This window comes from Dryas octopetala, chromosome 5 (assembly GCF_963921425.1).
Source record: "Dryas octopetala chromosome 5, drDryOcto1.1, whole genome shotgun sequence".
Classification (NCBI taxonomy): Eukaryota; Viridiplantae; Streptophyta; class Magnoliopsida; order Rosales; family Rosaceae; genus Dryas; species Dryas octopetala.
Window position 1 is genome coordinate 9,674,385 of NC_141370.1, and position 70,939 is coordinate 9,745,323.

At 34.8% G+C, this 70,939-nt stretch overlaps 8 protein-coding genes across 10 annotated transcripts in view; 4 read left to right on the top strand and 4 right to left on the bottom strand.

Moving 5' to 3' along the window:
• Window positions 1-4,803: 4,803 nt before the first annotated feature.
• On the top strand, window positions 4,804-9,637 carry LOC147284105 (bifunctional riboflavin biosynthesis protein RIBA 1, chloroplastic-like). Its single transcript, XM_086243878.1, is given in 8 exon segments — window positions 4,804-5,023; window positions 5,690-6,071; window positions 6,203-6,424; window positions 6,859-7,181; window positions 7,662-7,791; window positions 8,221-8,517; window positions 9,130-9,276; window positions 9,278-9,637. Coding segments are annotated over 8 exon segments (1,677 nt in total). The 5' UTR covers window positions 4,804-4,973; the 3' UTR covers window positions 9,404-9,637.
• Window positions 9,638-19,260: 9,623 nt separating this feature from the next.
• On the top strand, window positions 19,261-26,136 carry LOC147284106 (ATP-dependent RNA helicase DEAH11, chloroplastic-like). Its single transcript, XM_086244356.1, has 3 exons — window positions 19,261-20,360; window positions 20,871-23,988; window positions 24,615-26,136. The coding sequence occupies exons 1-3, from the start codon at window positions 19,509-19,511 to the stop codon at window positions 25,826-25,828; spliced, it is 5,184 nt and encodes a 1,727-aa protein (XP_086100482.1). The 5' UTR covers window positions 19,261-19,508; the 3' UTR covers window positions 25,829-26,136.
• Window positions 26,137-26,442: 306 nt separating this feature from the next.
• Window positions 26,443-28,274, bottom strand: LOC147284107 (uncharacterized). Its single transcript, XM_086243766.1, has one exon. It carries the CDS (start codon window positions 27,181-27,183, stop codon window positions 26,554-26,556), a length of 630 nt encoding a protein of 209 aa, XP_086099892.1. The 5' UTR covers window positions 27,184-28,274; the 3' UTR covers window positions 26,443-26,553.
• Window positions 28,275-28,412: 138 nt separating this feature from the next.
• On the bottom strand, window positions 28,413-29,906 carry LOC147284108 (uncharacterized). The gene is made up of 5 exons (XM_086243767.1): window positions 29,550-29,906; window positions 29,361-29,426; window positions 29,125-29,207; window positions 28,705-28,907; window positions 28,413-28,594 (listed from the first exon to the last, which is right to left on the bottom strand). Exons 1-5 carry the CDS (start codon window positions 29,729-29,731, stop codon window positions 28,505-28,507), a joined length of 624 nt encoding a protein of 207 aa, XP_086099893.1. The 5' UTR covers window positions 29,732-29,906; the 3' UTR covers window positions 28,413-28,504.
• Window positions 29,907-31,421: 1,515 nt separating this feature from the next.
• On the bottom strand, window positions 31,422-32,848 carry LOC147284109 (uncharacterized). The gene is made up of 4 exons (XM_086243765.1): window positions 32,469-32,848; window positions 32,288-32,370; window positions 31,992-32,194; window positions 31,422-31,711 (listed from the first exon to the last, which is right to left on the bottom strand). The coding sequence occupies exons 1-4, from the start codon at window positions 32,714-32,716 to the stop codon at window positions 31,589-31,591; spliced, it is 657 nt and encodes a 218-aa protein (XP_086099891.1). The 5' UTR covers window positions 32,717-32,848; the 3' UTR covers window positions 31,422-31,588.
• Window positions 32,849-40,097: 7,249 nt separating this feature from the next.
• On the top strand, window positions 40,098-41,952 carry LOC147284110 (RING-H2 finger protein ATL54-like). The gene has a single exon (XM_086243823.1). It carries the CDS (start codon window positions 40,289-40,291, stop codon window positions 41,606-41,608), a length of 1,320 nt encoding a protein of 439 aa, XP_086099949.1. The 5' UTR covers window positions 40,098-40,288; the 3' UTR covers window positions 41,609-41,952.
• Window positions 41,953-45,346: 3,394 nt separating this feature from the next.
• Window positions 45,347-46,846, bottom strand: LOC147284111 (transcription factor bHLH94-like). 2 transcript variants are annotated; one of them, XM_086244791.1, is made up of 3 exons: window positions 46,388-46,846; window positions 45,772-46,194; window positions 45,347-45,544 (listed from the first exon to the last, which is right to left on the bottom strand). In XM_086244791.1, the coding sequence occupies exons 1-3, from the start codon at window positions 46,844-46,846 to the stop codon at window positions 45,443-45,445; spliced, it is 984 nt and encodes a 327-aa protein (XP_086100917.1). In that variant the 3' UTR covers window positions 45,347-45,442. The 2 variants fall into 2 exon arrangements, with proteins under 2 accessions (XP_086100917.1, XP_086100916.1); XM_086244790.1 differs by having other exon boundaries at window positions 45,347-45,574.
• Window positions 46,847-66,833: 19,987 nt separating this feature from the next.
• The window catches only part of LOC147284112 (putative glucan 1,3-beta-glucosidase A), a 4,776-nt gene continuing 670 nt past the window's right edge, over window positions 66,834-70,939 (top strand). Inside the window, exons 1-9 of one of the 2 annotated variants that reach the window (XM_086244271.1) lie at window positions 66,834-66,892; window positions 67,222-67,305; window positions 67,440-67,555; window positions 67,662-67,781; window positions 68,489-68,674; window positions 69,358-69,516; window positions 70,047-70,216; window positions 70,310-70,462; window positions 70,626-70,939. The exon at window positions 70,626-70,939 is cut by the window's right edge and continues 39 nt beyond it. In XM_086244271.1, coding sequence (XP_086100397.1) covers window positions 67,230-67,305; window positions 67,440-67,555; window positions 67,662-67,781; window positions 68,489-68,674; window positions 69,358-69,516; window positions 70,047-70,216; window positions 70,310-70,462; window positions 70,626-70,939 — 1,294 coding nt within the window. In that variant the 5' untranslated portion in view covers window positions 66,834-66,892; window positions 67,222-67,229. Of the gene's footprint in view, window positions 66,893-67,064; window positions 67,306-67,439; window positions 67,556-67,661; window positions 67,782-68,488; window positions 68,675-69,357; window positions 69,517-70,046; window positions 70,217-70,309; window positions 70,463-70,625 lie in introns of those variants that run through there. The other variant, XM_086244270.1, reaches the window with a different exon arrangement.

The following is a 70,939-nucleotide window of genomic DNA, read 5'->3' on the forward strand; positions in this document are numbered from 1 at the left end:
ATTTTCTTCCATAGTTATTTTAATGGTGTTGCATTTTGTGCTTTACCATCAAATCTCTCTCTCTCTCTCTCTCTCTCTCTCTCTCTCTCTCTCTCTCTCTAATGTTACAGTGCTTGCAAAATCTCTTTCAATCACATTCATATATACTTATCTAGAGTCCCCAATATTTTCAAAGTGCAGCAACTGACATTCTTCCGTAGTTTTTTCATGTCAAATCATCTTTTGAAATGTACAAAAAATCTGAACTATTATTGGGTAAATTATTTACCCAAATCCAAACAACTCCTTGACAAACACAAGCTTAATTAAGCTTCTGCTTCTGCCATACGTGCTTGGTACATTTCTTGGAGTCATCATTTTTGTATGAATAGATAATGAAGACAACTTCAAGAGCACTTTAGCTGCTTGATTTGGGCAAAGGCATAAATAACTTAGGTGGCTCTGTTTATAATCTACCAGTTCTGTTTTCATACTCTACCATCCACTTTGGCACATAACTTGCAACTAATTCATCTCTTCTTAACTGTAACCTTCTTTCTCTTGGGCAGACAATAGCTACCAAACAATTCCTTCACCTCTGAATGTAAAATGCCAAGTCCACAACACACCAATCAAAAATTTCAGTTTTTGATGCCTAACTAGATATATGCATACTGCATCACCATATACTATGTGGTTACTCATGCTACATTGAGACAAACAGTCAGTTACCTTATATATATATGTGTGTGTGTGTGTGCATATATAGAGTTGTGACAAGTTGCTAGAGCTAGACTACATTTCTGACATAAAATTTTATGAGCCATGGGGCCAATTAAGGCCAGGAAAAACAAACAATCAGCATATAAGATTTGTTGAGTCTTCAAAGCTATTTGAACACTTTTTTCAAATGTTGGAACGCTCAAACAAAATTTTGTGTTTCTGCATTGCGCCTATGGAAGGAATAAAATTTCGAGTTTCGAGGAAATTTCGAAGATTTTTAAATTTCGACAGAAATTAGACGGAAATTGCTATCAAAATACGGAAATTTTGAATGAAACTTTACCATATGTTTATTTAACATATTATCTACTACATTGATAAAAAAACATTGAAGAAACCAAATTATATAGTAGGTTTCATGTTATATAAGATGAATATAATGCGCGCTGTAGGCAAATACTGTTAAAAAAATAGTTCACTAATTAATAATTACATAAATTTGATTGAACAAACACCTCAGAGCTTGTGTAATTTATTTTTCAGTTTTTCATAAATGAAAAGAACTTTTCAGAGCTTTGAATTGTTGTTGTTTGTGCTTGTTTGAAGTTGTTCCATTATTACTTTCATTGGAAATTTCAAGGACGAAATTCTTTGAAGGGGGATAGATTGTAAGACCCTTTGAAGGAGGGTAGATTGTGAGACCCCGTATTTTTTCAAGTTTTATTTTGAAATATTTTAAAAATTTATTTGAGAAATAAAATATTTTAGATTAATTTTATAATTTTGTTTTAAATTAGTTTGACTCGTTTTTTGACTTTTTGAACTATTGGTCTTTTGACTTCGATTTGTGGCTTGTTGGAAAGGTTTCGAACACACAAACATGTGAACGCAAACTGTGCATCAATCGAATCTACGGTTTGAGAGATATAAGTATTTGAAATGATGAACATTTTTATAAATTTATAAACATAAATTTTAAAAACCCAAAATCAAATTTTTTATGTTAATTTCTCTCTCCACATTATTATTCACGCAACCCACTACCCACCTGATCTCATTCTCTCTTCTCTCTCCTCCCTTTTTTTTTTCCTTCTCCTTTTTCTTTCTTTGTTTTTTCTTCTTCCTTTCTCTCATTTCCTCCTTCAATAACTCCATCCCCCTCTGTGCCGACCACCAGCCCACCAGTCCAGCCTCTCTCTCTCTCTCTCTTTCTATCTCTCTCTCAGTATCGCCATCCCCTTACCTGCGCTGACCAACATCCCACCCTCATCTCTTTCTCCCTGCTCTCACCCCCTGCCGCTGAAACCCACCAAAACCCAGCCTCTTCTCTCTTCCTCCACATCTTCAGCTCCCCCCAAATCACAGCCTCCCCAAAACCCAGCCTCCTCAAAACCTAGAAATCCCACCCAACCGAAAACTTCGTCGAAATTATCGAAATTTCGGCGAAATTCAGACGAAATTTTGTTGGTTTAGTGTTAAAATTTTCATACTTCAAAAAATCGAAAATTTCGTCGAAATTTTCAAAATTTAAATCCTTGCACCTATGTAATCCTAAGTAAAACTATACATTGTATATCAAAATCTCATAAATCTCTTAAAACATACTCACACACTTTTTATTTATTTATTTATTAGATTTGGGGGATGACGATTGGAACTAATGACCTCTCCAATATTGTAGAGAGAAATAACACTAAACCATGAATCCTCTAAAACGTACTCTTTCTCTCTCACACACAAACACTCAAATAACTTCTAATAAAAAAAATCATTGTAACTGCACAATTTAATGTCGCTATTTTAAGGGGATTTTATCTTTAAATTTTTTTGAAAAATACATAGAAGATTTTTGAACGTATGAAAAGGTTGAACGATTTTTATCATAAAATTATAGTGCAAATTAGAAGAAAATAAATTAGAAAGTAGGCAGTATTTTAATGTAGGTTTATAGAGAAGAACTTACCTACAACTGAGGTATTGAAGTGGTATCCCTAACATGAGAGAAAGAAGGGTTGAAACATTGAGTTGTGGTATCTTTGTTTCTCTCATGTTGAGATGCCATGTCACTATTTCTGTTGTAGATAAGTTATTCTCAGGTTTATATAAAGAGTTATTTACACTTATACCATTTGAGGTTTATCGTCTTTTCACATACACCCCTTAGAATTTTAAAAATTACACATACACACCCTGAGGTTTTAAAATTGTTGCACATAACCCCTTATAGAGAGACGAAAAATGATGAGAAAGTATGTAAAAATGCATACTATCATCGAATTGCCTAATAAGATTACTTAAAGTGTAATGTTCAATCTCAATACAAATATTTTCTTATTTATTTATTTATTATTTTTTCTTGCACAAAATTATATGCAACAGTTTGAAAATTTTAATGAATATATGTGTAATTTTTAAAACGAGAAAAATTTTCAAACAGGACACCTACTTTGGGGTCAATCTTAATTTAATATACCACTTTGGGTTTGTCTTAGTGTAGGACACATATTTACAATTTGTATTTTTGTGGGACAAACCGTCACCTCCGTCAAGAATTCCGTTAAAAATAGACATGTGCCACACACATGACCTATTTTCAAGGGACAAAATGGACAATTCACCATAATATATTAAAATAATTAAAAATAAACAAGATTAAAACTAAAAATATATTAAAAAAGTTTAAAACTATAAACACAAAAAACACAGAAAAAAAAAAAAAGGATTGAAGAGGGAGATGCAGATCTCACCCCCCCCCCCCCCCCCCGTTTTCACTCAGCCCCAACCACCTCCAGCGGTGGCTTTACTGCCGGCGACGACCCACCCTCTCTTCTCTCTCTCTCTCTCTCTCTCTCTCTCTCTCTCTCTCCCCATCTCTCCCTCTATTTCTCTCTTCCTCTCTCTTTAATTCTCTCTCTTTATCCCTCTGTCTCTCTCTCTCTATCCCTCTGCTACTCGATGCGCAACTGCGCATCCTTCACACCTTCACCCTTACTGCAAGTCTAAAGAAAGAAAAGAGCAAAGTCCACTTGCTATTCTCTTTATCTAATCCTCTCTCTATCATTCCTATCCATGTTTGCTCAAAGATGTAGACTCAAAGTCTCAAAATTTTTTTTTAATTTGTGAATATTTTTTACTTACCTAGAGAGCGTCAAATGTCAATGCCTGAAGACTTCAATGTTTTTCTTTTGGCTAGAATATGGCATTTCCGTATCAGACAAGGGGTGCTGAGTATGATTAAGAGGAATCAATCTTGATAGTTTCTGTAGATTTCAAAGAGATAAAGATTGCTCCATTTGGGATGCGTGGAAAGCAAATTGAGGTTCAGATCTAATTATAATTCTTGGAAATTTCATAAATAAATTTATATACATTGAAATTTCATCAATCTCTTAGAAAACCTTGAGAGAGACAGAGAAATAGAGAGAGAAAAAGAGACAGAGAGAGGAAGAGAGGAAGAGAGAAATACAGGGAGAGATGAAGAGAGAAAGAGAGAGAGGGGGGAGGGTGGGTCGTCGCCGGTGGGTAAGGCCACCGCTAGAGGTGGTTGGGGCGATGTGCAGAGAAATAGAGAGAGAAAAAGGAGGGTGCGATCTGCAGAGAAAAAGAGACAAAGAGAGGAATAGAGAAATGGAGGGAGAGAGAGAGAGTGAGATAGAGAGGGGGGATGGTGGGGTCACTGCCGGCAAGTATGGCCACCGGAGGTGAGTTGGGGCTGGGTGGAGAAGGGGTGCGCTGCCATCTTGTTCTTCTTTCTTTTTTGTTTTAGTTTTATTTTTAATTATTTTAATATATTATGGTGAATTGTCCATTTTGTCCCTTGAAAATAGGTCATGTACGTGGCACATGTCTATTTTTAACGGAATTCTTGACGGAGGTGACGGTTTGTCCCACAAAAATATAAATTGTAAATATGTGTCCTACACTAAGACAAATCCAAAGTGGTGTCCTAAACTAAGATTGACCCCAAAGTAGGTGTCCTGTTTGAAAATTTTTCCCTTTTAAAACTCAAAAATGTAAGTGAAAAGACAACGTGGGGATGAAATTATAAATGATAAAGTACGGTGACCTGGAATCATAATACGAAGCGTTAAATGATTGGTTCTCCGCCATATGGTTGGCGGTGGATTTAGTGTTGTCTTCTGTCCCCTCCTCCTGTTTTTTTCTTTCGCGGGCTTTCTCCGTTCCGTTTGGTGAAAGAAGCACACGCGCGCACTCGCGCACAGACAAACACAGCTGAGCTCAAAAGCAGCTTCACCTCCAGGCTTTGAGGAATGGCTTCGACCAATCTCTGTTGCTCTCCAATGGCTCTCTCCTATTCTCAGTAATTCTCCTTTATCACTCTCACCTCTCTCTCTCTCTCTCTGTGTCTCTTTCGTGACCTTTCTTTTCGCGTTTTAGAATTCTCAGTCGTAATTTGATTTCATTGTTCTTTACTCGCTCTTCTCTGTTTGGTTGCCGAGAAAACGTAGGAAAATAAGGATCACATTAGAAATTCAAGTCCTAAAATTTATAAAGACTGTTGAGGTTTTTCTTTTTTGATCTTTCTGAGACACTATAAATGTGGCAATGTGGTGGCATTATATATAAATTTGCGCGTTCGGTGTTCAAGAAGGGAGAGAGATAAATTGAGCATCACAGTGATACAGATAGTTAATGGATATGTGTAAATTTATAGTGTAGTCAAGAAATGGTTTGAAACCTAGGGTTTTGTAACTCTAAAGTTTTGGGGTAAACAATTTTGGATTAACAACTATGGGTCTATGGCCTAATTATTGAAGTTATATTTGTTTTTTAAGATTAACAGCTAAATGCGGTTTAAGGTTTCACCACAGGGTAGTGGTATTTCCACAATTTCAAAATCTCTTCTGATTATAAATGAGAAAATAAAAAATAAGAAACCCTCCTCCAGTTGATATGCTCCTTCCCACAATTGTAGTCCTTTCACGTAGTGCACACGGCTAAAGGTTAATTTAATTCTAATCTTCAGAGGGCACAATGGTCTATATCGCGGGACTTCGTTTGCAGCAAATGGGTGCATATCTGATTTTGTCACACCAAGTTTGACTTGGAAATCGTGCTTTAGTATCAAGGGTGATATTCGGGTAAGAGCTATGTTGATATCTGGAGAAGATGATCTCCTGTCTTACCCTAATGGAAATAAAGCTGCAGAAGAGGCCATTTTTGTCAACAAACAGGCTGGGAAACCAACTGGGATTGAAATACAACCTGAAGCATTTGGTTTTGGAACACTTGCATCTGAAATTATGACCAGTGGTTTCTCTTCTGAGAATAATGAATGTGATCTTGATTGTCCTGTAGAAGGATTTTCTTCCATTCCAGAGGCCATTGAAGATATTTGTCAAGGCAAGGTTGGTCATTTTCTCAGATAATCATTTTAGGTTTTAATGGAACTATTTTCTCTTTCTTCTTGTGTGTGTGTGTGATTTTTTTTTTGGAGGGAGATAAGATAACAGATGATTGATTCAAGAAAATTTTGCAGATGGTAATTGTTGTAGATGATGAAGATAGAGAAAATGAGGGAGATCTTATAATGGCAGCATCCTTGGCAACACCAGTAGCTATGGCCTTTATTGTCAAGCATGGAACTGGGATTGTTTGTGTGAGCATGAAAGGAGAAGACTTAGAGAGGTTGCAACTTCCACTAATGGTGACACAGAAGGAGAATGAAGAAAAACTCCGCACAGCATTCACTGTCTCAGTGGTATGTAGTTAAACTTTCTCAAATAAAATGAAGGCATGTGTGCACATTGAGATGTGCTACTAGGTGGGGAGACCTGATCATGATCACAGGCCTTCTTGGTCAATGTCATTTACATTTTTGGTTGAGTCATGCTTTGTGACTATGTCCAAGTTGCTTGGATCTCTCTAAAGGCTAGGGGAAGTGTGAAGAGGATATTGTAGATGTAAGGCCATATTTGATGCAAGTTTTTTGATTCGATATATTTGAGGGAAAGTGGAGCTGAACAGAGTTGCTATTTGCCAGCCTTATCTTTTGTCTTGGGGATTGATAGCGAAGATAAACATTTGAATGTAATTTGTTCTAGAAAGTTTAATCTATTACTTTATAGAACTGACCTGCTTTATGACTTATAATAACTCTTACATGGGTGACCTCAATTGAATTGAACTCCATAGGATGCAAAACATGGTACAAAAACTGGTGTTTCAGCTCGCGATAGAGCTGTGACAGTCTTGGCTCTTGCATCAAGGGATTCAAAACCTGAAGATTTCAACCGCCCAGGTCATATATTTCCCTTAAAGTACAGGGAGGGAGGTGTTCTAAAAAGAGCTGGGCACACGGAAGCTTCAGTTGATCTTGCCATGCTGGCTGGGCTAGATCCGGTAGCAGTTTTATGTGAAATTGTGGATGATGACGGTTCTATGGCTAGATTACCGAAGCTTCGTCAATTTGCACAGGCAGAAAACTTGAAAATTATTTCCATTGCTGATTTGATAAGGTACTGTGCTGATTGTGTCTTTTCATTAAGAGTCTAACCTGTGCTAGCTATAGTTACCAAATAAATCCTTACTTCTTGGAAAGCTTGAAGATATCTACACAAAACTGTTTCATTAGATGACAAATATCATTGCATATTTCTGAAACACTAATTGTTTATCTGCAATCTCCTCGTTAGCATGTGCCAGTGAGTGCGAAATATTTATCTGACTTCTGAAAATATACTTTAAAATAATTATAACTTCTATTGCTTTAACTCAGTTAAGGATGTTCCACAGCTGTCAAGGAAACCTGCCACATTTTAAAAAAAAAAAAAAATTAAAGTGAATAACCTAACTTATGAAGTACTGATAATCGTTATGGTAGATTGTTTGCATATTTTTCTTGGACAAGTAATTATCAACTGTTCCATTTTTGCCCTTTCTTCTGGTAAAGGGAAGAAATTCTAATTCTGATATTATTCATCGATTATAATCTTTAGATATAGGAGGAAAAGGGATAAGTTGGTGGAGCGGTCTGCAGCTGCACGGATACCCACAATGTGGGGGCCATTTGAAGCCTACTGTTATAGGTCATTCCTTGATGGGATTGAGCATATTGCTATGGTCAAAGTAAGCAAACCTCCGAAGTAGAGTATCCTCTTAAAACTGTCTGACATTTATTTTATTAGGACACTTAAGGTACTTCATTATTATAAGGACTACATTTATTAAAAGGCCTTATTGTAATAGGGTTTTAGACTTGGTATATTGCATTGATAATCAAGAACTAGGTTACCCCCTACTTACCTCTCTTTCTCCTTTTCTCCTTTTCTCCTTCTCTTCAGCCTCTATTCTATCTTTTTCTCTCTCCTTCCTACTATATCAATTTCTCTCCCTGTTCTTCATAAAATGATATCACAACAATCTTTGTCCTACATCAATCTTTCCATAGTTAGATCAATGAAGAATGAGGGTTGGCTTACAAATACATACAAAATTTTGTGTTTGATCAACGCTTATTCCTGCACGTAACTATTTGCATGGTTTTAATATGAACAGGGTGAAATTGCAGATGGGCAAGACATACTTGTGAGGGTACATTCTGAGTGTCTCACTGGTGACATATTTGGCTCAGCCAGATGTGACTGTGGAAACCAGCTGGCACTTGCAATGAAGCAAATTGAAGCAGCTGGTAGGGGTGTTTTGGTGTATCTTCGTGGACATGAAGGCAAAGGAATTGGTTTGGGCCACAAGCTCCAAGCTTATAACCTGCAGGCTGATGTGTGTGATGCTGTTGAAGCCAATGAGGAGCTGGGATTACCTGTTGATTCTCGCGAGTATGGCATCGGTGCCCAGGTACTGCTTTCTTAACTTTTAATCATATCTCATTCATGTTGTCAATTTTCTCATGCAACTATCTGTTTTTGATCTTGTATTGTCATACAGCTAATAGTGTTGTACCCATGAGCCTCTCTATCATTAGAAAATTGTCCCTTTCCTGGCTGACCAGATTGGAGAATTAGCACGATTTAGTCTATTATATTCCATCAGATGTTAAACTACAAAATGATAAGGATTGATTTATAGAGAATGGATTTAAGGTCTGTCATAGTATTGAGTTAAGAAACTTAACTCTATAATTAGTTCATTACTTATAAATCACATTTGAGTTCCTTTGGCTCACTGATGTTTGAAAATTTGGGGGTTGTGCATCAATTTATAAGTTAAATTAATTTCTTTTCTAATTATATTTGATATTTCTTTCAGTCTTGTTTTTTTATGTTTGTAAGAGAACTTGCACTAATGCTGTAAGGCACACTACATCTTCATTTTCTTTGACTTGTTCCTTGAAACAATCACGCCTGCCACCGGTCCCCTATTTACCGAAGCACCTCCTCCTTGGTCCTGCCTTTTCACAACAGGAGGTGGATTGTCTTGATACCTGAATACATGATTAAATTTTTGCAGATACTACGAGATCTAGGTGTTCGTACAATGAGGCTGATGACAAACAATCCGGCGAAGTATGTTGGGCTCAAAGGTTATGGCTTGGCCATTGCTGGCAGGGTCCCATTATTGACACCAATAACTAGGGAGAATCAGAGATATTTGGAGACTAAAGACTAAAGGTACAAAAATGGGGCATATCTATGGTTCCAATTTTAATGGTCATGTAAAAGACATCGTTGGTGAAAGTAGTTCAAACCTTGGCAACCCATCTGATGGTGTATCCGAGACATGAAGTGATTCAGGTTTTGTTCAAATATATGACATGGCTTGAATATTTATGACACTTCAAATGTAGTTGGCGCTCTGTAAATTTATAGTCATTACAGGAAGAGATGTCGTCTGTTTGCCGTGCCGGATGATAAAAGGCAGGATTGGATTAAATTATCATTGGATGAGGATAGGGAAATCCTATTGGAATTTTATATCCACCATATGAAATATTAGATCGATCAGAGAGATTATTATATCCATGGCTATCACAATTGAGTTACATTATTTCCCAAAATTTATATCCAACCAAGATAAAGTTAATATCTAAAATCTCATTCGATATACGGCTTTCCATTTAATGCGTATGTGTTTTAAAAAAAAGGGCTTAATAGCCATTTTGTCCCATCAACTATGATCCATGTGTTAAATTGCTCCTCCCCCTCTAAATACAAAATCTAGCCAATTTACCCATCAATTTTTTTAAAATAGGCCAATGTACCAATTTCATAGGATCATCCAAATTTCGTCTAAGAAATTTTGAGTGCCTTTGGAGTGAGGGCAAAATGGGCAATTTGCAACCAAAGCCTAATATAGGTCTTGTTGGTCTATCCCAATTCACTCTAATTCCACCAAATTTTGTTCTTTTTCATGCTCTAGATTTTAAGAAATTGGACAAGTTTTGATAATGTCAAACCACGTTAGTCCCATGTAAAGCTTTGGGCATGAATTGTTCATTTTGCCCTCACGCAGTCTAAAAGACGGAAATTTGGATGAAATCTTAAGAAATTAGATTACATTGGCTTATTTAAAAAAGTTTGATAGGTAAATTGGATACATTTTTTTAGGCTTTTTTACTCAAATACCACCTGAAGTATAAAGGGTGTGCTCAAATACCACCCAAACTTTTTTTCTTGCCAATTTACCACCTGAACTTTCACATATTGGCCAATTTACCACCTACCGTCATTTTAGTTAAATTTTCTGTTTATTTCAAGGGTATTTTCGTCATTTATATAAAAAAAGCATTTTAAATATTAAAAAAAAAATCTGATTAAACCCCTTAAAAAAAAAAGGGTATTTCCATTTTCTATTTTTTTAGTTTTTAATTTTTTTTCTAATTATATTTTAAAAAAAGTTTTAAAAATAATAATATTTTTTTATTGTATTCAAGGGCAAAATGGGAAGTTTGGGAAATTTTTTGATGATTTAACAGAAAAATGGATGTTAGGTGGCAAATTAGCACATATTAATAATTTCAGGTGGTAAATTGACAAGAAAAAAAGTTTGGGTGGTATTTGAGCACACCCCCTGTAGTTCAGGTGCTATTTGGGTAAAAAAGCCCATTTTTTTATTGGGGGAGCAATTTGATACACGGGTCAATGAGTCATAGTTGATGGGGGAAGGTGACTATTAAGCTTAAAAAGATGTGTAGAGTAAGACCCATATGGAGATCGAGAGAGGATGCAAACGGAGAGAACATAAAGTTGGTATCACATTTTTATTTCATAGGACACTTATTACTTATACAAGTGAATCTTAATAGAGATGTGGTACTAATGAGTTGTTACAACTATGAACTATAGAATGATGCCAAAGTATGGAAAATTATGCCAATTCTGATGCTGGTACGGCCGGAGAATTAATGTTTTAATGTGTCATTTAAGAGACTCACAGGGGTTTGAAAAAGGATAAAGGATATAGGCCCCGTTTGGGATTGCGGTGGAGGACCCAAAAAGCTGATGTGAATGACAATTCTCAATCACCTACAGCAGTTTTGGTGTTTGGTAAAAAAATAAAAAATTGTTTTTCCCCACAATTCTCAACTCCCCACAACAAAAACAGAAAGCAGGTTTCTAGGTTCTTTTGAAAGCTGCAGTGACTCACAGCAACAATGAATATTTTATTTTACCCATAATACCTTCATTGATTTCTATAATTTTTATTTGTTTATTTTAAATTAAAAAATATGTTCATTGTTAGTTATATTTTATATCGTGATAATTAATTATGATATTTTATTTATACGATTAAAATTATAATATACCTAAAAAAATAATAGGCATACTTATTTAATAATGTTGTTCTTAGAAAATTAATGCTAATAAAAATTTGTAGTCAAAAATTTCAAAAACAAGTAAAAAAACATTTTATTTTTACCAAACAAATAAGTGAAATGCACTTTCAGCATCATGTCCATTTTAGTAATTATACACAGTCACAACATTTTTATATTAACATTTACCAAACACTTTGATACTGTTTTTTGCATTCACAGCACTTTTGAAAACATAGTTTACCAAACATTCAATTGTTTTACTTTACAGCTGACTTTATTTGACATTTGCTTTACTTCACAACTGTTTTTTTCTCACAGTAATACCAAACTGGCCCATAGTCCCCAACTTTATGTGGAATTTTATGTTTCTGGCGCAAAACAGAGTTAGACCTCCATCGGTCCATCTTTTTCTTTTGGGGACCAAAGACTTCCTAAAACTGTTAACAAAATAAGGGGCGGGATAATAAGAAAATTAAGATTAAATACTTAATTCTAATAATCTTTTAGAAAAGCAGTAAGACCCAATAGTTTTTTAGATGAGTTACTAACTTTCATAAAACCTTTTAGATTAGGTACCAAAACTACTTTTCAACATGACATGTTTCTTTTGGGCTTCTTTTGTTTTCCTTTTTTGTCCTTGGCCCATATATGGCTTCATTTCAGCTACTAATCATATTTGAGCGTGTAAATTAACAAACGAATCCCTAAACCCAAATGACGCAAACAAAACAATCCTCTTGACGATTTGCTTCAATTTCTTGGCAATCTGCATCAATTTCGTCTAGTTTCTCAACAATTCTTTCAATTTTTGGTAATATGCTTATGTTTCTTTGAATTTCTTAGCCAATTATGATTTTTTTTTTTTCCCAATTCCTACAAATTTTCTCGTTATCCCAACAACACTCCAAGACAAATCTGTATTAATCCTCTCTCTCTCTCTCTCTCTCTCTCTCTCTCTCTCTCTCACTCCAAGGTTTTGGTGTTGGTGTGGAGGAGATCGTCAGATTGGGGAATTGGTGTTGGCTTGGTAATCTTGATCTTGAGTTTGATCTAAATTTTTTGTTCATATACTGCGATTTGAATTTGTTTTGATTTATGTTACTTATGAATTTCTTTTATTAATTTTCTTAGGGTTTGATCTTTGGATTTTTGTTCTCTTTGAGTAATTTGTGTGTTTCTATTTCAAGTTTTGTATATTGTTTAATTTTGGAGTTTAGGTGTGGCTATGTTTTTGCTTTTTAATTCTTGTTTTGTATTTGATTTGATTTTTATTTCTCTTTATGTTTGTGACTGTTTCATTATTGTGGTTTCTGCATTAGAGTTTTAAATTTTTTGTGGAGCTTAGTCACAGCTTCTATTCATGATTTTAGGCATTACTAGAAGTGTGACTTTAGCAACTACTTAATTACCTAATGTTAATGTTAGGTGATGATCATTATTCAAAGGGCCTAAAGGTGATCATCACTGAATTTCTTTAATTGGTATAATTTAATTTGGTTATGATTTTGTTTCCCTTGATACAATTTTCAGGAGATTTGTATGATCCTATACAATTGTACATATTGCAGAGATGTTTGTAAGCTTGTGAATTAGGAATTGGTCTTTGTTTGTAAGTAACTACACAAATGGAATTAACTACACAACTCTTAGTTTGGGATATAGCTTATAAGATGCATTTCATGTTATTTCTGTTTGATAGTCACAGGTTAAATCTCTTTCTTAAAGTGTATATATTTAATGTATTTGTTAATGCAAATCCCCTGTTTATGTTAGTTTTTATGCTAAGCATCAAGGTGTTTTATGTTAAATTTATTTTTCTGAATCTCAGTCACAACTTCAAATTTTGTTAATTGGTTGTTATATGAGTTTTGGGGGTGGTTTATGTGCACTTTCTATAGTTTTCATGTTGGAGTTTAGGACATTAGGGTCTATCTTTTGAGAACCTAAACTTATCTCTTTCAATATCAGTCACACTTTAGATTTAGTTATGACTGTAGAACTGTCACAATTTCAGATGCAGTTGTGACTACTAAACAGTCACAAATAAATTGTGACAGTTAATTTTTTATTATTTTTAGGTGTTCTGTATTAATCCGTTTGATTTATATTTTTTCTATTTGAATCCTTTGTGTGTGAATTGGAAGCCAAATGCATGACTCTTTATGAACATGTAATTGCAAATTTCTTAAAAAAACTTTCTCTCTTATTATATTAGTCCTTCTAATGATTTTGTTTTTGTTTAATTTAGGGATATAGGGTTGGGTTATGATGTTGGTTAATAGTACCAAGCACTCGGCAATGACTTTTTTATAACAACTGAGCACTTCTTCCAGTGCTCGGCTCTAGTTCCTCCGTCTATTTGAAGGGTACATCAAAAAACAATTAGACTGAAGTTGTCTTTAAGAATGGGCTGCCTTTCTACCTTAAAGTCAGTCACAACTAAATCTAAAGTTGTGACGAAACAGTCACAACTTAGATTTAAGATGATATCTTCTAAATGGAAGCAAAGATAGAGATGAATTTCAAATTATTTCTGTTTAACAGTCACATGTTTAATTTCCTCCTTAAGAGGGTATATGTTTAATGCAAATTTTCTTTTTATGTTAGCTTTTATGTTAATTAAACATGTAAGTGTTTTATGTTAAACTTATTTTTTTTATGAATATCATTCACAACTTCAAATTTTGTTAATTGGTTATTATATGAATTTTGGGGGTGCTTTAGATGCATTGTCTTTAGTTTTCATGTTAGAGTTTAGGGATTTTTTAGTTATGAATATCATTCGATCACAACTAAATCAGTCACACTTTAGATTTAGTTGTGAGATAGTCACATCTTAAATTAGTCACAATTAAATCTAAAGACAATCATAACTTAATTGTGATAGTTATAACTTTAGATTAGTTGTGACTAATTGGATTAAGGCCCCGTTTAGGATTTTTGTGGAGGACCCAAAAGCTGCTGTGGATGACAATTCTCAATCACCCACAGTAGTTTTGGTGTTTGGTAAAAAAATGAAAAAGTGTTTTGCACCACAATTCTCAACTCCCTACAGCAAAAATAGAAAGCAAGTTTGTAGGTGTTTTTGAAAGCTGCAGTGAATCACAGCAACAATAAAAATTTTATTTTACCCATAATACCCTCATTTTAGTAATTATAAATAGCCACATCGGTTTTACATTACAATTTACCCAACACCTTCATACTGTTTTTTGTACTCACAGCACTTTTGAAAATATAGTTTACCAAACACTCACTGTTTCACTTCACAGCTGCTTTACTTCACAGCTGTTTTTTATCAAAGCCTAATTATTATTTTTTAAAATATACAATAGTATAGTATTTAGGTTAAAGCAATACTTTTGCATAATAGTTAACTTACTGTAATGGTCGGAGATATTTCATTCCTCTTGAATGAGAGGGGTTCGAATCCCCTTCATGGTAAATGTTAATTTAATTTTTTATGTAATGAGTAGAGCTTGGTCGGAGGTCGGCCGGAAGATGGTGGCCGGAGGTCGGCCGAAAGACAGTGGCCGGAGGTCATTCATGTTGCTGATGAGGGAAGGGTAGATTTGTACTTTTCACAATGGCATAGCAAGTAAATATAGAACTGTTGAAGACTTTTTAATTTTAATAAGGTTTGACTATTCAACTAGTATCTAATCTAAAATGGTATTTAATTTTAGTACCTAAACCAAAAAATTATTAAAGTTTAGTAGTTAAAATCAATGGACCTCAAGATAATAGGGTCACCCTACTCTTTTGCTTTTTTGTTTTTTGTAGAGAAGGGGGATAATATATTGTCCTCTTTTTTTTTCTTTTTTTTTTTTCCGGCCACTATATATATATATATATATTGTCCTCTCTTAATTCTCATTCCATCATCTCTATTAAGATTCAAAAAAGAATAATTTGTTTTACTCAACTCAATCATTAAACACTCCTAAAATATCTTTTAATTCTAACTCTTGTGAGTCTTGTATTTACTCAATCCATCCTTTACAACCCCCAATATTATCAAAACACCTCTAATTCTAACCTAATTTTTTTGTTAGCATAACACCACCTTCTTCTTTGTTAAATGATGCTATCGATGTAACCACCATGCTTGAACAATTCAATTTCTTTTAAACTAGTCTTTAACATGCATTTTTGAGCAAAAAACATATGTATTTTTGCGCATATCAAGAGGATTTTCATATAAAACTAAATATAATGAAATAATAAATTAAAATTAAATAAGGAAAAAAAAGTTATTTAGGGTGGAAATAGAAGTTAGATTGAAATTTGAAAATAGAGGTTAGAATAAAAATTTAAGATTTATTTTATTGAAAGTGGAAACTTTTTTTCTACCATATTGAAGATACGTTTGAATCTTCCTCTTCTGAATAAATAAATAAAAATGTTAGAAAGGTTCAAATCCAAATCTCTCATTCCTCAGTTAAAGAGAATAATTTTATAAAATGATTTATTAAGAGGAGAGTGGGGTAAATAAGTAAGAGATGAAAATAGCACTACTAAAGAAAAAAAATTTCTCCTTTATCGGGACAAAAAATGATAAGAATTTACTTCCTATTATTTTAGAGCAACTCCAACAAGTTCACCTATATTCTAGCTAATTAAATTTCTGCAAAAAAAGTTAGAAATCTATTTGAACTAACTACTTTTAAAATTTTATCCTAAGGGTGGGCACGGGTAGGGATGGGTCAGTTTTGGGCCTAACCCGAAGACCAAACCGATGGGCTCGATTTACAAAATTTGCAACCCAACCCAAACCATTAATAGGTTAAAAACCAAACCAATTTTATCAGTTTGGATTAGTCAATTTTATGCAGTTTGGGAGAGAGTGACCATACCCAAACTCATAAATAAGAAGAAATGAAGATTGGAGGAAGAAAAAATAGTGAGAAGGTAGAGGACGACGAGTAGAGGCAACGACGAAGACGAGCATAGGTCGAGAGAGAGAGAGAGATATATATATATATATAAGAGTGCAGCGTGAGAGAAACTGAGAGAGAATGAGAAATGCAAGTGAGGTCTTAAGGTTTCTGTCTTTTTGATTCATTTAGACATGTGAATATTCAATGTGGTAAGGAACACATTAAGCCTAAACTAACCAATAATATGCTGCCAAGTGTATATTTATTTATTTATATTTTTTTTAGGTCGGGTATTTGAAACCTCAACCTGTTAACCAACCCATTTGAGGCCGGGTTATGAACCGACCTCTCTAAATTGGGTGTTAGAAACCGGACCAACCTAACCCATTTTGGTTGGGTTGCATTGGGTTATGCCCACCCCTTTTTACCCCAGTAATGTTCTCTATTTTAGCTAACATTTACATTTTATTATTTTTTTACATTTGATATTATGGCTAATGAGAGGTAAATTTGTAATATTGCATTCAAAGAATTAAAAAATGCTTTATGTTGTATTGATTTGGCTATAGTTATTTTCTCTCTCCTCTCACCCAAATTTAGTTAACAAAAAAATAAATACTAAATTAGATAACTAGATAGTTAATCTATTGGAAAATGATTTGAAGAGAAAATAAGCTAATATAAATAGGGAGGGGGAGATAACTAAGCTGTTGGAGATGCTTGTAGATTGTTTCGAGTAAATTTATAGCTATTCCTTTATTTCTTTCTATTTCTTTCTATTTCTTTCATATTTTGTACTAAACAAGGGAAGATATTTTTCTTTATTTTCTTCTCATTTGTCTCACTCCTTACATATTCTCTTTTGAATCGTTCTTTCATTACTTTTTTAAGTTACATATAATGAAAATAATTTTTTTTTTAAGTTACAAAAATCATGGTGTGGACAAGCATTTTCTAGTGAACTTTTGTGGTAAGATTCATCATTAATTTGATAACTTTAGAAAAGTGCTCAAGTATTTTATTATTGGGTGAAGACAAAGACACAAATTAAAGTGACTTTTGCTTGGTCTATACTCTATACACAACAAGAAGTTATGGTCTTCGATAGAAGCTTCTTAATTAGTTGCTTGATATCCATTTTTTTCTCTTTTTTTGGTCGGAGCTTGGTATATCCATTCATGCTATACTATTGGGTGGGTGCACCATGCCAATTCTTTCAATTCTTTGGGATGGGTAATAGGTTTGATGGGAATAGGGGGACAGAGAGGGTTAAGACTGAAGTTTCATGTGGGAATGGGATGAAAAAAATGATGGGATTGGACTAAAAACTATAGGGAAGGGGATCCAAATTTGTAATCTCGTCTGGGTCAAACCTACACTACCACCGGCACATCTCCTGAGTCATGCCATTTGGTAAATTAAATAAGTATTTTAAGAAAAGTAATTAAAAGAACAATAATGGAAAATGTATGAGTTTCGCGTGTATAACGTGATGACCGTTAGAGAAAAAAAATTCGTACACCACATTCTTACCACTGTAAAACAATAATGTTATACTTATCACATTCTTATATTTTATTTCTATATCATTTTATGTGTTATTATATTTTTTTTATTTTTTTTAGTGTCCTATATATAAATGTCATATAACTTGTCATATAAAATGGTATAAAATTATGATATAAAAATATGAGATGTCTAGTACTACTTCAGTTAAATTTCTTGAATATGTGATATCAATATAGTAAAAGAATTTCGTGCATATACATAGTATACATATTAAATATCATAATCTCTCATCTTCTTCACATCCCCACATTTGCTTAAGCGTCATATTCAAGTAAGGTATTTGTAAGAAGAAACTCCTCCTTACAACACAATTATAATTTGACATGTATATAATTTGTATCTTCTTTTTTCTAATGACCAATTTATCCTCTTAAGTTAATAAGCGTCAATTATAATTAGTTTGTAAGGAGGAATACCTCATTACTAGTAAGAAGCCAAACATGATCAAATAAAAGCCAATACAAGTAAGAAGTCAAACATTATTTTATTTGTAAATCAATTGGATGTCAATAAAAGCCAAAAACAGCTATTAGAGTAACTCAATTTACCGATTAGCCACTAATATAGTGATATTTTTCTGCACTATGCTCAAGAGGGTCTCAAGTTCGAATATGCTATTCCCCATATAAAATAGAAGAGTAGTCCCACTTAATTTTGGTATCTCGATTGGAGCCGTAATTATAGCTCAACAATATTTTGTAAATATTAGTAGGATAGCCAAGTAATATGTTTTTTTTAAAGAAAGAATTAATGAAAATGAAAACATTGGATGAGTTGAGTATTATTATTTTTTTGGTAAATTAGATAAGTATTTGAGGACAAGTAATTAAAAGGATAGTAATAGAAAGTATATGAATTTCGCGCGTGTAACTGTCATAGTTGACAAGGTACTATTATTGCTATTCTCTAGCAAAAGAGTAGCTCCACCAAAATTTGGTATCTCGTTTGAAGTCGTTATTTGAACTCAACGATTTTTTTTTTCAAAAATATTAGTAGGATAGTCAAGAATATAATTTTTTAAAAAAAGAATTAATAAAAATGAAAATATGTGATGAGTTGAGTATTATTATTATTTTTGGTAAATTAGATAAGTATTTTAGAAAAAGTAATTAAGTGGATAGTAATAAATTTGTAATAGTTGGCGCGTTATAGCAGTATGTTGTACATATTATTAGGGCGGTATGGTAGGCACTTTTGAACAAGTGTGATCTTTAACTTGAGTCCCAAGAAACAAGTCGCAAATCCGCAAAGACCCCACTCTCATAAACTTGAAAACGGAGTTCTGACAGCCCCTAGATCTTCCACTACCTTGAAAACCACGACAAAAGTAAGTAATGGCAGAAATAAAGAATAATAAAAACAGTTGATCATGTCTATGCCAATAGACGAGAGGTCTTTTGGAGTCGCCAAACCCCCTTCTCTCGTTGCGCGCCACGTACGCACCGCACTGACACTCAGCAATTCAAGCAAAGAAAAAAAGCCCCAACCTTCACTCTCCCCAAATTCTCACACTCACTCTTTCAAAGTTTCCCCAAATTCTCAGTCTCTCTCAGTCTTTCTCACTCTCTCTCTCTCTCTCTCTCTCTCTCTCTCTCTAGGGTTTGTTCGTTGCTCTGGATGCCATGAGACAATCATACCCTCGCACGGCTCTCCGGCAACCTCAGCCGCCGGGAAATTCCCACCGGTACCCTTTCCGGCGACCCTATTACCCGCCGGACCACCACCACCGCCCTCCTCCTCCTCCTCAACGCCCCTCACCATGTTTCAGCCCCAGTTTCAGTTTCATCGTCGAGCTTCTCTCCGACGACCGAAACCTCCGGAAGCTCGAAATCGAGTCCCTGATCGCGCAGTGCAAGTCCCAGCCCCAGCGCGTGGAGGTCACTCCCTCCAATCGCATAGTCGCTTCCTTATTCTTCAAGCAATGGGTCGACGCGCTTGAGGCCCTCGTCTGGTTCTGGGAGAAGCGACTGGACCGGGTTCACAAATTCTCTCCCAACCTCAACCGGATCGTCTCCGTGCCGTCCGATCTCGTGGAGCTCCGGGACCGACTTAAAGCCCTGTTCGCCGACCGAATTAGGCGGTTAATCGACGGAGAAGAGGTGAAGAAGTGGGAGGCGAAGCGCGTGCGGCTGTCCCACGAACTCGAGCGCGTTACCAAGTTGCTTCAGAAGCCGAACAACCTTTGCAACTTGAAGGCGTTGTCTGAGACGAAGAGGAGCCTCAGATGCGAGTTGGAATTGGTTGAGAGTAGGGTCAGAGAGTTCATGTCTGGGATGAATTGTATTCTTGCTCATCTTGATGGGAAGGGATTGGAGGACTGTGGTGAAGATGGTGTGAAAGTTTTTGAATTACGTGAAGTTTTCGATTGGAGTCGAATTCAGAGCTTAATAATGCGGGAGTGCCGACGACTCAACGAAGGGTTGCCCATTTATGCTTATCGGCAGCAGATTCTTCATCAAATTAATACCCAGCAGGTATAATATGGGTTAAATTTGGTTGTGTAATTGTTTTCAATTTGGTGGTTGATAGTATTTGCATGTTTTGTTTTTCTATCTTTTGGGGTTGATTAGCTATCGTTATTGCTCCAAATTTTGGACATGCTTGATTAGCAACCATGTCTGTTTATCTTGGTAGTGAATTTTACTCCTTTCATTTTTACTGCGTTTACTAATAATGTCAGGTGACTAGCCATACTCTTGACTCTGTTAAACCCCACATGGTTGATTTTTCATGTAGGTTATGCTTTGTGCCCTTCTATCAACGTGGTACATTGTATGGTTATAAAAACAAATGTTAAAGACATGAATCATATGAAACAATACTTGTTTGCATTGTAGGTTATTATATTTTGCAAGCACTGAGTAGTGATTTAACATACTTAAGCTCAATTGCGGCAGCTTCACTTTAGTAAATACTTAACATACGTTGCTATTTCGAATTTTGGATTTGCCTTTTTGCCTTCTTTCTAACTAGTATCTGTACAGGTAATGGTGTTGATCGGAGAGACTGGTTCAGGGAAGAGTACACAGTTGGTTCAGTTTCTTGCTGATTCTGGAATTTCTGCTGAGCAGTCTATTGTATGTACTCAGCCCCGAAAGATTGCTGCCATGTCGTTGGCGCGAAGGGTCAGAGAAGAAAGTAGTGGATGTTATGGGGAAAACTCAATAGCATGTCATCCGACATTTTTGTCAGGGCAGGAGTTGGCTTCTAAGGTAATATATATGACGGACCACTGTTTACTGCAGCACTACATGAATGATACGAATCTGTCAGGGATTTCTTGCATCATAGTTGATGAGGCTCATGAAAGGAGCTTGAATACTGACCTTCTTTTGGCATTGGTCAAAGGTTTACTATGGCGAAGGTCTAATTTACGGCTTATTATAATGTCTGCAACAGCTGATGCAAAGGTGCTCTCAGACTATTTTTATGAATGTGGAATTTTTCATGTGATCGGGAGGAACTTTCCAGTTGATGTTAGATATGTACCACCTGTCACTCAAACGGCTGGTGATGTTGCTTCCTATGCTTCTGATGTGTTGAGGATGGCAACAGAGGTACACAGAGTAGAGAAAGAAGGGACTATTCTTGCCTTTTTGACTTCTCAGAATGAAGTAGAATGGGCTTGTGAGAAGTTTATAGCTCCTGGTGCAATTGCATTACCATTGCACGGAAAACTTTCTTTTGAGGAACAATTTAGTGTTTTCCAAAACTACCCGGGACAAAGAAAGATTATATTTGCCACAAATCTGGCTGAGACATCTCTTACGATTCCTGGGGTAAAGTATGTGATTGATTCTGGTATGGTTAAGGAAAGCAAATTTGAACCTGGAAGCGGCATGAATGTTCTCAAAGTTTGCAGGATCAGTCAGAGTTCTGCTACTCAAAGAGCTGGCCGTGCTGGAAGAACAGAACCTGGAATATGTTATAGACTCTACTCAGAATATGATTTTGAGTTGATGCCTCCTTGTCAGGAACCTGAGATCCGTAGAGTTCATCTTGGTGTAGCAGTTTTGAGGATTCTGGCTTTGGGCATCAAGAATTTACAAGATTTTGAATTTGTTGATGCACCTTGTTCCGAAGCTATTGACATGGCCATCAGGAATCTTCTTCAGTTAGGAGCTGTTAAGCAAAACAACCTTGTTTTTGAATTAACTGAGGATGGTCGGTACTTGGTTAAATTGGGTGTTGAGCCTCGGCTTGGTAAATTAATTCTTGGTTGTTTTCGTCATAACTTGCGTAAGGAGGGTCTAGTTCTTGCAGCTGTAATGGCAAATGCCAGTAGCATTTTTTGCAGAGTTGGTAATGAAGAAGAAAAACTCAGGTCAGACTGTAAGAAGGTGCATTTTTGCCATCGTGATGGTGACCTTTTTACCCTTCTTACTGTATACAAGGAGTGGGATGCTTTGACTCGAGAGAAGAAAAACGTGTGGTGTTGGGAAAACAGCATCAATGCCAAAACTATGAGGAGATGCGAAGAAACAATTAAGGAGTTAGAGTATTGCCTTAAACATGAACTGAACATGATTATAACTGGTAACTGGCGTTGGGATCCACATAAATCAACTGATTGTGATAGATGTTTGAAAAAGGTTATACTTTCTTCCCTTGCAGAAAATGTAGCTATGTTCTCAGGATATGATGAGCTTGGTTATGAAGTGGCATTGACCGGTCAACATGTTTGGCTGCATCCTTCGTGTTCATTGCTAGTGTTCGGCGAGAAACCTAGTTGGGTGGTTTTTGGTGAAATCCTGTCAATTTCTAATCAGTATTTGGCATGTGTCACTTCCTTTGATTTCAACTCTTTGTCTACCCTTGAACCTCCTCCTTTGTTTGATGTATCTAAGATGGAGAGCCGAAAATTGCAACTGAAAGTGTTGACTGGTTTTGGTAGTAGTGTGCTTAAAAGATTTTGTGGGAAGGGCAACAATTATCTGCTTCATCTTGTGTCACGTATTAGGACAATTTGCAAGGACGAACTTATCAGCATTAAAGTCGATTATTATCAGAATGATATTATGTTGTTTGCCACCTCACATAACATGGATAGGGTGTTAAGCTTTGTAGATGATGCCTTGAAGTGTGAACAAAAATGGTTGCGTAATGAATGCTTGGAGAAATGTTTATATCATGGTTCTGGTTTGCCTTCTGTAGCGTTGTTTGGAGCTGGTGCTGAGATCAAGCATCTGGAGCTTCAAAAAAGGTGTTTGACTATTGATGTAGTTCATCCAAAACTGGACGCCATGGATGATAAGGAGTTTCTTAGTGATCTCGAAAAGTCCACCTCTGGTAGTATATGTGCCCTTCACAAGTTCACCAGCACTGGGCAGGAAAGTGTTGACAAAGGAAAGTGTGCCAGGATAACATTTCTTACTCCCGATGCGGCTCAGAAAGCTGCTGAACTGCATGAAGCTGAATTTAATGGCTCTGTACTGAAGGTTATTCCTTTGCAGGTTGGAGGAGATCATAAAATGTTTCCATTCCCTGCTGTTAAAGCTAGAGTTTATTGGCCTCGGCGGCTAAGCAAGGGGTTTGCAATTGTTAAATGTGACATGCTTGATGTTGGTTTCATGGTTAATGATTTTTCTAACCTTGTAGTAGGAGGAAGACATATTCGTTGTGAAATTAGCAAAAGGAACTTGGATTCTCTCGTGATCGGTGGACTTCACAAGGATCTTTCTGAGGCCGAAATTTTGACTGTGTTGAGGACTGCTACTAGTAGGAGAATTCTAGATTTTTTTCTGGTCAGAGGAGATGCTGTTGAAAATCCGCCATGTGGTGCTTGTGAAGAAGCTCTTCTAAAAGAACTATTACCCTTTATGCCTAAAAGGCACTCCCACACTAGCTGCAGCGTTCAGGTTTTTCAGCCAGAACCAAAGAATGCTTTTATGAGAGCTTTTATTACATTTGATGGAAGATTACACTTGGAAGCAGCAACAGCTTTAGAACAATTAGAAGGGAAAGTATTGCCTGGGTTCCTTCCATGGCAAAAGATGAAGTGCCAGCAGTTATTTCATAGCTCACTGTCCTGCCCTGCCCCTGTGTATCTTGTGATCAAGAAGCAGCTGGATTCTTTAATTGAGAGTTTTACCCATCTAAATGGTACTCCTAGTGGCATAGTAATCTTGTTATATTTTCTTTTCAAATTTATGCATTATTTACTCTGGCTAATTGTTTATTTATACTTTAATCATCTATTTATTCTTTTAATCATATATTTTTCTCTACTTGCAAGTATTGGGATATTCTTCTGTCTGTGCTTCACTAGCTTATTGGTTTTCATTAATCATCTTTTGTGTGTTTATTGGCTTTTTGGAATAGTTATATCTATGGTTGTTTTCTAAATCACTTTTCTCCTTGGAATGGTGTGTAGTCGTAGCTTTATTATAAAACCTATTCTGGAGAATTTGGTTCCTATTACCAGGTCGTTCATGTTCTCATTAGTAGAATGGGCATGCATGTTGACTGAATTATTGCCACCCTTCCAAGAGCGTGTTAACTTTCATAATTGTCCTTTTTATAGAAAATCTGTCACAATCTAATGAACTCTTCAGAATATATTCAATCCCTTGTTCTGCTGTGCATTACACCAGCATATTAATTCTTATATTATTACTTTAATCATTTCTTTTGGACACTGATGACTATATTTAAGCACAATAGGGTTTTGTTTTTCCCTCTAGATGCATTTCAAGTGAGCGTCTGACTGGAATTTTTCTTGTTTACAGGTGTAGAGTGCAGTCTAGATCGGAATACCAATGGTTCCTACAGAGTGAAGATATCTGCCAATGCTACAAAAACTGTTGCAGAGCTGAGAAGACGTGTGGAGGAGCTTGTGAAAGGGAAGACTGTAGACCATGCCAGCCTCACCCCAACTATTTTACAGCATCTGTTCTCCAAAGATGGCATCAGTCTGATGCACTCACTACAGCGAGAGACGGGAACCTATATTATTTTTGACAGGCGTAACCTCAATATACAGGTCTTTGGTTCCTCAGACCAGGTTGCTGTGGTCCAGCAGAAATTGGTTGACTCCCTTTTAACCATCCACGAAAACAGGCTGCTTGAGATCCGCCTTCGAGGCAATGCTTTACCTCCTGAATTGATGAAAGAGGTTGTGAACAGGTTTGGGACGGACCTCCAGGGGCTCAAAGAGATGGTTCCAGGGGCTGATTTTACTCTAAATGTTCGCCGTCATGCCATTTTCATGCATGGAAGCAAGGAGTTGAAGCAGAAAGTGGAAGAGATAATTTATGATATTGCACAGATGACAGGTAGTTCGACCAAGAGGTTTAATAGTGAAGCTGATTGCCCAATATGTATGTGTGAGGTTGAAGATTGCTACCAGCTTGAGGACTGTGGGCATTTGTTTTGTCGTTTGTGTTTGGTGGAGCAGTGCGAGTCTGCAATCAAAAACCAAGATAGTTTCCCATTATGCTGTGCACATGAAGGTTGCAGGTCTCCCATTTTGCTCATAGATCTGAGATCTCTCTTATCTAATGAGAAGCTGGAGGAGCTCTTTAGGGCTTCACTGGGGGCATATGTTGCGTCAAGTGGGGGCACCTACAGGTTTTGCCCATCTCCTGATTGCTCTTCTGTCTATCAAGTAGCTGCTCCTGGGGCTGCCGGCGAACCATTCGTCTGTGGTGCATGTTATGCTGAGACATGTACTCGGTGCCATTTGGAATATCACCCATACCTGTCATGTGAGCAGTACCAGGAGTTCAAGGAAGATCCAGATTCGTCTTTGAAGGAGTGGTGCAAAGGAAAAGAACACGTGAAGAGCTGCCCCGTATGTGGGTATACAATTGAGAAGATAGATGGGTGCAACCATATAGAATGTAGGTGTGGGAAGCATATTTGCTGGGTTTGTTTGGAGCATTATGGAAGCAGCGATGAATGCTATGGTCATTTGAGGACTGTTCACCAGACCATCATTTGAAAATGAAGTGCTCCTGATATTAACTTATCTGCTGGCTTATGTTGCTGATGATTATGTAGAAATATTTGAAATAGGTAATATACACATGTATAACAAGGGTAGGTGTTGCTCTGGAGACTTGCTTACAACAGATACTTAGTATGTTTTTTTTTCTTCTCGGTATTGCGTTCCTCACGCATGTATAATAGTGTAGGGATCTCTGTACAGTGTTAATAACTTGAATGAATGCTAGCGATGTCTCTGTCTTCCTCCTTGTCATCCATTTTGGATGTTATGAAATATGTGAAGCTCAGAGATCACTGTCTCAATTTTCTGTGCTTGATTTTAACAATAAGCTCTCGTATACTGTAATTGTTTAATATGGAGAGAGATTTGTCTCTTTTGTAGTATAATAGAAAAGTCTGAAGTGGGTCCTATATTTTATGGGACCATTATTCATAAACATATAATTCCAAAGAAACCTTATATCTTATTTTCCCATCACATGATAGTTGCAAATTTGCAGAGTATTCCTGTTCAAAGACACCTGTGTTTCAAAATGCAATATTGGCTTGAACATATGTTCTTGGCAATGCTATACTACAGTTTAAAAAGCTTGAAATTTCGTTTGAATTACAAAATATGGTCATATATACACCTATTTTTCTCTCACTGTTTCCTTTACAAAAATAGTTATACTGAACCTAGACCATGCTACAATTATGATAACCAGGAAAATAAAATTTTCAATACAAGTATCTGCAACCAAATGCAAAGCCCACCCCAGCAATGCCCAAACAAAGTGCCAAAGCTACAATCCAACTGATTCCATCCCCATTCTCACCCTCATGATCTCCCTTTGGTCTGCCACAACCACAACATGCCTGATTCTCTTGCTCTGCCCATTTTGAATGCAACTTTGACACTTTAAGCTCAAGCATCCTCACCCATTGCCTATAAGCAAACAACTCGTTGGCCTCTGCAAGCAAAGCATTAGAAAGACAGTCCTTCTCCTTTGCCATCTTCTCAGCCCTCTTCTCTGCCTCTCTGGCTCTTGTTTGTGACAGCCTCAGGGCCTTCAAAAGTTCCAACTTCTCATCATTATCACCATCACCTTTACCCATGTCAAAGTCATTGATGCTATTATGATCAGCATCTTCTCGAACCATCATGCTGCAAATCCTGTTCATGGAGGACACAACAGTCTGATCTGAACCTGTAAAGACCTTCATCGGTGGAGGAAGGTCACAGTTCTGTATGAGGTCCAAACCAGCAGTCTTCTGAGAAAAACTGCTCAGACCCATAAACATTTCATTCCCATCGACAGCTTTGGAAATCCACCCAGCTGCCATGGATGTGGAATGCATAGGCTGCATGCATACAATTACAATTATATGGCTAAATGGGTTCGACCAGAAATTGCCAAAAAGGAAGAAAGAAAGGCACAAAATGAGGCGTGGAAGGTAAAAAGGATGTTGGGGGTGGTTGGGGTAGACAGGGATTGGGCAAAGCTATGTGAATTCTCTCTATGTATTGTTTTTAGGTTGCTTTTAGTGCAAGGGAAATTCGTTGCTTGCTCTCTTAGACAACCATGCGTTACAATTTGCTATTGTGGAGTGGAGAGATTCCCACCAACAAACTGACGTCTCCACCTTTGTCTTACTCTTAACTATTAATGATGGAGTTTAATATAACATAAAAAAGATTAGAAAAAAATGGACCATAAAACTTATAAGTCATTGCTTTTAATTGGGTAATACTATTACACCATTAGCACTCATTTAATTTCTTGCACTCTAAAATGGATATCCTACAATTTTTCTACACTGATACCCTATTAATAACGAAATTTTGGTGCGCTTGTTTTTATTTTTTTCAATCCTAATGATTTTATTACGAATATAAGGATTATAGGGTGTTGATTTCGTGACCTTTTTAATAAAATGAAGAAGAGAATGACAACAATTTTCACTCACTTGGTTCTTGCAAGGTGCAAATATCATGGCGAGTTTAGTTTCCGGTTGCTGGATAGTATCCAGCTTATCTGCTATTTTCATCATGTGGTTTCATTTCGTCATATTTATCGAGAAGCCAACTTTATCGTAGATTTGCTTACTAAGTTGGGTTAGGATAAGTTTACCTTAAAGATTTGGGAGCATATGTTTCGTTCGTTGGTGTTGGATTGTTGTTGAAGAGAAGTTATATATTTTGAATATCTCGAGATTGTCATCGTTAATTTTTATTTTGCTCACAAATGGAAAACAATTTTACCTACTCACTGACTTTAACCACAGTGTATGTTAGTTGAAAAAATACTTTAACCACGGTGTAGCACGTCTACGGTATAGCTTGAAAGAAAACAATTAGGGCAACAAATAAAACACTAAATGGCTGATATCTACAACCCATTAATTGACTCACAAACATATAAATGGATAAGAAAATTAGACTAGGCTTTGGTTTATTTGCTATGGATGAGTTTAATCTTTTCTGTATAGAGATAACATTTGATTAATTAATGATTAATGCAAAAAGATTTCCCACTTTTTGGTGCAACAGGAATTATTCAAAAATAATTAATTGTTTGAGGTATTGCAGAAAATGATAAAATAAAACAGATTTGGTTAGTATGAGAAATTATGGCACAATACATAGGCATGATGCAAAGGGTCATTGAAAGTGGCAATTAAAGTGTGGTCAAGGCTTCTTCTGAGCATCCCCGTTTACAGAATCAATATCTGACCCAGTCATTAGTGCCTTCTCAACCTCTTTCTCCGCTTCCTCTACCTGCAAAATGTATGAGATATAATCACCACCAATATTGCACCAATATATTAAAATGGAAAAAGAGAAAATTCTTTTAATTAATTGATTCAAGTTTTGTGACAGAGGAACACCTTGTGAATGATATCCTCAGCTAGCTCAGCTTTCTTGACTGCTTCTTCAGCTAGATGTTCAATTGACTCCACAGCATCTTTAAGCTTGGCATCATCAGGAAGCTTGTCTGCCACCTCTTCAGCCACCTTCTCTACTTCCTCAGCCAACTCTTCCACCACCTCTGTCACAGATTCCACTGTTTCTATTGCCATGTCCACCTTGCCTAATTAAAGTACACCAATTCTAATCATATTTACACACTTTAGAGAGAATGATAATAGCAAATATGGATCAAAGTAATCCCAAGCCCCAAGAAGACTGACTATGTGAGATGCGAGGAGAGATTCTTCCATAGGGCATGCCCCATTCAAGAATAGTGGTAAATTCGAGACACAAAAGATATAATGAAGGAAAAGTAATGAGAAAACTTGAAAGTGTACTTTTAAGGGAAAGTAAGGGTCCCCATTTGTGTCTCAAAGAAGGTATTACTATTGAGAGCATTAGTCCCAAAATCCAGTTTTTCCTGCACAGAAGGTAAATTAAGAGCATATTACGCTAATAAAGAGGTGACGATTTCTATAGTTGCCACTATATATGTATGTCAACCAAGTTTGTTAATTAGGATTTAGGAACAATTAGTAAACTAAACATACAACAAAAATATGCATGATCTCACCAGGAAGATTTATCAGAACTTTGAGCTTCTGCAGGTTGAGAGCTATGATCTGATGCGTGAGTCGCCCTTCACTCCAGCCAATTTTGATGACAATTAATTAGAATATACAACTCATAAGTGAAAGATATATAGATGTAGATAAAGATCGATCATATACTGAAATATAATCAATGGTGTAGTGAAGCTTACTTTGTTCGTAGTCTGTACATAGTACTGCTGATGAATTGGGTTGGGATTTTGGTGAATGAAGATGGTTGTTGATATGCTAACATGGGTTGTTTTTGTTGATGATCATGAGAAGTCAAATTTAGGATTTGGGACTTGTTTTTTTGGCTATATATGTGGGGGTGGAAGCCATTGATGGTTGCCATAGATCAAATGGGAAACTAGGAATTCCTAAAAGACAACAAGAGAAGTGAAAGAAAAACAGAAAGAGGGCTTTTGCTTAATATTTGATGCCTGGGTACTAATAAGACAAGTATGTATACTGTGAATTGGACCCATATGTGGGTAGCAAAATAAGTGAGGATGGAGAAGTTAATGCTTGATCAAAAGGAAAACACATGTTTGTTACACATCACCTTCTACTAGACAGGGATATCTTCAGTGAATGATAAGATATGATATTCTCAAAATTAAGGCACATTATTTTAGCCCAGAAATTATAAAAATATGAAGGAGGATAACCACAATGGCCCTCCCACTCCAATCATTGAATTTCATTATATTTTTATCTTACCTAGCTTTCTTGCTTATATGTGTTATTCCTTAATTGATAGGCTTGTTTTTATGTTCATTGACACTAATGTCCTTCTACCATACCAATAAGGTACATCGCTAGGACTTTTAATGGGGATGATTCATATATAATACTTTTTGTATGATGTGTGGAAAGAAATTTTTTATATTCATAACACTTTTTGGATATGATATGAGTCTAAATTATAAAAGTATTCATACCTCATAATTTCTTAAAACATAGTAGAACAATACCATTATTGATTTCAAACGCATCTCCCCTCAATTTTCTTGAATTTAGAAAATAATGGAATATTGAATCCTTTATCATAAACCCTTTCGCCATTTTTGGAGGGTAAAACTCAAAAGTGATGCATGCACCACAGTGCCTAACTGCCCAATGAATACCATTTGTTGCATGCTTTTAACATGGCAGTGAGTACTGGCCGAAAGAAAAAGGCAATGAGTTATTTACTAAAAAACAAAGAAAAATAACAATGGGTCCAGTGACTTTAGAAAACGAGTTGGATTCTATTGAATGGTGGTTAGAACATTTATAGTGTGGCCGGCAGAGAAAATTATGGATATGGACCCCTACAGCAGAAAACTTTGGTATATAGAATATAGGGCCCATTTGTCTGTATAATTAGGTAAGCATAGGACAATTTATTCGAACAAAAAAATGGATTAGGTGAGTCACATGGGAAATGAGAAGAACACTGTAGCTAAAGGTTTTAATTCAAAATTTTTTATTTTAAATAGCACTGTGCTAGTAACTGATCGAACTTTTCGCATTGAAGTATGGCCTCCAATTTGCTCTAGATGATGACATTTTGCCTTTGCTAGTTGAAATGGATTCGAAGGAGGCTGTGCCTTTGATCTATTTTGATGAAGTTTGTATGGCGGGTCAGTACGTGTAGACGAGATTTGTTAGCTCTTGGAGGGTGTTAGTTTAGCTCGTTTTGTTCTTCGTGAGCGTGGTCTTTTCTTTTAGATAGAGGAAAGTCCATCTTTGTATTGTTAGGGACTTTCCTATAACTATTTCAGAGTTTTAGTTGAATTAAATTGGTTTTGCCTCAAAAAAGGGAAGAGATCACTTGTTATTATTTATATTTGAAAGAATGAGATTCAAGCTTGGGATCCCTTCTAATAAAAACGAGAAAGATACATAAACCAGTAGTTAATTGGTAAGTGACAAGCAATTATGCAACCCAAAATATATAATATATATATTTCATTTGGCCAAAGAATAAGTTGGTATAATAACCCTTTCACATTTTGACCAATAGAAATGTGTAAATGTGTAATCTACTGAAAAAGAAATAAAGAATGATACAAATGAAATGAATTTTACAGAAACAAAAACAAAATCCGAAGTGTCTTTACAGTTTACAACTAGAGATGACTATTTGACCAAAAAAAAAAAAAAAAAAAGAACTAGAGATGACTGAATGAAAAGAATATGTTCATCTGATTTGACAATCTACAAGTCATTGATTCTTCTTCTCTTCTACAATTTGTTCATGATCACCACCAACATCTTTGGTCACGTCTCCTGCTTGATCCATGGCTGACTCAAAGAAGTTTTCCACCCTGTCTTCCACTTCTTCAACCTGCATTTTTGACACAAAACAATAATTAGTAGCCACTTCCTGACTATATTAATCTCATATATATGCAATTAATGTTTTAGAAACAAAGTAATTAAATTGGTGTTTTGGTAAGATGGTTTTTAAAAACAAGAATATGAAAACTATTAGAAAACAACCCTTTTTACAATATCAAATTTGGGAAAAACCCTTTTCAGATTGTATCCTAATTTTCAAAAATTATTTTCCAATCGCGAATCAAACAGGTTAATTTTGATAGTGGAATATATAAAAATGAATTAACCTTCTCAATGAGCTGGTCTGCAAGGTGAGCATCTTTGGCTGCTTCTTTGGCTATGCTTTCAACTAAACGAACTGCAGCTGTAAACTTTCCATCAACGGGAAGTCTATCAGCTATGTTATCTGCCACATCCTCCACTTTTTCTGCTACCTTTTCCACCACCTCCGCCACTGTTTCAACTGTGTCCATAACCATGTCCACCTCCTCTGCTCAACCATAACACAATTCAATTCATTTTCTGACCAGAAATTAATATGCTAATTAAATATTTAAACCAATCAAATACAGCGAATACTTACTTTTTATTGCTAGCAAGGGCCCCCATTTGTGCCTCCAAAAGGGTATAATTACGGATAATACCATCCCTATCATCCACCCTCTCCTGTTTTCCACAAAAAAGGTTAAGAAAAATAAGATTAAATGAATTGATTCATTATTAATTAGAAATATAAAAGGGTCTGATTAATTATTGGTAATTACCAAGAGTGTGAAGGGGCTCCAGAAGGTATAGAACTGTTGCATACGACAATCTTGTTATTCCTACTATGAATCCTCAGCTGGGGAGCTACTGTGAGAGACAAGTATGCATGTTTGGCTGTGAAACTCAAACCTTCCTGGCATTTCCATGTTGATGATGGAATCAAATGCACTTGATGATGAACACCTTGGAGTTTTGCAGAAAGCCGACTACTCGAGCCGTAAACATCGATCGATCTGATTGCAGACATGGTAAGTATGTATGTATGTATGCACTTCTTCAATATAAATTCTTCCAATAACTTGTACAAAAGCTAGCCTTGTATCAAATTGCAAAGATGGGTATTTTGTGAATGAGAGGTTTGTAATTTTTTTTTTTTTTGGGTACAAAGAGGTTTGTTATCTTGATAACATCATAGCAATATATATACACATAGTTCATCGATCTGGGTTTGATAGGAAAGTACAAAGAAATTATCCAATTAATATATTAAGCATAGTGTGATCAATGGACCAATGGCACATTTTCTTCATGGATTTGGTAATTAAAACATGACTTGTTCTTGTATTATGTGAATTAATTAAAGACAGCCCCCGCAAAGTTGGTCAACTATGAATCGCTAGTTCTTCTATTTAAGCCAACGTGTGAAATAGTAATTATAATATTTTATTATAAAGTCGTTGGTCATAGGTTAGGTTTGATTAAGATTAAGGATTTTCCTAATGGATATATGTGATTATTAATTACAAATGCTTGGCTTGATCCTCAATCCACTTGCAAATGCCAGCTAGGTGCTGACAGGGATGACGGTCTCGAAACAATTTGATAAATTACGCAAAACCAACTGTCAAAACACGTTTTTGGCTCTACCCCTTCAACATATATATATATATATATACGCGCGCGCGCGTGTGTGTTAGAATCAAGAAATAAAATTTCAGGTTTCGAGAAAATTTCGATGAAAATTTCGATGAAAATTTCGATGGAAATTTCAACAGAAATTAGACGGAAACAACGGAAATTGTTATCAAAATATGGAAATTTTGAATGAAACTTTACCATATGTTTATTTAACATATTATCTACTACATTGATAAAAAAATATTGAAAAAACCAAATTATATAATAAGTTTCATATGATATAAGATGAATATAATGCGCTTTGAAGACAAATACTGTTAAATAAAATTAGTATAATGAATAAATGAAATTAGTATATTCTTTATACTCTATAATGTATACACAAAATCCTAATACTAAACCCTATATACCCTAATACTTTTTATACTCTATAATCTATACACTAAACCCTATATACTTTATAATATATATTCTATATTGTTTAAGATATCGTATAGTATATAGTTTAGGCTCTTTATGGTATTTTTAATTATTTTTTATAGAAAAATGTATTAGAGTTTACTAGTTTAGGATTTAAAAACAACTAAACGAAATCCCAAAATGACCAAACGAAATCCCAAACTTTTTTTTTTTTTTTTTGCAATTGTCCAAAAGCCCCAAATAGTCAAACACCAATCAAAAGAAAACCTTTTATTTTGTTTCTCTTTTTTCTTTTTTTTTTCTTTCCTTCTTTTTTTCTTTCCTTTTTTTTCTTTCCCCGTGGCTCTCCTTTTCTCCTTTTCTTTCATTCCTCTCCTTTCTGCTTCTCCTGTGGGCTGTGGCTGCGTGTGCTTCTATCTCTATCTCTCTCTCTCTTTCTCTCTCTCTCTCTCTTATTCCTCTATCTTTCTCTCTCTGCATCTTCACCCTCACCCTCATCTCTTTTTCCCTCATCTCCCGCTGCCGCCGCTCCCTACAGCCGAAACCCACCGAAAATCAATTCAGTCCAGCCCTCATCTCTTCCTCCCTCTATCTCTTTCTCCCTCATCTCCCCCATGCCCCCCTGCCGCCCCTTTCTCTTTCCCCCTCGATCTCACCTGCCGAAAATTTCGGCGAAATTATCACGAAAAATTAAGAATTATCAGTTTCGATTTCGATCCCCTCTATAACGAAATTTAAACCCTTGGTTAGAATATAAATATAAATAAAACAATTGTTACTGAAGCTATTCTTTTAGCTTAAGCTTTTTAGAAAATTAAAATTAAATACTAAATTCTAATAATTTTTTGATATAGCATGAAGACTATATAACATTTCAATTGAACTACCAAATTTAAATGTAGTTTTTTAGATTAGGTCACAAATATATTGGCCCCTTTGATTTGAGTCTTTTTCATTTGACATTTTTATCCTTTGGCCCACATATGATAAGTGTTAGTTAAAATTTATAAGGTTTTGACAAAAGTGCCATTGAGGTTTTTATATTATCTTGAAAATTTGCTAATGTAGTCTCAACTTCACATTTAGTTGTGACTGTACGACACTCACAATTTCAAATTTAGTTGTGACTGAATTACAGTCACATCTAAGTAGTGAGACAATCACAGTTAAGTTCTGACTTAATTGAATTTTTTTTAGAGAAATTATACTACAATATAGTATAAATAGAGGTCAAAACAATATTTTTACTCAAAATAATATATAGTATAGTGATGTGAGTTTAGAGGTGTTAAACGGGCCGGCCCGACCCGTTTAAGTTGAGCTCATCGTGCTTTCATGCCGTGCTCGGACCGGCCTATATATATAGTTAAGACCTAAGCCTGATACGGCCCGCGAGTCATTCGTGCTCGTGCCGTGCCTGAAACGGGCTGGCCCACAAACCTTTTTTTATTTTTATTTTTTAGAGTAATAAAACTAATCTTATGATATTTTTTCTTATTTATAATTAAATATTAACATTATTTTTCATGAAAATTGAATATTTTTATTGAAAAGTTCTCTAAAAATGGAAAAAACAATGTTAAAATAGTCGTGCCTAATTCGGGCTCATTTCGTGCCCGTGCTCGTGCTCGTGCTTGTGCTGTGCTTGGCCCGTGTTGTGCTCGTGCCGTGCAGTGCCCAATGGGCTAAAAACTTCGGCCCGACCCGGCCCATTTAATCATGTCGTGCTTAGGGGTGGGAATGGGTCGAGTCGGTTGCATATCGGCCAAACAACCGACCCCAATCCAACAAGGCCGATAATGCAATTTTGACAACCAATAACCGACCCACCTATTATAGGTCGGTTGCGAGTCGGTTGCCGATAAAGCCGATATGACCGATATGGCCGATATAGGTGGGTCGGTTGAAATTATTAGACCAATATTTGATTAATTTCAAAACCAACATCCGAACCAACTTTGATGGGTCGGTTGGTATTATCGACCCGACTTGGTGGGTCGATTGTTGGTAGAATTATCGGCTGACTGATAATGGGTCGGTTGGCTGATAATAGCCGGTAAAACCGACCCATTCCCACCCCTAGTCGTGCCGTGTCGTACTCAGGCCGGCCCATTTAATCATTTAATCATTTTGCGCAAATTATTAGTTTGTTTTTTTAGAATACGTAGATTGTTAGCTTAAATCCACCTTCTTTAATTAATTCAAACAGTTGACATGTTGGGGGTTCACTTGTGAGAGGGAGTGGGAATATTACTTCTCTCAAACATAATATGTGAATATGAGATTGTGGAACTCGAGTTATTAGTGCAATTCTGATGTTACGTATGTTAACTTCATTATATATATTTTTTTGGTCTGGTTAACTTATTATATTTCATCGTCTCCTAAAGTAAGGTGCTTTTTCCCATAAAAGACCCTCCTAATTTGAGGGGTCTGTTAGCAACTTAGCACCAAGGCGAGCCACCAAGTCACATTGAGCTATAATTGCGAGCCCAAATCTGGGGTAGTGAGCTTTACTTTAGCCCCGACAATTTACTTACTTTAGGGTGCAACATCACTATTGGAGCTCGGATATTATATTTGAATTTTTGGATTTTGTGCAATAGTCCAAAGTAGATTCAAATTAATATTAGATGGTTAAGGAGAAAATCAGTCATTATGAATATTAACTGAAATGACAATTTGTTATTGTTTACAGTTATTAACATTTCTACATCTCTTATTTTCACGTGACTGATTTCTTTTTTTTTTTTTTTTTTTTCTCTCTATATGATCCTTTTAAGAAAACAAAAAATAAGGGACAAGTGAGAAACAACATATTTAATGATTGAATTTAATGCAATTATCAAATCAATATTTCATTGAAATCAATCAAACTCTTGAATATGATATTCCTCACTTATTTGTTATATTAAGTCCCTCTTAATCTCTTATAAGCCCGGATTGTTTTTCATTCTAGCTATTTGGCCATTTTTGTTTTAAAAAACGGATTTATTCTTTTTGTTTTTTTGGTACCATGGGATGAAGCCCAAAAGATCAAGACACACTCGAACATAAATAATTGTGGGCCTAGAGATGCTACTCTGGTCCTCAAAAGAGTTAGGAACTTAGGAAGCCGATCCCACAACACTGTCCAAACCCATAGTAAGGCCCAACGATGCCAAACTATTCGGCAAAGGAATTACCTTCACGGTAGGTATAAAACTAACTGGTAGTCTATGTTTATTAACAGCATCCGACAGCTCCTGAGTAATACAAATATTAGAACCAGACTCAACAACAAAGGAAGCCAATCTGTTTTTTTTTTTTTTTTTTTGGATTAAATACAAAAATAGCCCATAAATTTTATACTGATTCTTAATTTGATCCACTATTTATAAAAAAAATCAATGGACCTTAAGCTTTTTAATTTAATTTTGCGCAAATTATTAGCTTGTTTTTTTTTAAGAATACGTAGATTGTTAGCTTAAATCCACCTTCTTTAATTAATTCAAACAGTTGACATGTTGGGGGTTCACTTGTGAGAGGGAGTGGGAATATTACTTCTCTCAAACATAATATGTGAATATGAGATTGTGGAACTCGAGTTATTAGTGCAATTCTGATGTTACGTATGTTAACTTCATTATATATATTTTTTTGGTCTGGTTAACTTATTATATTTCATCGTCTCCTAAAGTAAGGTGCTTTTTCCCATAAAAGACCCTCCTAATTTGAGGGGTCTGTTAGCAACTTAGCACCAAGGCGAGCCACCAAGTCACATTGAGCTATAATTGCGAGCCCAAATCTGGGGTAGTGAGCTTTACTTTAGCCCCGACATTTTACTTACTTTAGGGTGCAACATCACTATTGGAGCTCGGATATTATATTTGAATTTTTGGATTTTGTGCAATAGTCCAAAGTAGTTTCAAATTAATATTAGATGGTTAAGTAGAAAATCAGTCATTATGAATATTAACTGAAATGACAATTTGTTATTGTTTACAGTTATTAACATTTCTACATCTCTTACTTTCACGTGACTGACTTCTCTCTCTCTCTCCTTTTTTTTTTTTTTTCTTCTTCTATATGATCCTCCTCAGCACAAGCTAAAATTTGATGCATCGCCGATTCAGTAAAGTTCAATCCTCCTCTGTTGATATCGCACATGTTCAAATCTAATGCGTCATTAATGCAGCGGAGTCTAATCTCTTCATTGATGAAAGTGAAAACAAATAAAGAATTTGTTGAAGTTTTTCTTTGATTATCAAGATATGTATTTTCTGTTTTGAAAATCTTTAAAATTAATTATGTTTTTATTTTAATTATTTAATTGTTATTTATAATTCCTGATATGTGTTTCGAAGGCTCTTTCTTGTAGTGACCCGGTTATATGGATTGATAGGAACTTAGTTGTCCCTTTTCTAAGTTTTCTTGCCGATGGCTGGTTGATTTTAATGAATTATTTTTCATTCTAAGAAAACAAAATATGAGGATAAGTGAGAAACAACACATTTAATGGTTGAATTTAATGCAATTGTCAAATCAATATTTCATTGAAATCAATCAAACTCTTGAATATGTTATTCCTCACTTATTTGTTATATTAAGTCCCTCTTATAAGCCCGGATTGTTTTTCATTCTAGCTATTTGGCCATTTTTGTTTTAAAAAACGGATTTATTCTTTTTGTTTGTTTGGTACCATGGGATGAAGCCCAAAAGATCAAGACCTCGGACATAAATAATTGTGGGCCTAGAGACGCTACTCTGGTCCTCAAAAGAGTTAGGAACTTAGGAAGCCAATCCCACAACACTGTCCAAACCCATAGTAAGGCCCAACGATGCCAAACTATTCAGCAAAGGAATTACCTTCACGGTAGGTATAAAACTAACTGGTAGTCTATGTTCATTAACAGCATCCGACAGCTCCTGAGTAATACAAATATTAGAACCAGACTCAACAACAAAGGAAGCCAATCTGTTTTTTTTTTTTTTTTTTGTTAAATACAAAAATAGTTCATAAATTTTACACTGATTCTTAATTTGGTCTACTATTTATAAAAAATATCAATTTGATCCACGAATTTTTCAAGTTGTACAAAAGCAGTACAAACATTAACTTCAATCCAAAATTAACGGAATTGGTCACATAAAAATGTGATGAACGGACTGAATTGGTCACATGAAAATGTATTCACTTGCTATGCACATGACCAGTTTCCGTTAAATTTTTCGATGAAAGTTAACATTTGTACTGTTTTGGTCAACTCGAAAAGTTCGTAGACCAAATTAACATTTTTTATAGTTAGTAAACCAAATTGAGATGAAGTGTAAAGTTCATACACCATTTTTATATTTAACTCTTAATTTTTCATTCTTTTAGTTTAGCATGCTTTTATATTCAGGTCTTTTTCAATTACACCAGTGTAACTATACAAGTACATTACATATGAGTTTTTATAGATCTACTCAATTCAAAAAAAAAAAAAAAAAAAGATAACAATTCTGCAAGACCAATAAACTCATTTTTTTCTATTTTTACCCACCACTTTCTCTGATTCTCTCTCACACATTCTACTATTTTTTTTTTCTTTATTCTAATTTTCATTATATTACACATGCACCGTCGTATGTGTATAGAATCTATAGATAGACCTAGGAGATCGAGGGCTTCCCCATCCGATCACATTTGCATGTGCGTGATGCTTTTATTATAGAAAAAAAGGAAAGAAATCACAACATAATTATAGGAAAAAAGTTTCTTGTTTTTCGCTCTAAATAATGATAGGAAAGTTACTAACATAATGTAAGCTCATTATTTTTCATAGCATGAAAGATATAAAGTGATTGCTTTCCAATTTTCCATATATGATGATCAGAGGGACTCGATACTTTATTTCTCAATAATTGACACTTCTAATTTTAACAAGTATTGAATTGGAAATTCCCCAACCTTTCTTAGAAAGAGGTGAATATATGAATGGTAATGTTAGAGTAATATGCAACTCTTTAATACATGATAATATAACTCTCACTTGCATAATTTGCTTTGCTCCTAAATTTCAGCTTATCGAAAATTTATAGCTTTTCATTTATATCGCTCCTCGGTTTCTTAAGGAAAAAGAAAAAAGCTAGAAAACCCAGTTGATACTCCATGCTACAGTTTACGCGGAATGAGCCACAAAAGTCTTGTTGACTTTTCTACTGAACACAGGGAAAGTAAACTACCAAGTAAGTGCCGAAGTCTCTTTGAAAGCGAAATGCTCCAAGAAAGCAACAAACAAGTTGTGGAAAAACTTCAGTCCAAAAAAAAAAAAAACAAAAGTTGTGGAAAAACTAATCCCATGTTGTGTCCATTGCAGTCAATTCAAAGCTCAGTCTGCGGTGGAAATCTAATCCTCAAAGCAAGAGTTTCAATTCTTGTGCTTTAGGTAACTCTCTCTCTCTCTCTCTCTGTGTCGACTGTCGGTCTCTCTGTCTCTTCTGGCTCACTATAATAAACAAGGTATGAATTTCTGTTCCCTGTTTTGAACCTCCTCTGTTCTTTGCTGTGTTTCTTTCAATGGGGTTTGATCACAGAAAGCTCCTCCCAGCCAATCTGAGTGAGGAGACTCTCTGCAAAGACAACTGTAACCCAGTTGCAAACAAAGAGGGTTTCTGTATCCCACTTTGTTTCAAAACCTGCCCAAATGTCTGTAAGAATCTTATAATTTTGCCTCCTTCAATTTTACCATACCCACCTCCACCACCTTCACCACCACCGCCACCACCACCACCACCACCACCACCACCATTTTCTGGTTTGGTTAATGTCAAACTTCCATACAACGAGAAGCATCTAACCGGATCAAATATAATTCTCATGGCTTGTTTGATTGGGGCTAGTCTTCTTCTTACTTTTGTTTACTTAACTGTAAGATCTTATTGGCGTGAGAACAACAACAATTCCAGGAGGAGGGATCCTCCAGTTCTGTTTGATACCCGAGAAAATTTTCTTGATGAGGATCACGGGCCTGTGCTTGACCACCCCATTTGGTACATCCACACTGTGGGTCTCCCACAAGCTGTAATTGAGTCTATAACAGTCTGCAAGTATAAAAAGGATGAGGGTTTGATTGAAGGGACAGACTGCTCAGTTTGCCTGAGCGAGTTTGAAGAAGATGAAAGTCTTAGGCTTTTGCCCAAGTGCAGTCATGCCTTTCATATCCCTTGTATAGATACCTGGTTGAGATCTCATAAAAATTGCCCACTTTGCCGTGCCCCAATTGTTTGTGACATTGCTAGTAGTGTTCAAGTGAGTGTCCCGGAGCCTATTTTGAGTGATTCAGGTTCGAGGGATAGCATTCAGGTAGAGAATTTGGAGAGTAATGGTGGAGGGGTTGGAAACCATCATGTGGGAAGAGGGGCTAGTGAGGTTGGGGTTACAGATGATGATAGAGTTTATGCAATTGGAATTGATGGAAGGAATGCTGAAAATCCAAGAAAGGTTCTGCCCAATTCTATTGCTGTAGGCAGTTGTGATCCTAGAGCATTGAGTGATTTGGCTGACAATCGACGAGTGGCTGAACAAGATGTACAACCAATGAGGAGGTCATTTTCAATGGATTCGCCGTCTGCTTCAAGAATATATCGTGCTGTGGCCAATGTGCTTCCGGAACAAGGAAGTTCAAATTCCCAATTGGTACATGTAAAGAATCCGAATTCGGGGTTTGTTTCCAAGCAGGACAGTGCAAATTCTAGCCTATCCAAGCTAGTGAGAAGTTCTTCAATTGGGCTTTCTCTGCAGATGGGGTCAATATCAATGAAAAGGCCTTTTACATCAAGCAGGAAGCTTTTCTCATCTAAACATGGAAGGAGTCTTAGTTCAGTCCTTCCCTTATGAAGATTTGGCTACCCTTTGAGATTTTAATCCCTCAAGTTTCAAGTCAGATTCTAGCAAATACAAGAATCCATGGCGTCTGCTGTACCTGCATGATAAAACTTAAAGGCTGGTCTAGTGGACTGAAGCTGGTCCTTTAATGAAGCTTTCCTTGAAATAAGGGTTTTGGTACTGCAATTTAAACTTTTCAGGTTCTCAAAAGAAAGAGTTAGAGAACATATAGACCACAACAAGTGTGGTCCTATGGCTTCTGATGGTGAACTTGCTTTTCTATATTAAAGTAAATGTCTTGAAGACAATATATACTTTCTACTACAGAATTTTGTCTGACTGTTAGTGCTGCAATATGAGCACATTCGCATTTTTATTTGTCTTCTCTCTTTTTCACCCCTTATATTCTTCAACTTTGCTTTTGCAATGCTTCTGCATATTAGTCCAATGCCTGAGCTTGGTTTAAACTTTTGCATAAATCAGTCCATAACATAAATCACTGCATATGATTAGGGAAGTCCATCCCATCTATCAAAAATTTGATTCATTATTGTGAAGTTGATACTGATTGATTGAAGTTTGAGGAAGTTGTATTTATTAATACAGCTTTGTACTATCATCTGGTACATACCGATAACATTCGACGATCCTTGTTTGGATTCTTTTCTCTGTTTTTATTCTTTAACATAAATAAAAATAAAAGTAAGCTGCTGACAAGCATAAGTGTAAGTGCACATTGCAGACACTTATTATTTAGTGTTTGAATAGTTCTCAAGTGAGCTAAGCATTTTATGTCCAGTACCCACTACAATTCAATGTAACATTTTCTGTGGAATACAGTCACATAAACAGGTGTCCATTTCCAATGCAGCAAGGTAAGAGCTGCATAAGGAATAGCCCTGGCAAACACCAAAACTCACATGATATAGCAAAAAGCAAATGGACTATATATAGCTCGATCAATGGTATTTTTTGTCAAGGCTTCTTTGAGAATCATTTGTATGGTTAATAATATATGTATGGTTCACACATTGCCGTCAAAGTCAATTCCATGGCCTGCGCTGGTGGCATGTGGGTCGTAAATTTCAACCCTTTTTCTTTCTTTCTTTTTACAAAATTTCAACTCTTTCTTTAAGTGCTCATTCTCACAGCTCTACAATTTATTAGTCTGCGATTTTAAAGGGCATGTGTTAGAAAACGTAGATCCCTTATATTTCTTCAGTATGTTCGGCATAATAAGCTGAGGCTGCTGAGCTATAACAAACACTCAATTGGTTGCTTGTGTATTCACTTGAATTTTGTCTTAAATCTTAAGGAAAACAGAAGCAAGGAAAAGACAAAAGAGAAAAGATTATTGAATTAGGTTCAAGCCCAGGTTCTCCGTCAAGGACAACTGATCAAGTGAAAAGGATTCAACCTATTATGGACCCAGTACTTGTATGGACCCGGCATGTTACTTATAATGATGGGTTTCAGCCCATTATATGGCTGGTCTAGTGAGAAGGATTCCCTCTTACAAAAAATAGACACATGGGTTGTATGAGTTATATTAGTTGATCACTAATCCGAAAGTTAGAGTTTAATCCTTTTGATATATATATATATATATATATATATATATATATAAAGTTGACCAATAATCAGAAAAGGGTGGTTAGCACCGTATTATCTTACTAACTGGTTAACTCTAGAGTATTTTTGTATATATATATATATATATATACTGAAACTTTGTGGGGGTTTTTTTCTTGTTCCGACCTAGGATAATAAGCTCATGAGCTTAGTCTTACTTCACCGTTGAGAAACGAAAGAAGACTTCCATCTCCAAGTTTAATTTCTAACTGCATCGAATAAAAGTTTTTAAATTTTTATTCGATCTTCTTAATCAATTCTTACTTGTTCGTGTTCGGGAACTAAAAAAAGTCTTTTAAAATTTAAAGTTGATGTTGATTTTAAAGAAAATTCATTGATTAAGTTCAATAAATAACTAATTTATGTTGCTAATGATTTTTCAAAGATTGAATCGATCATCAGAAGAATTAGGCCAAAAATTAGGATACATTATGGGAAATAAAACTTCCATCGAAGAGAAGCAAATGAAAGGCTTTCATAAAAATTCTCGATATTCTTTTTTCTCTAAATGAAGTCCTTTGACAACTGCCACGTCTTTTATTATTATTATTATTATATATATTTAGTGTCGAGCACTCGACAGTATTTTCTTTATAACAGCCGAGTGCTGCAACAAGCGCTCGTCAATACTTCCTTTGCCTGTTTTTGAGGGTATAGGATACGAGTTCATCTCATACGTACTCTCTTAGGGTATACAATAGGACTTGTGGAGACTGCATGTGTAGTTTTAATTTTGAAATTTTGGACGGAATCAAAAAATCAGTGCCGAGCGCTCGAGGAAGAAGGAAAAATGAACTGCCGAGCACTCGGAAATGGATGCGGAACACTTGGCGCTTGGAATTCATGAAAAAAAATTTACGGCTATATATTTATAGAAGCGAGTTTAGTTAAAATTGTAAAAATCATAAGGGTTTAGTTTGTAAAAGATAAAATTAAAGGACTGGAATGGTATAGAAGTTTCCTATGAATAATTTACGGTACTTTTGGATGTCAAAGTTGGGATGCACCTTTGGTCATCTTTCATCATTACAAATTTGTTGAGTAACATACTTTCAATTTTCAAATTATTGATTTGTATACTAATTCATCTGGTCCTGACAAAAATATTCTTTCAATTTGCATATTATTGTTCTCTTTATGGATGTAAATATACTAAATTCTTGGTGACTTGGTGCATATATTTATATGAGATATCTTTGCCACATGTATTTATTATTAACATGTAGAATGCTTTGGACCTTCCAAGGCTGCATGAGCAGCCTTGCCGGTACTTGACCACACATATATGTAGCTTTATACTTTATTGCTTTCTCTTTTCAACTTTATAAGCTCTCTAGCTCCCTAAGTACTTGCTACGAACTTCTGGTGAAACCTGAATCTCTTTGATGTTGGCTTTTCAAGTCATGTCTTTTATCTTTTAGAATAACTATGGCCAAAAGAAACAACCAAATAGAAAAGAAAAGAAAAGATCAAAATCTTCAAGTGCTAGGAATATAAAATAGGACAGATTAGGTACTTTGTTCATAACCTAATATGACATAATTCTAAGGTGAATGTGCATAAAGTCTTCAAAAAAAAATTGCTTCCAAATCCGGAAATTGCTTTCCTAATTTTCTTTTCTTAATCCTATGCAATCAAACTTGCACTACATGGGGTCCCAAACCTTTTCTTGTCATGACCTTTTGGGCTTTTTATCTCACCAAAACCTTGCTCTCAATGTGCCAAAGATGTACAAGTTGTTTAGTGACTTCACCCCCACCCTAAATATTGTGTATTGTTGCATATTTTATTCTTCAAGGCTAGATTCATGTGCTGGTCATCACGAGTCAGCTCAACTTAATTGAGGCACATAAAGACTTTGAGTTTAATTGAATTTAGCTCGCAGCAGGCTTGTTTTTGTTGCACATAAGATCATTGTTGTATATATGCTTTTGTATTTATAATATAATTATATTATATAAATTAATGATTACTTAACAACCCAATCTCAGAACATTAAACTCGAATTTTAGTTGTTTTGAATCGACCTCTTGCAAGCAAGCACAAATATGGCCAACAACTTGGTTCGTAACAGTTTAATTTAGGCCATTTCATACTACACATAGTTCTTGGAAAACACAATAAACTAACTTAAGTTGTTTCATTGACCGAGTTACATAAAGCAGCAAGCATATATATTGTCAAATACACTACTTGACAAATTCGCATCATGGGTTATTGAGCTGAAAACTGAGCTTCCTCTTGAATCCTACCCACCATTTCATACACATCAGCTGCAATCTCATTCATTGAGGTGACCTGAGAATTCTCTTCAACCTGTCTCATCAATTCAAATAAACAATTCAACTAATAATTATGAGTTTTATTTTAATAAAAAAAATGTCATGCGGTAATTATAAATTGAAATTCATTTTCTATGTTGATATTGATTATTGTACTTATCATTGAAATTTCGATAACAAATTTTGGTCTTTAAATGATATAATTTAAACTTAAAAACCTGAAAGAAATGTTATATTAATTTTTTTGAAGTAATTAATTACCTTGACACTGAAAGAGTAAAGGATCATGCTATCCACAGTTGTGACAGTTAGGTGAAGAATGAAAAGGCCCAGAGAGTGGAAGCCAAGCACCATCTTCAAGAGCTGATGTCTTGGGAGTCTTTTCAATAGCACTTTAATGTTGGCATGGTTTTCCACCATGGTCACTTCCACATCTGCAGTGGCCGAGTAGCGCTTCTCATGATCAGCTGCCGTTAATGACTTTTTGTACAAGTACTGGCCATGGCTGGTCGAAAAACAAGTCGAGTACTGAGGGAAGGTGAAGAAGTCAGAGAAGATATTCGAGGCCAAATTGCAGTCCGAATGTTGTTGCTTGGTTCGTCTATAAGCCTCTAGAGATTGCAGAAGCAGCTCAAGCTCCTTCACGAAATTAATGGCTCCTCCTATGATTGATGCTTGGTCCCCCTATATATATATGTTCAGAAGAATTAAATATGTTATGTTGTTAAACTGTTAATTTTAATCATACATTTAAATAGAGTTTTTATCTTACTAATATTTATTATTCATAATTTAAATATCTATTAATAGATATAACATGTTAAACTGTCTCGTAAAAAAAGAAAATTTATGACGAGAAATATGGAAGAGTACGTACTCTTTGAGTATAGGAAGCAGGCATCATGGCGCGGAGCTCAGCAAGATAGTCATTCATTAGCTTCCTTCTATTGCGTTCAACAGCAATGTGGGTCATCCTCTGTGTCTCCAACTCTTCCTTGTTCTTGATGCCCTTAGTGCGCCGTCTCTTTCTCCGGCCTATGGAGGCCGTCGGAGCCTCCATTGGAGAGAATTCACGGGTAAAGGTCGACCCATTATAGCCGATGCAATTTTCAGGGGTGGGAGAGTTGTTGGTGTCAAAGTGGTTCACACTTTGTACCATTAAAGAATTAGGTGAACACTCCAAACTCCCATTGAGACCTTGCCCTACATTATTATTGTTGAGGATATGATCATGAGTGTACTCTTTGTCTTCCTCTTTTCCAAAACCATAGCCATGGCTCCAAGATCCACCTCCTCCTATGACTTGGGGTTGGAACACTAGTGCTTCTAATGTCATCTCTCACTCACTCTTTCTCTCTCCACGGACAAGAAGTTTGCTTCTCTTTTTATGAAGATTTGACTATAATTTAAAGGGTGAATATATAATCTTCCAGCATATACAAAGACTAAGTGGCAGATTGGCTTGTCAAGTTGCAGAGAGATCAAATAATATATATATTAATTAATCAAACAAGTGGAAGACCAACTTGTGGTGGGGGTTGGATAGGGAGTGGAGTGTTCATTTCATTCTCACTATTTTCCTAACTAGTTAATAAGTTAAGTTTTAGGCACAATTTAAAGACTGATTAGTGACACACACTTGGGACTCTTGGTGTGGCTCTAATATTCTCTTGCTTGCTTGGAAAGTGATGCGTATTTTCATTTGTTCATAATGACTGTTTGATGTAAAGGCTGAGAGACTCTGGAGACTACGTGGCATACTGGGATAAGCAGATATCAACTTTCTTGTCAGCAGAGAATCCATGGGGAGTGACCACACAGATAAAAGGGGGACACAATCTGTCATCATATATCCCACACACACACACACCAATTAATTTACTCCCCTTCCATTGACTGATTGAATGTGTCCTTCCATCTTATGATTTGTGTTTAACCCTCCTAACTACCTATTCATTCATGCGACTTTTCATTAAGATGTCGATTCATAACACAAAAATGATGGATGTAACTTTTTTTTTTTGGTATGTATGATAAAAAGTGTGAATAAATTAAAATTTCCATATAATATCAGTTCATTATTGTTCTGTTAATTAATATATACAGTACCACTGACTATTAGTAGTGGATCAATCAACTTATATATATTGTGGATTGTTAAGGCACACAATCCCAGCATGTTGAATATATCCACAAGAAAATAGGGAATAAGCAATGACTGAGTTGTTGTACTGTATGTATATTTTCTCTACAATTGGATTTCAGAGACCAAATAGGCAACGATTGAGTCGTTGCTAACTGCGCATCGACCGCTGAAGTCCTTGTAGGTGGGAATAGGCAATGATTTTGGCAACAACAAAAATTCGTTGCTTAAAACTATGCAATGAATTTCGGATTTTTGGCAACAATTGTTAGTGGTTGCCTAATAACTTTTTCTATGAGAGTAACGCAAAGAATGAAAAGACTGACTTAATATAACATGATTAATGATTAGTTGATATGTTCATGGCAAAAAAAATTAAAATGATTAGTTGATTTGTCATAATTAATAGATAACATACTGCTGAAAGAACACGGAGGAGAGGAATGTTTTGTGTGAGAGAGTTTTGCGGGCAACCGTGAGCAGGATGAAAGAAGACACATTATTATGAGTTGATTAAGGTAATTTCGTCCATAATTAACTAAACTACACGGTCTACAACTACAATTACAACGGCAGACTGGCATTATGGTCTTTTAATTTTGTAAGAATATTATAAAATTGGATTTGGTTAGATTTGCATTCGGCGAATCTAGAGAGGGGGGACAAAGTCAAGATGTAACACACTAGTGATCTGTCATATAACATAATGGAATATATAATGCATGCATCTGATTTAATTAAGAGATAATTAGGCTTAAGTTCTTTAGAAAAATAGTTTTTAGATGGAGACCGGGGGTGCTTTAAAATTTATAAGAAAATCATTTTAATTCATAATAATTTATAAGAAAATCTTTTTAATTTATAATAAAATCATTTCCCGATTTAAAGGGTATTTCCCCCTATTTGAAAGGTATTTGTCCTCCTAGGGTGTAGAGTAGGCTTTGTTGATTAAAACCTAATATAAAGCCGTCAAAAAAGAAAAATAAAAGGACTTGATTAAAAACCCTAAATCATTACGGTCTTAGTCTAAAAAAAACTTATAAAATGGACTAAACTCTAAGTCTCCCTTTAATTAATTTATCAAAACAACAAAATAAATACAAACTGTATATGTAAGGCAATCATAAATGAAAAGTAAATACAAACTATGCATGCTAGCTCTTTCTCTCTCTCTCTCATTAACCAGAAAAATAGAATTTGATTCCCTCCACCACCGTATTTAATTAGAGACTTAATAAGTTTAACCCATATCTCTTGTCAATATAATGTGTAGGGGCTAACCCTAAAGTTGCCACGTATCACTACCCTGGCTTTGCTCGTGGAAGAAGTCAAAAATCAAAATAAGTCAAAAAGAACCTAAACGTCTCGGTCGAGAATAAACCTTCCCGGTCCAGTCGAAGCTTCCAACAATAGTTAGCTACTCAACAAATTGGGCAGGAATAAACAACCAGACAGAGAGAATCTCTTGACATCATACATAGGGGACAAATTCTAAAAAGTAATATTGTCATGCTACCATTCCAGCTAGGGAATGACAAAATATGGCATACATAAAGCTGTCAAAAGTACCGGATTAGGTAAAGTTCAAAAGGAGATCAAAAGATGCCCTACACGTAGAAACCATCCATATGCGGTCATAGCAAACCCTAACCTCAGAAAGGGGTATAAATACTAAGTTATAATAGGAATAAATGCATCATCAACCCCCCACACAAAAAACTCAGATCCCAAGAGGTGACACTCTCTCTGTATATTCAAAACTCAGCTTTGTTTTGTCTTTCAATCGATTTCCTTACCGAGTTTGTGGCATTTAGGTAGTAGGTAGTCCATTTTTGTTAGTTTATTGTGGTTCTTTCCCTTTGTCTTTATTTTATTTTCTTTCTTGTGTAACTTTGAATATGAACAGTGAGAAAGAAGTTGTTGCTCTTTCCTCGTTTTTTTGGAAATAAATGTTGTTTATTTACTTGTTTGACTAGTCTTTTCTTTGACTTTCAAGTTCTGTTTGGTGTTCAAAAAAGCATCTCTTTTATATTTTCGTCATTACTCTCTGGGTAAAGCCCATTTATTTCCAAGATTTAGTTTCTTGTAGTTTCCGTTTAGTTATTTTATCTCTTATTTTCGGTCTCATTTGCACGGATATGGTATGACTGTGTTTGAAACATGGTTAGATTTGTGATAAGGACTCCATAAGCTACCAACCTCACCCACACCATATTTCACTTATCTTTCATTTTAAGGTTTTCTATTTTTATTTAAGTTAATCCGCACTAGTCCCCGTAGTAGTCACACTCGAGTTCAAACATAGAGTTAGACTTAGCACAAACTGAGCGAAGTCCTAGCGCGAGACTGGGCAAGAAAAAAATCACGGCCGGGAGTAATAATTTATTATTTATCTTGGCCCATAATCGCCTGATTTACCTTACAGTTGTACTTTCATGGTTCCAACCGAGGCATCTGTTTTCATTCCGTCTTTTTCGGACGGTGGCACGCCCGCATTCTCTTAGTGCCATGTGGCTAGGGAACCGCTTTTAGAGCCAAAACATAATGCCCTCTAAGGGCCTAATGGGTACTGAAATTTTGAGATAGTTTTATTGCATTTCTAGTTCAATGGATTTTATGGACATACGAAGTAATATTACATTTGTGTAGAAAATTCTGCGCGTAGATATTGTACCAATCATATACTTGTACAACATTGTTTGCAATCATCACCAAAATTTGACGTGTTGTTGTGATCGACCCTCTAATTGAGATACTTGCGTTTTCATCATTTTAAGTTTGCGTCTTAAAGGAGCCATAATTAATTTGCTTCTGTTCCCTTCTCTCTGATCTTAATTTCTTATCTAGACTTCTCTATGGGAAGCGTCTTGTATGTTTGCCTGTATTTTTTTATTACTTTTGATCTCCTAAACCCAGATTCTAATCGAGACTACTGTAGCAGCCAGTTTGCTACGCCAGCTAATTTGCATGTGAACACTTTGACGTTCTTGTTTATATGCTTTCTTATCTTTGATTTGAACACACTACAAACCAGCTGGCCATGGGAAGGTTTTGGAAGGCGAAAGAGAGTCGATTAAGTAGAATCTTTGATTTAGAAAGTTCAACTTAGTTAGCTCCAATTGTTTCCTATTAGCTGAGATTTCGTGGAGAATTGGTAAACATATATGTACGTTAGAGGACAAACAACAAGACATTAATTAATTTGGACGCGTTACGCGTATGTAAAACTACGCATGCACATAAATATGAGTGTGCTTTCGTTTTCCTGAATAATGTCTTTTATTTTTCTTACCAAAAAACATGTCTTTTTTTTTCTTTAAATTTAGAGCAGGGGGTGGAATTTGAATTCGTGACCTTTCCTAAAATTGAGGAGAGAAATATAATAGTAGACTAACAGTTAGTTGGCCAAATAAATGTTGAAATTGAATTAATTTTACAACCTTTACAATTAATTATAGATATATGTAAAACTATTGTCTGGATCTAATGATATTTAGGTCCGTTGACTTTAGATACCAAATTACAATATTTTTTCATTTTAACTACCAAAACATCTATGGCATTTCACTTTAGATACTAAATTTCAATTTTTGTACCAATTTTAAAAAACATGGTTATACCGAGCTGTGACTGTCTAACAGTCATAAATTTTTTATTGATTTGTTGTTTTTTCAATATTTGCAAGGCTTAAACTTAAACTTTTAGTCTTTGGGTTCTCAAGCCTAAATAAAAAACATTAAACCCTTATAAATTTTGAATTTTTATGAATTTGAAATAGTCACAATTGTGGCTGTTCGAGAGTCACAACTATATAGCAAATTAATATGTGACCTAATCCAAAATGTCTTATTCTAGGTTAGTACCTAAACTAAAAAAAATTGGTGTCTTGTTGCTTTACTGAAAAACTATTGATATTTGGTATTTAATCCAAATTTTCTAATGATATTTTTTGTGTTGATTTTGTTCTTATATTTTAATTACATTATTCTAACCTTTTATATGATCGATCTACTAACTAATTATTGGTTTAATGATATTTTTCCGGTTAAAGAAGTGATAAGTTTGAATCTCCATTCTTCTATATATATATATATATATATACAAGCCCATTTAGGTGCGAACATTCGCACTTGACACTGAGCGCTTGGCGCTGGTTTGTCGGTATTTATGTTATTGCTTGCAGATGCAGTTTGTAGATGCGAGGTGCATCTGCAAGCGCCGAACGCTGTGCAAATACTTTATCCAGTGCTTGATGAACAGTTTAATTGAGCTACAACTTAATTTCTGGACAAGCTAGAGTTTGTGTTAAATTTCTTTCTCATTTTAGATTTATAATTAAAACACCATAAAATTTATTATAGGTGGTTTATCTTAATTTACTATTGATATTAGGGATTAATGTCATTTTTGTCCCCAGACTATTACATTTGTATCTGTTTGGTCTTCAGACTTTTAATTTGAAAAATTAAGGTCGATTCTGACTTTTTTAATTTTGCCAATTGAGGGTATTCTATCAATTTACACATTTTTCATCCAAATTTCTGTTTGCATAGCACCATTGCCAATCACGTATGGTCCTTTTTTAAGGCAAAATAGTCCCTTCCATTTAAATCTTACCCTTTTTCTCTCATGCACTTTTTTCCTCTCCTTTATTTCCCACTAAATTTAGATGAAAAATATATAAATTGACGGAATAATTTCAATTAGAAAAATTGAAAAAGTCAAGTCCTTAATTTTTCAAATTAGAAGTTTGGAGACCAAAATAACATTAATCCCTTGATATTATATATTAATTTTGAATCACATGTTCTCTAATTTCTAATTTCTAACTTTAGAGAAATCATATTATTGTCAATATGAGGAAGAGACATGCATTGTCTCACCCCGCATGCGTATCTGAATAATCAAAGACGAAAGACTCCATATGGATATCAAACGAATGTACGGAACTCAAAGGAGATCACTTTCTTGTGGGATCATCACCTTACTATCTGCAATTTAATACAATGACTACGTCATGAACAACCCTTTGTGTTCTGAATTTGTGCAACTTGCTAGAAACCAATAAATCAACTCTGTGAAAAGATGCATTGAATTGTTTGATGCATGTCGACCGAATTGGGAATTCAAGGACTTACTTCTCCCTTGCCCATCAATTTTTACTGACTATATATATACAGGGCTAATGTTTTCTTGACAGATAATTTATCTACGATATATATATAATAATATTAATTGTTGAATTATGAATTTACGATACATTAAATTAAGAATTAACTTCCCCAAAAAGAAAAATTAAGAATCAACTTAATTGATTATTTAAATTCATAATCTAACAACACCTACAATATTATGATTATGTTGCCTAACTATCCGGTGAGAAATTATGTTCGTATATATATTATATATATATATATATATATATATTCGCATAGATCGACCTGCTTAGCCTTGGCTTTAAGAAGCAAAGTTCCTTTTACCTGCAGAAACTGTAAAGAAAAGTTGCACCACTTTCTTGATTTTTATTTTTGTCATGACACTTTCTTGATTTGAAAATTCAAAGACCGGTTGTGCAATGAAAAGTTGCACCACTTCATTGCAAACTTTACATAAAAAATGAACATGCACTCATGCATTACTGATGCAGTACATTATACAAAACCTGTGCATGGCTTTATTTTCCATACAAATCTTAGCAATATCAGTGCTCATTGCAAAAGAAAGATATAGAATTGCTGTTTGTACGTATGATGACAACATAATAAGCTCGATGGAGTGTGAACACCAATGGATTAATGCGTATATATCAGATTAGATTAATCATGACATCAATTTCATCAATATTCACTGATCAAAAATTGCGCGTTTGCATGACATGTTACATCCGCATGGTACAATTTTCCTATGCATGTGCAAAAATATAGATAATATCACATCAGCTTCGTCCTTACACGCATATCTAAGGGCCTAGGCCTTTTGACATATGGCCTATACGGGTTTGTCTGACTCTCTTTGGACAAGAACACAATTGAGCATCTGGTCAATTTTTTACAACCTCTATTCAAACTTGTCATAATCTGCTCTGGAGGTGCTATATAATAGCTGATTTTGGCTAAAAGCCTAAAAGAATTGTTATATGGGTTATTTTATAGTACCGAACGAATATTGATACAGAGATTTTAATCTACTCACGTGCACTTTTTCCAATTGACAAAAGTCACAAAAGTGTCACAAATCTATCACTTTGTACTCTCACACACCTCTTAAGAAAATAGTACAAGTCCGGCCAGTACATTAGAATGACACATTATTACGATATATATCTTAATAAAAATAGAACTGTAACGATATTAAACAATATGTACTATACTGATTAATTTGATTAGATTTGTTAATCAATGTAGATTTTCAATCATGTTTCTATATTTTGTCTAATATTCACGATATTCAACATCATATAAGTGACATCAAGAAAGTTGAGTTGCAACAAAAACACTAATTTCGTGATGAATACGATAACTAAAATAGGACATAACCTTGATAAGTGTACTATTTGTCTTGCAATTTTCTTTCCAATGTTGTTTCTGTTAAGAGTAGTATTCCATACGGGATATAAAGTTTAGGCCTTTTCACGTATTATTAATTGATTATGGTTTAATTTAAATACTCTAATTTTTACTTGGTATCAGTGTTTTCAGACGCAAAAACAAGACGCGAGGCGTTTTAGTCGTAGAAGGCGAGGCGTAAGCCTCAACGCGTTAAGGCGTAAGCTTTTTGGGATATATTTTTTATAATAAAAAAATTATAAATATATATAAAAACATATATAAATAGGTAAATATATATATATAAGTATATATATAGAACATAAGACCAAACCCATGCTATAAGTATATAAATAGAATATAAGTATATATATAGGTAAACATATATATAAATAGGTAAATAGGTAAGTATATATATATAAGTATATATATAGAATATAAAAAAATTAATATTTTAAAATGTTTTTGAATTAAAAAATAAATAAAAATTCTTCTACCTCCCTTCCCCCCCACCCTGAGCATCCCCCACCCCAAGGTCCCCAACCTAGCAGTCCAGCACTATCCCCACCCCACCCCACCCCATCACCCCATCACCCCTTCACCCTCACCCTCACCCAAGCCCAACCCAACCCCCTCCTCTTCATGCATGGAACCATGCCAAGAGGCACTTCCCAATCCTTCACGGTCTCTTTAGGATGTCTTCTCCGATCTTCTTGGGGGAGAGACTGCACGGACCGATCTTGGGGGGTGAGCGAACTAGCAGCGCCGACGTCGCCTCTGGTGACTCGGACGTAGACGTCCACCACCTGCGATGGGTTGAATTTTGGCGGCATGGGTTTTGCGGCGCTTTGGGTTTTGCGGATTTATCTCTTTCTTCGCATGGGTTTTGCGTACGCCTTCAACGTCTTGCCGTCGCGAGGCGTACACCTTCAACGCCTTTCAGTCGTTTTACACAGTCCGGCGACGTCGTGCGCAATCGGCCGCCGGCTCGCCATGACTCGCGCATGAAGCTCGCCTTTAAAAACACTGCTTGGTATCCAACTACAAATAATGTCAACGTGTTTGGTTCAAGTTACGCCATATTGTAAAAAGGTATATTGAGAATAAAATCTCACATATATTGAAGAAGTAAATTTATTTTAGATAGAATGCTTTAATTTAATTTGAAATTTGAACTCTTAGACATTCTAGAAATTTTAGGTGATTGTGAATTTGTGACCCGTAAATGGTATTAATTGATGAAGTAGATCAGGGAGATCGAAATGCACTTATAATGGTAAAAAAAAAGGTTCCAAGTTGGCCTTCTTAATCATATATTCATTATTCATTTCGATTATCATCTTAATGATGCTGGTACTTTGCATCTAGAGAAGACTACAAGCTCTTTTTTTTTTTTTTTTTTTTTTTCATTTTTGGATGACAAGAAAACTACAATATTTAAGATATGCAGATAGAGAGATTTATAAATAAAAATAGCATGCAAATTGAAGTAGTTTATGGCGCAGCGAATTCAATGCTTAAGAAGAGAAGATCGAGACTAGAGAGGATGGATTAAGGAATAGAAATCTTTACTACCTGCACCGAACACTATTAGATGGTCTCACACCAATTCTTTGGGACCACTCTCATAATTTTTTCTTTTTCTCTATAATTACTAGATATAATTTTTTTTTTCTTTTTCATGTGGGGAGGAATTTTAAACTTGACCTCATTCGACAAACAAAGCAAAAAAAAAATATTACTAGATCAATAATGAGTTGATCACTACTTTTCAATTTTGCATAAGCTGTAAGCTTAATCAGGTAACTTATACTTTAACTTGGTATGTACTGCCATGTACGAACTATTTTAGGGAAGAGGAGGGACGGAATTGGCTCTCTCATGCACTTCAAACTATTTTTTTAATGTGAATATTTCTTTTTATCTAAGGGAAGGGGAGTCAAACCTACAACCTTTTTTAATATTGAGAAAAAAAATATTGTTATACCAATAGCTATTAACTTGTTGGTTCTAATCGGGATATCATTCATTGCTAGTTGAGTGACACCAATATATCATAGTAGACTAATAGGAGTTGGAAATTGGATGGAATATCAAACACCACACCCATTACATATAAACACAATAGCCAGCGGGATTTCAATTTTTTGTTCATCTATGACTCCAAGAGAGAAATTAAAACACTAAATGATAAAAATTTCCACTGTGAAAGATCTTATTATAAAACCATTTAAAGTGCTAAATGTTAAAAATGTCCACTTAATTTTTTAACCATGATAAGCCAGCCAACGTTTTAAACTAAGTTGCATGATTGTGAGAGGTCGAGCGCTTGGCCCCCTTGGCACGCTTAGTGGCTCTCTTTTTTATTGGAGGATTGAAAATGTTCAATTGCAACATATAAAATTAGGTTGAATGTGATTCCAAATTATTATACTTTTGTGTTTTGTGTTGTGTTATTCGTTTTGACACACATAAGTAACCAAAAAACATAAGATATTGGTATAAATATCAATTTTATACGATTTTAGTGTTAAACTATACAGCTTAATTAGGTTGTAATGAAACTGTTCAACAATTTTACCAAAAAGTAACACATACCAAGTGCTTAGCTCATTAAAATGGACCGCCTTGTAATGTTATTCCGTGTGTGGACCATTTTGTCCATAGACTAGGCTTAAAAACCCCAAATTAAAAAGGGATTTTGATTGTTATAAATGATTTCTTATTCCTCCGTATGGTTACCATCAGCTTTTGAAATGACCTCCAGGCCTGAAACATTCACCAACAACACTGACCAATTCACTGGGCTTAATATTTCGCCAACCTATTATAGCCCAACAAGTTTTTCAATTATATGATGCGGCCCAAAACACCTTTTACCTGTTCACGAAAACTAGGCCCCAACATATTTACCCAAATGGAGGCTTTTGAGGACAAATATTAGCACGAGGGCTGCGATTGGTATATAAATATGTCATCTTGGTATTAGAGGTTTAGTAAATTATGGTGTGTTTAGAAGGAAAAAAAAAAAAATTGGAATTTAAACAAAATTCAGCATTTAAGAAATTACATGTTTTCTGGCAAAAAAAAAAAAAAAAGAAATTACATGTTTTAATTTTCTTGTTTGGGTCCATAAATATAGAATTTTGTAAATTCTATGTGGAAAAAAACTTGGGATTTGAAGCTGTAAATTCCAACTTTAAATTCCACATAAATTGATGTCATTTTCAAAATTTTAATTTTTACAAAACAAAAATAAGTCATGTCCACCCATCATTGCTAAGTAATCACAATACCACTGCCACTACCACCACCATTGACACCATCGCCCCCGCCTCCACTATCACAACTATCACCACCACCACCACCGATGTCGCCACCACACCACTGTACCCTCTACCGCCACCACCACCATCACCATCGCCGCCAACACCACCACCACCGCCGCCGTCGTCGCCGTCGCCGACACCACCACCACCACCACTGTCGCCACCGCCTCCACTTACCATCACCTCTACCGTTGTCGCCGCCACTGCCAACATCCCAATTTTTGCTGCCACAATTTCTCCCACCGCCCGTGGGCCATCAACCCTACCACCATCGTCAACTCACCACAAACATCATTTTTATTGTTGCCACCATCACCATCACTCTTTTTAATTGATGCATCAAAAAATAAAACCACTATAAATTCCGTATTTAAATTCTATTATGTTTACATGTTATCCAAACAAGAGAATTTACATATTCTATGATTTTAAATCACATTGTTTTAGGGAGGGTGTCCCCAACTCAGATTTTAAGGGATTTTAAAATTCATAGAATCTATCAAAATCCAAGGGAATTGGCTGAAATTCTCATGAAATTTGTTATAAGTAAAAAATGCATCAAAATGCATCAAAATCCATTAAAATTCTTTACTTAATGAAATTCATTACTTTTTTAGGACACCTGGATTTTATTGAAATCCATTAAAATCTAAGTTGGAGGCACCTTGATTTTTTTGAAATCTATTAAAATCTGAGTTGGGGACACCTAAATTTCATTGAACTTTTAAAATCCAATGAAATCTAAGTTGAGGACACCTCCCTTAAATTCCGTCATTTATAAATTCTTTAGTAATTTCAAACTACTTCATTCAAACGCACTATTAAGGAAACCCCCTTCAAACTCATATTTCTTCAATTAAAATTTAGGCAAATTTTTTTTAACACCCTTTTGACTGGATACCAATTAAGTTAATTTCCATTTTAGTCATGATGAGTCAGCCTAACAATTTTTTAGATGCCCAAAATGCCCTTAAGCCTTCATAACTAACATTAAACACACGTTGACTTTTTGTATTTGGAGAAAAACATTTATCCTTCTTATATCTTGGTTATTGATTGTTGTTGTAAACTTGTAATCAATTTTGAACATTTTTTTGAATTTCAATAATGAAATTTAGATTTCAGTCACCATATATTGTATGCTATTCTCCATATATTATGCTTATTTGCTTATATATAATTTACCTACATTAATTAAATGCTTATACATTTTTTTTTTTGTAAATGCTTATACATAATTTACCTTCATATACATAATTACGTATAAGTATTTCTTATACATAATTTATCTACATAATATGCTTATACATAATTTATTTATATCAAGTTCTTAAACATAATTATCATATATTATGTTTTTATATATATAATTTACATACAACAAATGCTTATATATAACTTATTTACCTGAATACTTATACCTAATTTACCTACGTTAGATGCCTATCCATAATTTATCTACATGAAATGCTTGTACATAATTTATCAATATCAAATACTTATTTATAATTTACCTACATCAAATGCTTATATATAATTTACTTGCATCAAATGCTTATACATATAGTTTTTTAATATTATTTTTCAGTTACATGAATTGCACATAGGTAATTTACTTGTAATAGAAATGATAATTTTAGATGCACAATAATGATGATTTAAATAATATGCTAAAAATAGAAAATTTAATTGAATGTTGTTGGGTATTAAATGTTTTGTGAGAATGACAAATGTTGTAAATATGTAACAATATATGGTATAAAAATATCCTATGTGGTATCTGCAATTTAATAATGGGCATAATCTATTAATCTATGGTCAATGGGTAAAGTCTTATAAAATATAAATTATGATGGTCTTGTTATAAAATAAGAGAAATGTAAAGAAAAAACATAAGAGAGAATTAGGGAGGAATCAGAGTATATTTCTCATTCACATAAGGCCTCTATTTATAGGCTCTTGGATGACATGAGATAGACCCTTAAGGTCTCATATTTTACAATGAATTAGACTCCTCATAATTATCTATACAATTGCTCTAGATAATACATGAGATAAATATTGAACATGATAATGGACAGCCACATAATTAATGATATTTACAACACTCCCCCTTGGATGTCCATTGAATATGATAGTTGCCTCATTAAAAACCTTACTAGCCAAAACCCTATGGGAAAAAGACTAGCTAAGGAAAAGAGTACAATCTTCATGTGTTTCTGATAGATACGATGGGCGCACGACATTGCCTCATTAAAACCTTGTCAGGAAAACCCAATGGGACAAACCTTGGACGAAGGAAAAAGAGTACAATGTTTGATGGCACGCTCCCCCTGATGTTGATATATTTCTCCAATCAGTGAATGTTGCCTCGTTAAAACCTTGCTTGAAAAACCCAATAGGACAAAACCAAAGCGAAGGAAAAAGAGTGCAACTTTTGCAATATCACTGATACTATGTTGGATGCGTTTACCTCATTAAAACCTTGCTAGGAAAAACCCGATGGGACAAAAACCTAGTCGAAAGGAAAAGAGTACAACACGCAAAATGGTTGGATGCTCCCCCTGATAACAACAAGCTTTAATTTGACTGGCTCAATAATCCAGCAAATAATGATATCTCACATCTCATCTTCTAAAGAGTGGAGTTTGACAATGCCTGTATGAACATGGCTTCCATACTATCAGGGGTTATATGTTTGTCATCATATGTTGAAATCCTGTTGAGATTGGAGCAATACAAACAAAATATAATTCCACTAAATAAAGTGGTTAGAAACAATTATCTCTAAAAGAGATGAATTATTATGAAAATACTTTAAGCATTAGAAAAATTATATGACACAATCACCGATGCTATATTCGGTCTACTGCATTGTGTTTAAGTTGAATAAGGCACATTAAGATATGGTGCTTCTGGACCAAAGATCTTTCTTACATCTTCCTTAGGAAGCAAGTAATCAATCTTAATGCCAATAGACCAAATAACCGTTGGGTATAAGAATTTCACCAGTACTGTACTCGATCTGCAGCTCGAGACACTATTTTCATTTCCCAAGGTCATTAATATCAAATCCAATATTCAAGCATTCAATAATCTTATGAGCTCTTCAGGAGCCTCAATTAATTCATAACTTCATTCAAAAGTTTGAATATGTTGCAACAATTTCCGAATTCGGGTTCTAATCAAAGTACTCAATAAGGCAATTTTGACCATATTTTTAGTGTTAAGGTTGAGTACATATTTTGAGCTTCAGGCTCTTTCAATCCTTCAAGGATTTGCTTCAAACACATAATATTTTATGACACTTTCAATTTGGGATTTGACTTAGTAATTTGTCATATATCTTGTAGGAAATCGCTTCTGGCGATATGCTTCAGGCATTTCATAAATTTTAAAGGTTTTTGTCCATATGCAATGAACACATTAAATTTACCAAATTTGTTAAAATGCGGTTGCATCTATAACAGGAGAGTATATAACCACAATCTCATGTTTCTTTAGAGAAACCTTGTGCCATTATAAATAGTGATTTTGTTCACTTTATTTCAAACACTCTATAACCTTCAAGGTTAACATCTTTGGTGTCTGAACTATAGGTTCTCATTATTCCACGTTTATAATGATGTTCAATTCTATTGGAATTGCCTCTTTTCAATTTGGCCAATCATTTAATTTTGTCGACATTTATAGTAAACGTGGTTCCACATTATTATAGCCCATGATGATTTTTAGTAGCTACCATAGACAAAACACATCATCAATATATCAACGATCTCATAATTCTCATTTGCATGCTTTAGATATAAATATATATCTTTGTAATCGGTACACATGCCTCTTCAGGGGCTTTTATAGTCTCTTCAGGGACTGTCATCTCTTTTAGGATGATTTGTGTACAGAATGTGGATCTTTAATTTTAATTAATTGGGCTTGTGTGGACCATTTCATACTCTCCACTTCTGGGGAGGTAAACTTTGGAACCTATAGATTTTTCACGCTTCAGGCGTGCAATAAACCATTTTCTGCCAAATTGATGGACTACCATGTTAGGACATCAATCCATGTTGGCATATATAAATCTTCTATACGTGACTTTGCAGTTTCGTTGAATATATATGCATTTAGCTTTCAAATAAATGTATTCACTAGATTTGCATTATCATTCATATCTCATTCGCATATTGAATGGTATGAAAAGACTAGTATATGCATATTATGATATTTCACGCCGTTCTTCAGGAACGGTCATTTCTCCCCCTAACGGCGGGAAAATTTTCATAAGTGCATATATAAAAATCAATAGAGTGAGTGGTTATACAAACTCAAATGCTTATATAATTAACTTCAGGTTATATAAAGACGAAACATAATCAGGTTTGCAATGCACATGTAGGTATATGAAACTTCTGGTTTCAAATAATTCTTCAACATCTAACTTCATGTTATAATGTGAATTAATAAATTAATTATGAACAACTATGAACATATATACCAATTTGTTCTAAATTGAAGTGATGAAACTTTAAGTTTCTATACAAAATATAGGTAGAACTTCAGGTTCTTGAATTTTGTGTAAGCACAGAACTATAAGCTCTAATGAATCATGTGAATAAAGACTTTTTGCTTAATCTAAACTTAATCAAGAACTTCAGGTTCATAAGAAAAATTATGGAGTTATGAAAAATTTGAGTTCTAATCATGGAATGATAGATCAAAGAACTTCTGGTTCAATTTGATTCTATAACATAGAGCATGAAAATCAAGGAACTTCAAGTTCTGACTTAATTAAATAATGCACATTGAACTACAAATTTTAATCAATCATAAGAACATTAGGTTTTATCGCATCTCCAAATTTCATCCACTTCTGATAAATAAACAAAATGTCAAAGAACTTCAGGTTCTTATTTGACTGTTTAATGTAGAACTACATGTTCTGATCATATTTTTTGAGAATTTCAAATTTCTCAGGTTTTGAGTAAAACCAAGGAATAAGGAACTTCACGTTGTATACGTTAGAATATCAATTTCTTTATAAGTTTGATCTCTCCATTCCATGATAGGAGGTATAAATACAGTATAGATCAAAGATTTAGAACTTTAGGTTCTATATAAAGAAAATGATATAGCCAACTAATGTACATAATGAAAAGGATTAATTACCAATGTACAACATCTAAATTTATAGATCTGAACTTTTGGTTCAATCAATATTGGCAAATTAAATACAAATAATATGTTCTCATGTATTCCCAAAACCTCAAATTTGGAGTAGGTTAGAACTTCGAGTTCTAAATATTTGCTCATCAAGAGTCAAAACATGAACATCATGTCACATTAACATATTTCTGAAACTTCAGGTTCCAGATTCAAAACATAGACTTAAATTTAATTTAAAACTTCCGAGTCTAAAATGTTCGAGCTTTGAACTTCAAGTTCATATTTAGACTTCAAGTTCTTATTTTCCTAATGTTTGTACTATGTTAGAACTTCTAGTTCTTAACAAGATTCATATATTTTGAACTTCAGGCCAAAATAAATTGCTCAAAACTTTAGGGTTAAGGCTGCATCAATTAGAATTTCAAGTTCAAAATGATATCTATACTCGAAGCTTCAGGTTCGATGTTTAGGACTACAGGTCCATATAAAAATAATGCATAGCTAAGAATTAAAATAAGTAAATAAACATAACGATTAAATTAAAGTAGAAATTGTAAAACATTGCATTAAAATAGACTATGGAAACTTCTGGTTCCAATAATATGAATCAACAAACTTCAGGTCATGATTTGTATATAGAGATTGAGAAACTTCAGGTTCTCATTTAATTACACGATTGGATAAAGATTGAAGAACTTCGAGTCTTTATTATATATAATAAAAACAAGACACTTCAAGATTATGATTTGATCACATGATAAGAACCAAAGAATTTAGGGTCCTCATAAAAATGGAAGAACTTCAAATCTTCGTATGATTAAATGATTAATCAAAATTAAGGAGCTTCAGGTCCTAATATAATATGTGATAATCGTCGTGTATATCATATATAAAGCAAAATTGAGTGCTCAACAATATCAAGACCTCAATGATCGAATATGTCATATTTGCACTATCATCGAACGTGTACTTCATTGCATATTGTTCCAATATTGACCAATTATCATGAAACTTCAGGTTTCGATTGAGTCATGAAACTTCAAGTTTCGATTGGATCGTATGATAAGGAACTTCAGGCCTTAATCTCATTTATGTATGAATAATCATATATTCAGTGCATAATAATATAGAATGGGTAGTGAAATATAAACATAATTAAAATAATACTGACATTAAAATTGCATAAGAAAATTCATATAATATAATCATATTAATTATGAAACTTCAGGTTCATAATATTATGATCCATAAACTGTAGGTCATCAGTTTTGATATATTCAAAACTTCGGGTTCAAAATTTTGGTACCCATTAGAACTATGGTTCTCAAACTAGGTATTAGAAATTTTAGACTTTTGTATGGATTAAGGAACTTCAGGTCCTTGTATATGAGCAAGGAACTTCAGGTCCTTGTATGTTAAGTAATAAGGAACTTCAAATCTTTATCTTATTTAATTGTATAACATGCAATTGAGGAACTTCAGGCCCTCCTTTTAAGGAACTTATAACACTCATTTGATTGTACAAAAACTGAAGCACTTTGGCCCTTATCTAATTTTATGAGGATCATTAGGCCCTCAATTTAATTTAATGATCAAAGAACTTCTGGTCTTGATCACAATTGTGATAATTAAGGATCTTCTTGCCCTTAATTAATTTTAGATATATATATATCAATATTAATCAATAATCTCATAAGCAAATTCCCAAAACTGGAAATAAGTAACATAATTAACCAAAAGATATTGTATATGTCGCAATATAAAACTAGAAACACACAATATTGGTTGTGCCGGAAACAACACATGAATAAAGTAAAAGATGATAGCCCTTACTTATAGTTCATGCATCTCACTTATATATATGCCCAGAAATCTCCATAAATATTATAATATAATATTGCCATATATATGTATACGAAAGCACAAACTAACTGGAAGCATACCAGCCGGAGATTAGATGCAATAAGATCATAGATATATAAATCGTATATAAATTGTTATATCATCACTAACAAACTCATGAAAACAAAATCTCAATGTTGAGAATGATTCCAAAGGTCTATTGAATGATTCCAAAGGTCCATATTAACAGAGAAGTCAGTCCTACTCATCAGGCTTCCTTCAGAACAAGTGACACTTGTTCTGAAGTTTGTGATGAGGTGATTTTCCTCTAATCCAAGAGTACTAGAGCTTGTTGTTGCTTCAAAACTATCTTTGTCATCTAACAAGGTTTTCCACCAATCAATTTCATTTTCTATATGTGGTGATGATGGCAATGGCCAGCTAAAATTCTCTTCTGGTTGAATATGATCTGAAGTTGTAGCTTTATTGCTCAAACAATGTAAACTTTTGGTGAAGGTTCGTGGTCGAGGTCTTACTATGATGGACTTTGTTGTTTCTTGTGATTTACCTTTCATCTTTTCGATGCCAGCTGAAGCCGTCTTTTTCCTTATCCGAGAACTCCAGTAGTTTTTCAGATCGTTTGATGTTCTTCCAGGAAGTCTTCCGGCAATCAATGACCACCTAAACATATTTATCACTATTAGAAATTTGTTGACACTTCAATTTTTTTTTTTGGTCAAAACACTTAAAATTGTTAGTGGAATATTTTATTTAACTGCATTAATGTGTACTTTTTCTTTATTGTCGTTTTCTATTTAATTTCCTGAGACGGTCATGGAGGGGACGAGATGGAAGAGTCATTGAAAATGAAGTGAATTGGTGAAGGGGAAAAGGAGCCATGGCAGACATGATAAGTGGTGGGTGGGAAGGAATATTGAAACTTACGTGAAATTAAGCTTAAATAGGTTATGAGATTATTGGATTAGGAGAGAAGCTATATGTGTGTTTTTCTTACATAAATATGTCAAAAAAGATATTAATTCAAGCTTATGTAGTCAAATCCACCATAATTTCAACAACTATGGAATAGTAACTATTGGCGCAGTTGTACTAATAGTTATTTAAATGTTTCAATTGTAACATAAAAATCGCCAAATGTATTAAGTTTTTTTCTTAAATGGGATTGATTAAAAGACCATGGTACGACAAAAGAAAATGGTTAAACTTGTAAGTTATTTGTTTTTTCCTTAATTAGTTACCATCCGAAAAACTTGTTCTTTAAAGTAGCATGTTGAAAAGCACATGCACTGCATTTTTCAAAAGAAAAGGAGGATCCGGACAAAATCGATGAAATGGAAGAAATTCTAGTGAATGGAAAGAAAAAACAAATAAAGAACGAAAAGATTTTTATGTTGAAACGAAAAGTTCCTCACGTGGCATGACATGTCATGTTGTCAGACCACCACGTGGCATCCCGTCAGAATTGTGGGAGTGTCATGTAAGTATCACATCAGCATTTAATAGATCTCTTAACAGTCATAATGATAAAGGTATGATATTGCAACAAATTGAAAAAATGAGGTATGATATTGTAAAATTTTAAACATGAGGTACTAAATTGAAATTTAAAGCAAACTTAAGATACTGAACTGAAATTAACCTTTTTTATTTTACTAAAGCTAAAACAAGATTTTTTGAACAAAGACAATTGGTTTATTGAGTAATTGGAAAATATGAATAGTAGGCCCACATAATTTAGGAGGGGCCTGACTGTTTCAGTCATCATATATGAAAGAGTAATGCTTGTTGGGACCTTTTCACTGACCATATAGGCTGAACTATATGAAGTGTCAAGTGATTTGTTAATCTCAATTGCAATATTAATGGAGATGCATATACAGATACAATTGACATCTCATATGGTCCGGCCCATATGATCACTTGTGAAGGTTCCAACAGCATTGTTTATATGAAAAGCCAAAATCAACTCTACGAATGATGTTGAGGACGAAAGTCTTTAGCTATGGCAGAACAAAGCTGGTACATGAAGTGTGAGAGCTTGCAAAACTCGTGGTAGGAAATTTACTTTCATACCTGTAGGGTTAGAATTCAACTATCACCTTCCTCTCTCCCAGATTTTAGAAAAAAAAAAAAAAATGCTGGTTTCATGAAGCTAATCAAATACAAACATGTATTCTGTAGATAAGGTGGTGGAACCACCTCTCCTTTACTCCTTTCCAAAGTTTTATTTCCACCTTTTTAAGTATGCCTTTTTAACCTTCTCTCCTTTCTTCATCCAGCCAATTTCAAAGGGGTAATGTAATCTCCAAGCAAAGTGACCTTTTGTACAACTACTACGTGTGAGCTTTTTTGGTACCCTTTTCATTTTTTGTCACTCTCTAACATGTTCTTTTCTTCCTCTATTATCTTAATGGGGTTTGTTTTGTCTTGACTCTGGACAAGGTTTAACAGTATACTAGTTAATTTAATGAGAAAGGCAATCCCTATGATCTTTGTGCTTGTTTACAAAGTTTAATTTGGTATAAAAATTGAGTGATGTGGAAGGAACTACTAAGATTCTCCCAGGTGGGGTTTTGGGGGTTTGGATAATCTCTCATTCTTTATTGGGGTTTCTCTTCTGTTGCTGATGGATTCTATATTTTTGCTTTGTGGGTGCTTTTGAAGCCAGCATTCTTCATGGAACTTGTTCTTAGCAAATGGGTATGCGCATTTCTACTGTCCTCTTGGCTCATCTTCTCTGGAGTATACTCAGGTGAACTCCGATGCTTCAATTTCTTGAATTCTTTGGTTCTTTCTTGAAAATGCTCAATCTCGATAGATATCAATAAGCAAAACTGATTAGTTTTTGCTTTTAAAAATGTTATACGTTTTATTTGTTGAGCCAAGTGGAGGGATTACATGGGGACTCTAAAGTGAGAGGAGTGAACTTGGGAGGGTGGTTGGTTGTCGAAGGTTGGATTAAGCCTTCACTTTTTGATGGCATTCCCAATGTAGACATGCTGGTGAGCTTCTTTCCAGAATTTTTTTTTTCAGAATTTCTGCAATTTTTTTTTTTTCTGATTTTTCATAATTGTTTCAACTGATCCATTCACGAATATCGAAATGTAGGATGGAACACAGGTACAATTAAGGTCAGTGACCTTGGAGAAGTATGTCTCTGCAGAGAATGGGGGAGGGATGAATGTCTCAGTTGATAGAGATGTTGCATCTTCATGGGAAACCTTTAGGGTAAGATGCCTGATCAAATAGTTTTTTTTTGGTCGAAAGCCTGATCAAATAGTTCATTCCTATAATTTCTACTGGTTTTTAAATTTTTTTCTTTGAGTTGAAATTCTATTGGTTGTTAACTTATAAATGGATCTTAGTCTTGTCTAGTTAAAAGAATCCGTTGAGCCCTTAATCTGCTGATCTCTCTAACATTTCCCTTGCAGTTTCAAATAGTTGAAAGAATTGATGGGTAAGTGGAAAATAATTTATCAAGAAATTTTCTTTCGTCTCAATCCCCTTTTCAGAAATCTGAACTGATTATTAGGTAAAGGGGCAACTGACCAATCAAAAGAGCTAACAACACCTTTCCTAACTTGGCAGAGTTTGCTAGATAATGGAGTTTTAGCATAAGATGATACTTTTGCTATATCAAACACCTTATGTTAGCTCTTTGCAGATATTAGACTTCTCTGTGTTAATAGTTTGAGAATTTTTGAGTAGTTAATGAAAATAATATTATCTTCATTAGATATTTTATTTATTAGAAAGGTATAATTAAAATAGTTTTATTTCCTCTATTTTTCCTTTCTGGTTTCTTTAATCCAACGAGGGGGAATTAATTATATATATTATAAGAATATGCTTGTTCAGAAATTGGACTCTAGAAAACGGAGGTCCCCATTTTATTTGGTTCATGCTTATGCTATGTATTTTCTGTTTTCCTGCAGTTGTGGAGAGTTTCTGAATCAGAATTTCAATTTCGCGCCTCACAAGGCCAGTTTTTAACATGTGATGGTGACAGTTGCTCTGTATCTGCAACTGCAGAATCACCTTCAACATTAGGAACATTTTATATTGAAAGAAATAACAATGGCAGAGTTCACATCAAAACAATGAGTGGCACGTATTTTCAGGTTTGATTTTTGAGTTATTTGCCTTCATATTGGGAAAAGAATGAAAAAAGACCCACATTATTACCTTTAGAGTGAGGAATTGTGTGTTTGCATGCACTTGGTTCTACTACTATTCATCTAAGAGTGGGTTTAAACATCTTCGTCTATTCAATTTTGCAGCAGCTTGGTGAATCAGTTGTCGATCTCTGAATTCTCATCATGAAATATTTCTGCTGGAAAATCACTTTATATTTTGGGATAAATTACTTTTGGATTAAACATTTTGTGAAACTTGAGATGTCACTTAAAGGAATATATGTTGCAGACTGAAGGTGACTTGTTTCCACGAAATTTTCAAGTGTTTGGCTTGCATGAAATTTCCAGATTAATTTTCTGATACTGTACCAACTGTAGAAAATCTTAGAAAATATTTTTCCAGTTGGTTTTCTGTGAAACAAGTGAAGCCATAAATTATGCAGTTGTAGTTCACAATACTCATATTAGTGTTAAAATTTATGAAGCTTTGAAGGATTTTCCCACAATGTGATCACCGAAAGGAAGGCAATTAGGATAAGTTCTCTACTTAGCCCTTAAAATATTGATGTCACCACTTAGCATGGGGCTGACTCTTTCAATATTGATTTTGCTAAGGATCTATTGACATGGAATCTAAGAATCTAATAATAAAACATTATCACCTGCAGGCTACAATGGCAAATCAGCTCACGGCTGACTATCCAGGGAAGCCAGGATGGGATGATAATGCAGCCACATTTGAAATGACCATTGTTGCTAATAACTTGCATGGAGATTACCAGCTTGCAAATGGATATGGACAGAATAAGGCCAAAGAGATTCTTAAGGTAACTCTGTGTTACGTCCTAGCTACCACTGAAATGGGTGTATTTACACCCTCTTTATTATTAATTTGATAATCATATGAATGGAATGTCTATAGATGTCAGAATGGAAAATGCATAAAACTTTGAAATTCAGAAAAGGGGAAACATTTAGAACATTTTGCTTTCTATTTGACTGATTCTATGAGTATTAGTAATGGCAGAGGGATGTTATTTATTCCAAATTTTACTGAAATATAGAAAAGATAATTCTTACATTTTTAGTAATTGACCCTTGCAATTTAAGTACCTATTTATTCATCATCTGTGCATACTCGACATCTGACTTTGGCCCTGTCATCTACTTGTGCATACTCGAGTTTCTTTTTTTATTATAATTGTGGATATTGTCTTCATTGGTCAATGCCAAAAGATTATATGTTCTCTTGTGCAAATTTAAATAAATCAAACATTATACTTGCTAAATGAGAACAGATTCTTACAGTGTTTTCTTCTGTTTGTCTATTTGATATTTTGACCTTTTTAAACTGTAGAGACATAGAAACAGTTTCATCACTATAGGAGATTTCAATTTTCTGTATAGACATGGAATTAATACGGTGAGGATTCCAGTTGGCTGGTGGATTGCTTATGATCCTGATCCTCCTGCGCCATTTATTGGTGGAACTTTGGAAGCTCTAGATAATGCATTCTCTTGGGCACAGTAAGGTCTTTCTTTCACCTAATTCTGTTTAGACTATTAATACATTATACTTCACATTCAGTTCTGATGTCATACATTAGAACTGTGCTGCAGAGCCTATAATATTAGGTGCATAATTGACCTTCATGCGGCTCCTGGCTCCCAGAACGGAATGGAACATAGTGCTAGTAGAGATGGTTCAACTGACTGGCCTAATTCAGATAACATTTCACAAACATTGCACGTTATAGATTTTCTAGTTTCCAGGTATGTTGTCGATGTATTTTTGAATTGCTAAATACGGACCTTGTTACAGAGTTACACACTTGCATATGCCTTTGAATCTTATTTAATAGATAAATTATTATAGCTTGTGGGAAGCATGCAAAACTTTTTTGCATGCATCAAAACATACTTCTTTCATTTGCAGGTATGCAAGGCATCCTGCTTTGCTGGGAATTGAGCTTCTAAATGAACCATCTGCAGCTATGGTTCCATTGGATATTTTAGTTTCATATTACAAACAAGGCTATCAAACTGTTCGGAAATACTCATCAACGGCTTATGTAATAATTTGCCAAAGAATTGGAAATGCAGATCCATTGGAACTTTATCAGGCTAACATAGGCACACATAATATAGTGGTGGATTTGCATTATTACAATCTTTTTGACACTTTCTTTGTGAATATGAGCGCTGTGGATAATATACAATTCATATACAAGAGCAGGGAAGCTCAACTGC

Bases quoted from the DNA above. Each gene is read 5' to 3' on its own strand.
- LOC147284106 (XM_086244356.1), top strand. From the start codon at position 19,509: ATGAGACAATCATACCCTCGCACGGCTCTCCGGCAACCTCAGCCGCCG. The intron at 20,361-20,870 runs GTATAATATGGG...GTATCTGTACAG, and splicing joins ATCAAATTAATACCCAGCAG to GTAATGGTGTTGATCGGAGA. The intron at 23,989-24,614 runs GTACTCCTAGTG...TCTTGTTTACAG, and splicing joins GAGTTTTACCCATCTAAATG to GTGTAGAGTGCAGTCTAGAT.
- LOC147284107 (XM_086243766.1), bottom strand. From the start codon at position 27,183: ATGCAGCCTATGCATTCCACATCCATGGCAGCTGGGTGGATTTCCAAA.
- LOC147284108 (XM_086243767.1), bottom strand. From the start codon at position 29,731: ATGGCAACCATCAATGGCTTCCACCCCCACATATATAGCCAAAAAAAC. The intron at 29,208-29,360 runs GTGAGATCATGC...CCTTCTGTGCAG, and splicing joins AGTTCTGATAAATCTTCCTG to GAAAAACTGGATTTTGGGAC. The intron at 28,595-28,704 runs GTGTTCCTCTGT...TACATTTTGCAG, and splicing joins CTGAGGATATCATTCACAAG to GTAGAGGAAGCGGAGAAAGA.
- LOC147284109 (XM_086243765.1), bottom strand. From the start codon at position 32,716: ATGTCTGCAATCAGATCGATCGATGTTTACGGCTCGAGTAGTCGGCTT. The intron at 32,195-32,287 runs GTAAGTATTCGC...ATGGTTGAGCAG, and splicing joins GCCCTTGCTAGCAATAAAAA to AGGAGGTGGACATGGTTATG. The intron at 31,712-31,991 runs GTTAATTCATTT...TCAAAAATGCAG, and splicing joins CAGACCAGCTCATTGAGAAG to GTTGAAGAAGTGGAAGACAG.
- LOC147284110 (XM_086243823.1), top strand. From the start codon at position 40,289: ATGGGGTTTGATCACAGAAAGCTCCTCCCAGCCAATCTGAGTGAGGAG.
- LOC147284111 (XM_086244790.1), bottom strand. From the start codon at position 46,846: ATGACATTAGAAGCACTAGTGTTCCAACCCCAAGTCATAGGAGGAGGT. The intron at 46,195-46,387 runs GTACGTACTCTT...ATATATATATAG, and splicing joins CTGCTTCCTATACTCAAAGA to GGGGACCAAGCATCAATCAT. The intron at 45,575-45,771 runs GTAATTAATTAC...CATAATTATTAG, and splicing joins TTTACTCTTTCAGTGTCAAG to TTGAATTGTTTATTTGAATT.